Raw genomic sequence first — 72,089 nt, forward strand, 5'->3', positions numbered from 1 at the left:
CCAGTTTAACTGCAGCTCAACTAATGCCTGGATATGTCCATAAGCTATTTACAAGTTTGATGATAGGCTAGTTGTTATATTACTATGTTTCTATATTGCTAACAACTCAGTTTATTTCTGGACAAATTTTCGGTTGATGTTGATGTTTCAACGATGCTGCAGAAACATGAGGGTTCATTGCTTTTTTGCAGAGGATGGTCCAAGTTTAAGCTGCAAAAAGGTTTTCTATGGTGATCATTGTAATCGTTGAATCTGCAGTAATGTGAAGGTTTGTTGTTATTGTGAAGGATCCACCAAACCCAGTCAGGAACTCGTATTTTGAGACTATTGCCGGATACAAGGAAGTTCACCTAATGAGAGGATATGTCTCTAGTTAGTAAATGTCTGAAATGAGATTATTCCCAAGTAAAGGAACCTTCCACTCAGGAGGAGAATGTGAAGATCTCCTCCTGAGAGGTATATGGCTGTACCTGGGACCTGGTAATCATTTCATTTTGGGCATTCACTGACACGCAGTTGACAAGGGACATATCCTCACATTAGGTGAACTTCCCTCTATCAGGTGATGGTCTCAAAGTAGTTGAGTTCCTGACTGACAAAACCAAACCATCAAACCTTCAGAAAGTGATGGTTCATTCATATTTGTTATACTTGTTATACTGCAGTTTCAATGTTCAGTGGATCCTGTGGAAAAGCAATGAGCCTTTGGATTTGATTCATATAGCAAAACTAAACATTATGTCTGCTTTCAGACGGCTCATCCTTCAACCTATGTTGAATTCTCCAAAGTGAACACTAGGAAAAAAAGGAGGCGAGAGGGAGATGAGCAGACCATTGATTCTGCTGATGACGCAACCGATGAAAGCATCCCCGAGCCTAAGCAAGAGGATACACCTTTTTCTTTCTTTGAAAAAAAGAAATGTACGAAAAAAAGGGCTGATGAGTTGATTATGAATTACATAGTGTCTGACATGCGCCCACTCTCTACAGTGGAAAGTCATGCATTTAAGCAAATGATTCTGGGGATAAACCCAAGTATCGGACCAATAATGTCAAGGAAAACTCTGGCCGGTAAAATTGATGAGTCTCTGTTAGTTGTAAAGAAAGAAATGATTCAGCTCTTTGAAAAAGTAGACTATGTCACTATGACGTGTGATATCTGGTCTTCTAATAATAAGAGCTTTATGGGAGTAACAGCTCATGTGTTAGATAGTCAAAACAAATTTATGCCTATGGTGCTTGCAGTTAGAAGGTTTGCTGGAGCGCATACCTTCGACAGAATTTCAGACTTGCTGTTTGCAATATTTCGTGAATATGGTCTTGACAAGAATCTGAGCAAAATTCGGGCAATTGTAACAGACAATGCTTCAAACTTCGTCAAAGCTTTTAAGGAGTTAGGAAAATCAAAGGAGCAAGAATCCAGCTCTGAGTTTGCAACCAGTGAGAGTGACACACCTGATGAAGAAAGCATGGATTCCGAATCCGAAGAATTAGATGTTGTTGACGTTGGTAAGATCTTTGACAGGGTGAATGTGACTGATGTCGGGGAACCAGAATTGGGTTCTAGTGTCAATCCCAGAAGTGGTGCACAAGACCAAGATGAACTAGAAGCAGGGGTTAGAGGGACCTCTGATAGTTATTCTGATCTTCCCGACCGTATTGTTAACACAAATGATGACGATAGCGATATTTCTGAGCCCGAAGGGACTGATGGCAGATCGGACTCATTAGGTAATATAGGTATGTACTTACCTCCACACTTTCGCTGCTCTAGTCATACCCTGAACCTTTTGGCCACCACAGATGCCAAGTATGCTTCAAATACGGACGTGAGTTACAAAAGAAATCTGCAGAGTGTCAAGAGCAAGTGTCAGGGCTTATGGAATTCCCTAAGCCACAGCTCAAAAAACAATGACCTATTGAAAGAGGTCTTCGAAAAAAAGCTGATAAGACCCAACGCAACAAGATGGAATTCTGAATACGATGCACTGACAAGAATTCTTGAGTGTCACATGGCTGGAAAGCTCTCAGCAGTGTGTGATGTCTTGAAAAAACCAAGATTCAAAACAAGTGAGCTTGAATTTCTTGCTGAGTACGTCTCAGTCCTTGAGCCCATAGCAATCGCCCTAGATATGCTTCAGGGTGAGGAGAAAGCCTATTTCAGGACTGTTCTCCCAACTATCAAGTGCTTGGAAAGGAAGTTGGTGAAGTTGCACCAAAGTGTCAAACTCACAAGGGTCTTAACCCAGACGCTGCTCGAAGGACTTGGAAAAAGATTTCCGTTTATCAGTGGATCTCCAAAGGTTCATTCGGACTACCATCTTGCTACGTGGTCATTGCCGTTTTTCAAGGACAAGTTTGGGAAAGAAGAACACAAGGAACTGGTGCTGGGTTTGATGACAGAGGAGGCCATAACAATGAAGCAGAAAATGGGTGCCACTAGTGAAAAAAGCAGTGGCATAGTTCTTGAGAGATCTCCTGAGGCTTTTTTTGACTTTTCGGACGACGAATCAGGAACAAGCACTCAGCAACCAACTGTGGAAAATACTGTCAAGATCGAGATTCTGAGATATCTCAGTGATTCCCGAAAGACTCTCTCGATCTTACAAGAGTACCCGGCAGTGAATTCAGTGTTTCGGAAGTATAATTGTATGCTTCCTACATCGGCCCCAGTTGAGCGTCTCTTTTCGAAAGGTGGCATTATAATGAGTCCAAGGCGTAATTCCTTGGCGGACGGAAGGTTTGAGAGCCTCGTTTTGTTGAAAGCCAATGAGAAATTCAAGGTTTTTCAGCAAAATATGGACGTAGTTTGAGAGTTCGTTTTACTGTTTTGATGGTTCCCTTTTCAACCTATTTTAATGTCACCTTTTGAAAAGCAGATGTCAGAATCAGCTCCTTTTGCGAAACTGTATTTGAAGAATGGCACTGAGCGACTGAATATATATACCGTATGTGGTAATACGTTTTTATGACTTAGTGAATCGCTGGAATTTCCGTTTAGAACTGGTTTTTTTTTTCCGTTTCTTTCCAGCTTTTTTTTTTTTTTTACCTTAATGATGTTGATAATGCTGGAAAATTAGAGTTGGAAAAAACAAACCTTTTCAATTTGATTCTGTTTTTGTACTCGTTCTTTAATATAATAAATGAAACCATTAAGTTAACCTGAGTGTCAGTGGCGTAAGTGTGTGATTGTTGTGCTGGAAAGAGCCTCCCATGGAAGAATTCCCTTTTTTTTTTTAGCTCAATAGTAATTTTAACATCATATAATTTGATTACTTGAAGTAGTACTTGAAGTACTACTTAAGTACTATTTCAGACTACTTATTACTTGAACTACTTAAGTACAATTTTGGTGGATTACTTGATACTTGATACTTAAGTAAAAAAATTGATAGTACTTGGTACTTGTTACTTAAGTAAAAATTTGGAGTACTTGTTACAGCACTGTCCCCAGTGCAGTCTTAGAACATGGGCCGTATCCAGGATTTTTTTTTTCGGGGAGGTTTTACAATGACACAAAAAACACTTAATAGTTTATTAGCTATGAAGAAAAATGAAGTGCCAGCTATTTTCTTAGGTAAAAAAATGAAAAGCTCATCCGTTTTAAATGTAATTAAAGTTTGCCACCAGAATCCAAAGCCTCATACATCGAAAAGGATAGTACTGCTGAATCCATGCATGACTCCAGGTCTCCATAAAAGCTGGAAAAGGAAAAATTATCTGTGGAAACTATACAAGACTTCGTCATCTTCTTCTCATCATCAGCGGTTCAAGGCCTATAGGATTATATTTAATTCTCTGTGTCGGAAGGCCAAGTCTCAGTATTATCACAGGAAATTTTCTGAGTGTGGAAAGGATGTTGGGAAGACATGGAAAATTATTAATTCTGTACTTAAACCTACACCCTCCCCGACTTCAGTTCCAACAACGTTTATAGTTTGCTGTAAAATTGACAATGTATAATAAATTTTTCAGCTAGAGATTACGTCTTATTTTGCTAATATAGGAAAAACGACTGCTTCATCTGTGAGCTCTACAACTCCTCGTTGCGATTTCAGAGCCTATCTTGGACCCCCATGTTTAAAGTCAATAGAAAAAAAACTAAACAAGCAATTCTTCACAACCAGAAACAGCTTTTTGAAATGAAATGCAAAGTAAAAAACAGAATCAAAAGAGCTTTACTGGTCCTTTTGGCAAGAGCTACTATAACTCCAAACTAGCAGATGTATTGAATTGAGCAGCCGGGCACTCTCTCTGCGTGATGCAGGGATGAAGGGTACTACAAACTCTACTATATAATGTTCGAACATACTCCAGCGTATTTCCAACTCTTCAGTCTAACATAAGGCAAGAATTTGTAACCACGCTGTTAAGTCCAGTCCCATTGAAGCATACTGAAGTTGAGAAACCTAGTACTCTCTGGACACTTGAGGGAATGAAGGTAAGCCTGGCACCCTCTCAACATGTGAGAGGCATTGTAGTTACTATAAATACAACATTAGAATGTGTTCGTACTCTTATGCTCAACTGATCCCCTCAGTATATCCTCCTGCCATAACTCAGAACTACGTAATCACATACAAGCAGCACGAAGTATTGGCGTAATCCCAGCTACTTCTGCTTCAAAATCACCTCAGGCTTAAGGCCCTTGAGACCAGTCATGATGAAAAATGATTCGCATCTACCCTTCCCCCTTTTTTAAAACCCCCGCTTCGAAAACCTCCAATGAAATATCCAAGGACTCTATATTTTTATAATTCTATCCCAGCCTTATCCAAAACTACCTGGCTATTCTTTCTCATATCTGATAAATACAACTGCTGAGTTGAAGGTGTAAGCATTTTACTAACCTGGCAAAACTGGCGCGACTAGAGACACAACTCTAGCAGGATCCTCGCCATATTCTGTTCGAATTAGATTCTCTCGTTTGTCCAATAGGTATTTAATCACTTTGTCATATTCAACAAGTGTCAAAGGGTGATTTTCTTGTAGGAAATTCATTATTAACTGAATGCCATGAGGATGACCATCGCCGTCAGCATTAACTGCTCTGTCGCGATCACTGCTAACATTTTTTGATCTGTCATGATCGTACGAGACACTTCTATCTCTGCGAGATCTATCGTCACCGACATTAGGTGGCCTATCGCGACCACCGCTGACCACTGCTCTATTGTGGTCATATGATGGACTTCTATCTCTACGAGATCGTCGATCCGATTCTTCAATTCTGACAGGAACAGGATTCCGTCTTCGAAATGGGCTTTGTTCTGGAATTCTATGTCTCTTTTTGAGAATACTCTCAATGAGTGCTATTCCGTCCTCCTTTTCAATATCTCGAAATTCTATAAAAGAGAAGTATTACAAACTAAGCACTGCCTCCAAAATCAAAATGGGTATTGCCCTTTTTCATAATCATACAGGATAGCGTAAATACGATTAAAAAAAAAACAACAATCAATATCAAAGTCGCCCATTTCAACTGTTTTAAAGGTGACCACTTCTTTCAGAAAAGAATTTCGGAGGGTTATTCCGTGTTGATAGGAAAAGAAGGTAAAGGTGCAGTTTAGTTCCTCCTGTAATGTAGTGCGCAAGAGCCCAATGGTGAAGGTGCAGGTTTGCTCTCCCTTATGAAACAACTTATTTCAGCAGATACAAAGAAGAAGCCAATTTGTGGCATTTTGTGGGACCCCAAGGTCCAGTACTAGTATCAGATCCCGCGAGTGGCAGTTTACGCTCGTCAAGTTCTGGCTGTATCAGCCACATGTGTCCCAGCTAAACGGCTTTTTAGCACGACAGGACTGATAGTGACTGCAAAAAGATCAATGGCTCCAGCCAGAGTGAACAAACTGACTTTTGTTACATCAATTATAACTGAAGTGATGTAACCGCTGATTTAAAATTGTTGGTGTTGTTAAGCCATGGTATCTGATTTATATACAGTGTTTTTTCGATATTGTTATTTGTTTTTTTTTCACTTCCTTTTCGTATTTATTTGATGAACAGGAGATGTTTGAACTTCAAACTTTGAAAGTTATACACACATTAGGCCAAATCATTAACAAGAAGGAAATGACTAAACACGGGATTTTATAGGAACAATGCGATGTTAAACATAAACACAACATAGGTTTCCCTGGGTCTAGTGGCTAAAAATGAGAATTCTACTTGGTCTGATCGACGGTGAACATAAACACTTTCCGCATGGCCCAAAAAATTCTTGTTTTGTGATATTATTCTTGTATGTTTTTAGCCAACCATTTAAAAATCCTTACTAAAATTGAGGTTGAACGTGCTTGGTGAAGTGGAATTTTATTATTATTTTTAATTAGAAACATCGGCGCGCCTTGGCGCGCTACCGGTGTAAATTCGGCAGCGCGCCGCCAAAAAAATTTCGGCGCGCCTGGTGGCTTGCCACCGCCGATACTGACTCACACATTCGCCACCATCATTTCGGCGTGGCGCGGCTTCGGGGACTATTCGAGAAAATAAATTTTTTATAGACATTTTTTCATCCCTAGATTTACGAATGTAACTTTTAGGCTCTACCTTTTAATTTTTTTAGGAAAGCCATTTGTAATCTGCCTTCTGACTGTTTCTATTGCCTTTGGCTTATTTTTCGGCTTCTCATTTTATAGCCTGGCGCAAGCAGAGTGGCCAGATGGGGCGCATTTTCTTCATTCTAGGGCTTTTTTGAGGTAGCTGCGCATTGAATTTTTTGAATCAGTGCACAATTTGAGGGGAAAAATCATTCATTCACCGTATTTTCACTAGTCAAATGGGGTTTTCGGAGCATTTTCACTTTTAGACGGCACAACTTTAGACTAAGCAGTTCGCAACATTTGGCAAGCAAACCTCCATTTTAATCAAATAATATAATTAACTCAACTCAACACTCAACAATTCAACGTACAGGGGGTCAGGGGCTGAATGGCAATGGGGATACAGTGCATTTATCTCTTAATCTTTTCTGGTCAGTATTACATATGGTTTATTATTGAAATGGATGGTTCCTCCTCTCTTCTTGCAAGGACTCAGAAGGCTTATTGTAATCACTAATCACTTTGTTTATATAAGATGCATCTGATTAATATCCTTTAAAAACTTACATATCAACTTAAGTCCATCAGCACAGTCACTGTTCAAGATTCACATAGTAGTATGTCACTACTCTGTCAAATTCTATTTTCTCTATTAAACTGTCTAGGCTAATAGGCTATCCTTCCTCCTTTCATTTTCCTGCACATTCAAATAACAGATGTTTTACCATGTCCACAAAATGCACATCTCAGATCTTCATTATGAAAACAGGCTCTATATTTCTGAATTCCTGCATGACCTGACCTTAGTCTGAATATCACCCTGGCTTCAGATTTAATTAGCAGTCTATATATTTTCTTTTTAAATTGCCTTTCTTTTGTATAGCTAACATATTTGTTGAGAACACACGGCTGTCCTTGAATTTCTTTATCACTATTCCAATTTGATTAACCATCCTGGGTGTGATAGGCTACCTACAAATGTTTGCCTGTCTATTATGGATGCTTGTTTTGCTGCAGTATCATCCATTTCATTTCCACTAATGTTTGCATGCCCCAGTACCCAATCCAATGTGATGGTTACGCTAAATACTTACCAAATCATATTATTGAGTTTCAACTATAGTGAATATACCACTCACTTGATGCCTTTTTTATGCTCTTTACAAATATACTAATCTTTTTTGTCAGAAATGAATTCTAGCCCCCAACCCCATATATAGGCCTAGGCCTACCGCTATATTCAATTTATTAAAGCAATTCCAGGTAAATTTCTGATGAACATTCTAACCTCAGATAGCCTAGGTTAATTCCTTCAAAAGAGAAAATGCCAGCAATTCCTCCTTATTTGAATCTGATGGATTCTTTAATAGTCCTAAAAATCACTTTAAATGTACAAATTATTGGAAAAATTTAGCCACATCTGATTGGCTGAAACCATTTAGCCCTAAAAGTTAATCAATCACAATGCAGGAAAAAGACGCTACATTCAAACAATCAGTTATAATCAGAAAAGGCACCGAATTTCAAATTTTAATCCTGCAATAGCTGTGTTCCTTCTTGTTATTCTATCAAAACCCAATCCTTGGTTTTACAAATTAGTTGTTTGTTTTCTATAAAGGGGCAAATCATGTCAAAACTGCAAATTTTTGTTGCCAAGCTTTTGATTAAGTACTAAAAAACTAGGGTGAAGAGTAAGGTGTTGAGGAAAAGGAAACCCCTTTGTGTATGTTGAATTTCTGTTTGTTAGAAGTTTCAACATTGCTTCTTAATTTCTGTTGAAAAAACTTCAGTTAAAAACAATAGATAAATGTTCAAATAGGGATAAATCCTTTTAATAGATGTGATTGTTTCTGCTGATGACGGTCACTGTAAATGTGACAGAAATACCCAGTAGTTATTGTTAATTATCACTGTCTGTTAGAACAATTTATCCCTATTCAAACTTTTATTTATTGTCATGGAAAGTTAGTGTGGTATTCACAAGTATCTATTTGTATTTTTTTAAAATTTAATTTGTATAGTAGCAACTATTTGTCTGTTGTGAGTGTTAATACTGTTATCTTGCATCAATTATTTCTGGCAATATTGCTTCAAGATAAACCTTTTGTAATTTTGGTAGAATTTTTTTCTACCAGAATTCTTTATCACAATTGACTCTCAATAAATGGATTGCCTTTGCTGAAAAAAAAATACCAAAATAGCCAAAATCTTTGTTACAACACTCTAATTGCATTTGTATTTGGTAAAAATAGTTATATGACCTTTTAAGCTGTAATTTGCCATTATCTTTGTTTTCAAGACAAATATTTTTTTGGGATAGCCTCCATTCTTCTATATTTAAAGTTTTGGCACTGAAAGGATTTTTCACTTCCAAAACCACCATATCATCAGACAAAAAAGTGGCTGTTCCATCAGGACTGGCTGCAAAATATCCATGTTTAATATGAACAAAAAGTCCTGAAGGATGCACTTTGTAGTCCATCTTTTCCTCAAAAGCCAATATAGCAATTTGTTTGTACATTTGCCCATGTTCCATTGCTTTAGTCTGGTGGTTTTTGGGATAAAGCAGTTGGCGCACTAGTGGTGCAACAGTCTTTGTCTGTCTTTTGCAAATTATTCCAGCTACTGATGCAGTTATTCTATTTTTTCTGTATTATAGCCATCTGTTGTCAATACAATTTATCTGAAGTTGTTTTGCTTCTTCTATTTCGTGAATTTTTAAGTCAGTACACTGAACATGGCTCAGAAAATCACTTTTTAAATCTTCAAGCGAATCAGGATCTAAATCTGGAACACATGCATTCTGGCCATAGTTTTTGTTGGGTTTCAAAACTTTCTTCATAAATAGTTTTGCAAACAGACGTCTTTTAGCTTTCCATGTCTGCTTGTTTATGGCACTTTTGGCCTGCTGCTCAGCAAGTTGCTTCAACAAATTGCTTAGCAACTATATGCATAAAATACTCTGCAAGGTAGCTAGTACTGTTTCCAATGAGAAATTGAGCTCTTCTAGTTAGTGTCAAAGGCTGAATCCACATGACTAAGAAAAATATTGCTTGGGGAACCTTCTTTGCTGAATTCAATAACTTTTTCTGCCGTTTTGCAGCATTCTGTGTATTGTGTAAGATCATTGCAAAGGAAATGTAATGGCATTACTTTTAGCCGCAAAAGAAGGCATTTGGCTGTATAAGAAGCCCAAATATCTGTAGCAAATTATCTCTTAAAAAAACGGAGCAAAGTTCAACTTGGAGAGTCACGTTTCAAAGGATGACGGACAAATGCCTATATACTCTGCTGCTGGACAAGGTTAACTAGATATGTGTCAGTTACTTGTTTCAAAAGGTTCACATATAGATGCTTTAGATTATGAAAAAAGCACTCCTTTACTTTTGGCTGCAAAACAAGGGCATATATTGGTAGTAAAATAATTTTTCAAAAAGGGAGCAAGCCTCAACTTGAAGACTGATGATTTTGAGGAATCAGAACCAACCCCTTTACACTTTGCTGCTGAACAAGGAAATTTAGACATCATCTATTTCTGTTTTTTTTTTATATATATATATATATAATAAATAATGTGAGACAAAAACTTTGGAAAGTAGGGAAAGAATTATGCCAATTAAAGTGAAAGTGATAGTTACTAGGGGTGGATTGTCACTACTGATAAATCACTAGGGGTGGCAACCCTGAACTCAAGGGGAGTTTTGGGGAACCAATTTTTTTCAAGAATACACATGTTTGGGGAAATCCCCAAGAATTCCAGACAAAATCTACCAACAAATTTTACTAAGCCAAGAAAACTGCCAAGTAGCATTGCTAATACACTACCCCACTTTTTACATCCCCCCAACAATGTGATAATATATAGCCCAAATTTTTTAAGTCTAATGCATTCTATCACCCATCCCTTGTCTTTGTATGCTGTGAAATCTAACCTAAGCTTATTTTGTGAGTGTGTTTTGTTTACTTAACACGTACCATTAAAAATTCACTATTTGATTATAATTTCATTTTTTGAAGGTATAAAATCCAGAGGCATTTGTAAGTTAAGTATATTTATTACTAATAAATACGTTCTTAAGTAAAATTACACAACTTTTGAGAAAGCCATTTAACTAAATAAAAGTAAAATTAATATGTAATTTTTTTTTTCAATTATTCATGTACTGTGAGCCAAAATCAAAACCTGTATTAATTCAAAAACGTTCAAAATTAAATAAAAAAAAAACATGTTTTTTTTAACTGAAAGTAAGGATTGACGTTAAAACTTAAAACAAACAGAAATTGCTATTTACATTGAAGGGGCTGCCCCTTCCTCAACACTTTGCTCTTACGCTAAAGTTTGTCTCTTTCTCACAACTCTTTCAAACAACCAAAAAATTTAGCGTAAAGAGTGAGGCGTTGAGAGGGGACAGCCCCTTCAATATACAGAATAATTAATGTTTTATTTGATGAACTGATGCTTAGTTAACTAAAAAGTTAGCAATGACACTACTATTAAGAATTATCTTTAAGCGTTGCGGAGGGTGAGGAGGTGCAGCCACTTAGTCAACAAAGTTTGACAAGTAAAATGGAAAAAGAAGCTGCACAGCTATAAAATTTTATAAAAAAAATAATAATATCAGCTTGTCATTCATGTAACACTAGCACAGCCACTTGTGAGCAATTTGCCACTAAACTACTATGTTAGGACTCAGTGCATCACTTTTCTCACAATTTGATGCCCCAGAGACAAGTATGAGCTATTGAAAATACATGTGCAAGAAAAACAACATTTGAATGTCTGTTAAAATTTCTTGAAACACAAAAACTGCCCTAATGGTCCTTGAGAAAGTTTTTCAACCTAATGTTGAAAGAAAAAAGTTTTTTTTTGTTGCAGAGTACTAAGTTAGTGATATTTTGTTTTATAAGACCTGGTGGAGGAAAATCTGAATATTCTTCCTGGGGGTTTGAAATTGTGAAAGGGGGAAGTAAATTGTGGGAAAGAGAACAACAGAGAATTCAGAAGTATTGGTAGTAAAATGGTATGACAACAAACCAGTCCTTTTGGCTTCGTCATACTGTGCAGTCACCCCAATTGATAAGTGTCAGAGATGGGATGGCACAACACGGAAATACGTCGAAGTTTATCGCCCCCGAATCATCCGTGATTACAGCAAATCAATGGGGGGGCGTAGATCTTGCTGACATGTTCCTGGAGCTTTACAGGACTGACATTTGCTCGAAGAAATGGTATATGAGGAATGTGTACTACTTCTTTGACATGGCTGTGAACAATGCCTGGCTGATACACTGCAGACAGTGTAAGCAGACCAATGTTCAGCATATGTCTCAAAGTCCTCGAGTTGGAAGACCATCCTTATTAGTGACGAAGCGCAATACGTCTACCTCGCTAGACGGGATGCCTTCGGAATCAATGAGGTTTGACCAGACCTTGCATTTTCTGGATACGACTGAAAAGGGAAGGTGGCGCTATGAGAAGTGCGTTAGGGGTGGAACCAGTCGAATCATGTGTCCAAAGTGCAAAGTTCAACTGTGTTTGAACTCAGATTGCAACTGTTTCACAAATTTTCGCCTAAAATAGTATCTGTATATGCCTGACGTGACCATATGGTAACCATTCACAGTTTGGATTTGGAATGAAATAAATTTTTTTTAAAAATAAATATGTTCTAGTTAAACCTCCAGGATCACTCTCTGCTATTTTCAGAGTTTTTACGCAACTCCTTCTTGGCTCAGGTCTGAAAGGGTTAACCAAGTCAAAATAGCGTAAGTGTATCCAAGCTAGCAAAGAAAGTAAGCAGATTTTTTTGCAAATGGTATCAAGTTTTCAATATTAGGTTAACTACAGTAGGAATGAAACAAAATTTAACACTACTATTTGTTTCCAGATTTTTAAAAGTGTGTACGTTGTTAAAAATTGCTGAAAATTTTTCTACGGCATACAAATAGCATGCCAAACTATTAAGTCTCATTAAACGAAAACATTTAAAGTATTACAAAAAGATTTAAAGTGTTATTTTCTTTTCCCTGAAAAGACTATGTCTATATAAAACCAACAGAAATTAATTAAACAAAACTTTTTCCCCAAAGTAAGTTTTTCAAAGGTAAGTAAAGAATTTCATTAAACAAAAAATGAGCAAAAATAAAATCAACTAATCTACCAAGCGTGAAACTACCACAAATCAGCATCGATAAATAAATGAAACCCAAAACGGACAACAATTACAATAATTAGCCAAGTTGAACTCAAAACGAGCAGAAATTAACATAAGTTAGACTGAAAACCCTTATGCCTTTCCAAGGCCAGAACATAATTTGCACTTCACTGAAAAAATTTCAAATGAAAGGTTATTGTCAGACTAATATACATGTACTGATATTTAGTAATTAATGTTAGTATTATTTGATTTATTAAAGTTATAAAAGTAAAAACATTTACATTTTTTAAGTAAAGTGCAAATTATGTCATGGCCTTGGGAAGGCATAGGGGTTTTGAGCCCAACTTATGTTAATTTCTGCTCATTTTGAGTTCGACTTGGTTATTTATTGTAGTTTCTGTTCGTTTTTGGTTTCATTTATTTATCGATGCTGATTTGTGGTACTTTTCTGACCGATGCTGACTTTACTTTGAAAAACTTATTTTGTGGAAAATGTTTTTTTTTAATTAATATGAATAAGAAGATCTACACTGTTGAAATCCAAGACCTTAGAAGCCCTGTAGCTGAAATATAAAATTAATTTTTTCCATCCCCCTAAACGCGTAGGAGCAGACTTTGATAAAGTTCAACAGGAACATCCTTTGTGTCTCCATAGGAGCTCTCGAAATAAGCGGATAATTTTCTCGTCTTTCTTGAAATTTTCTTAGTTCTTATTTTGTATAACAAGCTATTCTATGGGTATTGATACGTCAGAAATTGCTTATGTTTTGGTGTTTCTTTGCTCAATTGAATTGTTAGAATTAATCCATCTATTGGACCTTCTTTTAAAGCAATCAAAATATGATCTCAATAGAATGCCCCCCTCTCCCACAGCAGAAAAACCATTTCAGATGAATTTACAGTTTTGGTTAGGTTACATTTTCATTTGGATTAGGTACATTTCAGGTTTGGTTAGGCAATCCTTATTGAATTTGGTTGATACTATTGCTCCAATTTCCGGATCCCCAAGGGATAGCCCTCCGACATGTCAGACATCTGCTATAACATTAAGAGCTTCTTCAAGGGGCTCCGCATCGCGGAGCCCCAAGAAGTACGCTTATAAGGTCAGCTATGAGAGGGTGTTTTAGTTATTATTATTTTTTTTTGAGGGGGGAGAGAGTATCGCCTATGAAAATTTGTCTAGGTGGTTCAGGTTAAAAGAGGGTTTTATGTAAGATGTTTCGTATTTTTCAAGATATTGTAGAATTTTCTGCTTCAACATATCATGACTCTTAGAGAGGAGGGCTTATTTTTGGCCTATGGGTAGTAATGCTTGCCGTGCCATGGAAACATTTCTATGGAAATATTCTAAACTTTTTATTCCGGCAGCCCTCTTTTTCTAGGGCCCGAAAACTATAGCTTCGTTCTCTTTTTTTATATAATATAAAGTGTCGACTTAGGATATATATGTTATGATGGAAGACGTTAATCAAACCTGTTCGCTTAATAACAAAGGATCCCCAATTTGTGCGTCATTTAAGGTCTCTCTGGAAACTTCCCTCCCCATGGAAAATACCCCCTTGGAAACCCCTACAGCAAAAAATGTGTCCCCCTCCCCACCCAAAAATGTATGCATACTTCCCAATACGTAACCAATGGGCAAATTTATGACTTGAGGAACTTTTCCTCTGGGACTATGAGGGGGTCAGCTTATAACCAAAGGCATAGTTGTTGGGTTTTTCAACTATCACGAAAAAATGGCTATATCAAATTTTGATTGGATGATTTTGGGGAAAAGGGGGAGGGGAAGGGGCCTAGTCACCCTCCAATTTTTTCGTCACTAAGAAAGGCGCTTGAACTTTTAGTTTCCGGTCGAATGAGCTCTCCCAATATTCTAGGAACATTGGATCGATACGTTTACCCATGTAAAGAAAGCAAACAAAAAAACACCCATCCTTGATCTTTCTTCTGGCAAAAAAAATCCAACGTTTTTTAGTATAAGCGGTTGAAACCTCTACCGTATTTTTTATACACTGAATCTGATGGTGTAATTTTTGCTAAGTTTCTTTGACATTTAAGGTGTGTTTTCCCTCATTTTGGAAAATAAGGCAAATTACCTCAGGCTTGTAGCCTTTGATGGGTAACACTAATCTTAATAAAACTTGTATATTTGGAATCAGCATGATGAGTTAATTTTTTTCATGTATGGATTGGTATCAAAATTCTTTTTTTTATATATATAGTTTTGATTACTAAGGAACCGTGTTGCTCATTACTTACTTTTTGTTACCCCGAACTGTTTGATAACAACAGGTTTACCAAATAATATTTCTAAGAGCATAAATCAGAAATACATGAAATTGTATGTCATTGCTGTAAAACTGTAGTAGCCTAAACAAAACAAATAATGATGTGTTGCTGTTGTTGATAATGATAATAAATATATTGTTTAAATAATCTCATACTTATTAAATAGTTCCAAAATCTGTTGGTTCTGCAACTTCTAGGGCTTTCCCACTTCACAAGTCAAAGAAAATGATTAGTTAATATTTTCATTAGGTAGCGCAAAGAGCGAAGTATTGAAGAGAGGGTAACCCCCCTCATATACGCAATCATTTCTATTCATTTTAAGTTTTGATGTTGCTTCTCACTTTCAGTTGAAAACCTTTTTTTTTCTAATTTCTGATAATTTTTAAATAATGCCGGAATATCCGACCCCCCCCCCTCCCGGTAAAGTTCCTCCCTAATAAAATACCACCGTCGCCATCAGGAAAATTTCCCCCAGACAGTTGCATTCTAGCTGAAAGTTAACCCTGGGAAATTTCTTGCGGACGATTCAGGCTGAGAATTTTCTTAGCCCACTTTTATTTGAAAAAGACTTTAGTTTTTGATTGTTTTTAAAATCATGCATGACATTTTTCTCTGGAGAATGCTTCTCACAAACAACACACGCTCCCTAGTAGAAAGGTACTCCCCATGAAAATTCCCCCTGGAGAATTTATCCTATGGAAAACTCCCCCATGGAAAATTCCTAGTTTTGAGAATTTTTAACTTAGAGCTGTTGATAACCAAATGCATAGTTAAAGGTTAAAAAAAAATCACCCAAATAAGTTGTTTTCAAAATCGAGAGAGGGGACTTAAAGGAAGGTTACAACTTAAGGAACAATTATTATTTTTCCCAGGGTGGTTGTATCGAACCTGTGGTGACGCTATGACATCAAAAAGAGTCTCACATTATATATATATATATATATATACATATATTCCGAGCTTGCGCCAGCGCACAGTCTTAGATATTAATATGAAAATTAAATTAGGATATGCTAAGATTGTTGCCAATAGAGTTAAATATAATAAACGTGTGAGACAAGCTCTACTCAACTTTTTGTGACCATTCAATTCTTTTTGCTTCTGGAATTTTTCTCCTTCTGAAGAAAACTGAGTTAAAAAGAATCCGGATTAATTATTTTAGATTTTGTCAATATTTGTTGTTTCTTCCACCTTGGACCAAAAATCGGGTAATTATTAATAAATTTCTTGTTCCTAATATTACTGAAAAACTGGAAGCACTACACAGAAAACTTTCAAATACTGCTTGTATCTGTTTTTCTCTGCACCAACACCTTATCAGGTTTTTTCAGTCGTAAGTTATTTTTCTTTTATTTGTTTAGTTGTTTTTCTCTGTTTGGTCATTCTACAATTTACATTTGTAAAGAGTGAGTAAAAATCCAATAATGATAATAATAATGCCAGCTTATTAGATTCTGCAAGTTGTCGTTTTTTTTTTCATTTTTTTTTCATTTTTCACGTCATTTCTTTTTTGCTCTCGTTTCTTTTAAATTATTATGTGTTACACTGTAATTGGTAATCTTTGATTTATATATTGTCTTGTGTTGTATTTTTTGTGTTTTTCCTCGTGATACTCCACCTATTGTACCTCTGTATAGTGTGGGCTAAAAATAAATAATAATAATAATAAAATATGTATATATATATATATATATATATATATATATATATATATATATATATATATTTTATTCAAAATAGGCTTAAGATGAAATACAAACTGAAACTATTTATAGTACAGGCAAATGGAGGTTTGACCCGAAACAAATTGCAACAGAAATGATTCTTACACCATCTTGTAGCGAAAAAAAAACTGAACAACATATCCATTTTCGCATATTCTGAGTCGACGAAAAATAACCGTTTTTTGGATTTTAATGCTATTTTTTTTTACGTTTTCCGAAAAAAAAAAGTAAATTTAGTATACGACCGTTTTTATGGAAATTAAGTATGATTCGGATTCAGAATGACAATCTGAGACAGAAAATGAAGTCAGATTGGGTGTCTGGTGCAAAACAAAAAGTTTCACTATCATCAATATGCGTTGCGGTAATTTTTGTAAAGACAATCAATCGGCACTTGTTATTCAACAAATGATCGGTTGTTCGTAAAAATACCTGAGCTAGGCCCTAGTATAAGACACTTCGAAGGCTACGTAATGCAATAAAAATGAAAATCGTCACATTCATCACTCGGTGTTTTAATGATTTCAAAGTTTATTCCCAAGATTTGACTGAGAAATTAATTAGACGAAGTCCTCCCAATTTACTCCCGTCGTAACCTTTGACCAACCCTTGTGGTGGAAAGCCATGAAAATGGTCGAAGCGGCTTCACCAGGAAGTGCACTTTCAAGTCATCCTGAAAATTGGCGGATTCCATACCATGATGAGTTTTCTTGGAGCAATGGGTTACATCATGGATGGGTATGGACTCAGAGATATTCTTGAACACGTGTATGTGCCCAATACTGGTCCCCACCGTCTCAGCTGACAATCTATCGCTAGAGCAGTTGGTGTACATTTACGTATTTACGCTGCACTACACGCCCGTCTGCTATCTGAGGTTTTTGACGACAACCAGTCTAGTGTTGATGAGCCAAGACTACAATCCGAAGAAACTGTAGAACTCAGAAATCTATACGAGAAATTGATGAATAAGGAAGTAGTTGCTGAGGTTGCAGAAGGCGATCCTTCCTTAGAAAAAATACAGGAATTCATCAGCAGCTAGGGAAAAGAACTGCTCCAGTGTCGAACATGAAAGCTTTGGTTCCAGTATTTGGAAATGGTTACGATTCTACGAAACTTTGTAAAAGGAGAACGAACTGGGTCATGGGAGCTCCATTTGAAGTCTACCTCAGACAAATTACCTTACCTGACGGCTGCAGGACACAACCACTATACGAAATCATGCCATCTTTACCTCCAGCGAATAGACAAGCTCCAAGATACCCATCCTACGATCTACCAGGCTTTCCAGAGTGGCATGCATGTAGTAAGACGATCTGATAGATTCTGGGCTGGACTCTCCACAGATCTTGTCATTGAACAGGAGCTTATGCGCTCTCTTAAAACCTCTGGTGGCCTTACCAACGGCAGCAGAATGACAGAGGCTCAGATTTCCTTATGGGTTTTGTCACGACCAGTCTGCTCTACAGTAAGCCTTCTGATGGAACGTATCTCCCAAATTCTGTACGTTACAAGCGATCAGCACAAGGAGATGTCAGAGCCGATGCAACTGAGAGACTGCAAAGATACGCAGACGATTATCGAGTTTCTGGAAAGGGGTTCACCATTTGAGGGAGATGTTCAGTTAAGAAGCATAGCAAATGGTCTAACTGCCTATCCGTCTGCCAACGTTGATTCTGCCAAAGATGTTGGCCTAAAAGTCATTGACGCCTTGTCTGTACAGCTGGTCTCTGACTTTGTTTTTCTACTAAAAAAACAGGAAATCCATATGACCACCAAGAAAAGTCCAAGCGGAGAATGCAAACGACTAGACCCGACTCTTCTTTTTCAGAGGTTTATCATAATCGCGAAAAGGATCAATCTTACGGAAACTGAGTACTTTCATCACGAACTGTGTTCCTACCCAGCATCACTTTTTGACAACTCCTGCATGCTCCGGACTGCGAACAAACCAGAACTTGCGAAGGCCATAGCCCAGGCGTGCAACCTTGAGTTGACAAAAAACCAACAAAGAGAAAAATCTCTAAAAAAAAACAAACAAACGAGACAAAGTTGAATTCATTTCCCCGCCTCGAAGGCACTCGATATATCCTAGACGGAGGAGCTCCGCTGCACAGGATTCCATGGACAAAAAATGAAAGATACCTGGAGATTCTAGACCACTATGCAACTTACGTGACTGGAAAGTACCCTTCTGCCACTATCGTTTTCGACGGCTACGATGGTGGGGCTTCCATAAAAGATATGGCTCACTCGCAGAGGAGTCGTACAGTTGGCCTTGAGATCTTCTTCGAAGCAGATATGCAGCTCAAGGTGAAGAAAGAAGAGTTCTTATCTTGCAAGAAAAACAAAGCCAGGTTTATCTGCGCTTTGGCTGATCATCTCCGTGCAAAGGGTGTCTCTGTCTCCCAGGCATCAGGTGACGATTGTGGAAGCTGCTGTTGCCTCTTCACGGTATCACGACACTGCTGTAGTTGGGGACGACACCGATCTATTGGTTCTCTTATGCTACCACTGTGACTTGTCAAGCAACAAACTATTCTTCGCATCTGAGCCAAAGTCGAATAAAGCTCCCCGAATATGGGACATACACACCCTGAAAGAGAAACTGGGACAAGATACTTGTCATCTGATCCTTTTTGCTCACGCCCTGTTAGGCTGTGACTCTACTTCATGAAGCCACGGTGTGGGAAACGGTCTTGCACTCAAGAGGCTGATAGAAGACCATGATTTCCGAACATCAGCTGCAGTGTTCATGCAGAATTCCGCTTCGAAGGAGGAAATCAAGACCGCTGGTGAAGACGCCCTGCTGATCATATGCGGTTCGTCGAAAGGAGGGAACTTGAACAAATTCCGCAGAGTAGTTTTTGAAAAGAAAGTGACAACGTCAAACTCTTTTGTTCACCCAGAATATCTGCCACCAACTTCTGATGCAGCCAAGTGTCATAGCTCTAGAGTTTTTTTTTTTATAAATTTAAGGTATTGACCGGGGAGCCTTATCCGGAACCGAAATCCGAGGACTGGGGATGGAAGAATAAATATGACTTCTTGTATACATTAACAATTTACCTCCCACCAGCCTAGCGTATGCTCCTAAAGATCGTGAAGTGCTCCTGTCGTGTACAGTGTAGTTCAGCGAGGTGTAGCTGCTTTAAAAACGGCTTAGTTTGTACTTCAGCATGCAGAACCTGCAAGGGAACAATGTGTTCAAACTCCCCAAAAATCGACAGCAACAATGATGTAGAGAACCTAGAACCCTAGTCGTTAATCCATTCCAAATGAAGAAGTTGCGAAACTAGTCGGACTCTGATTCTCTATTATGTATTTTTTATCAGATTGATTCTATTTAATAGACTGTGAAGATTAGACACTATGGGTTGACCCTAAATAGTATACGAAGAGTGTTTTAAGTGTGATTTACGATACTGACCACTGAAAACCAGTTCGGTTCGTAATTCACTTTCCCTAATTATTTTCTAAAAAGATGTAGATCATTCTTTAATGATTAAGATTTTTTTTCTGGTTCAGTGAACAACCTATTTGATTCTACTTTCGGTCTCAGGTCGTGATTCTACTTCAGAACCACAATTCCATTCAAGAAAATCGGGCTACAACGAAAATTGGATTTTTTAGGCGAAAAAATACAGTTACTTTTTGTATAGTGCTTCTTACGCTAAATCCGACTTCGTTTTCGGTCTCGCCATGTTATTTTGGGTTAGAATCATACTTCAGTTCAAGAAAAACCGATATCCACGAAAATTACGATTTTTATTCGAATAACGGAAAAAAATAACACTAAAAGCCAAAAAAAAACGGTTATTTTGCTTTGACTCAGAATCTGCTAAAATGTATATGTTGTTCAGTTTTTTTTTCTCTACAAGATGGTGTAAAAATCATTTCTGTTGCAATTTGTTTCGGGTCGACCTCTTTTTGGAGCTCATTTTCCTGTACTATTATGACAACTGGGAAATTGTTGATTGAATACGTTTAAAACTCCTATACTTGATCCTTTCTTATTTTAGGTCTTAAAAATAATGGCTGATTTGAAGGAGCGATCTCAATTGGAGCAAAAGGCTAGAGCCCATCTGGAAGAAAATTTGAGAGCAGTCCGTGAAGAGAAAGATCGTATGATAACTGAGCTACAAAGTAAGGTAGGGTCAGCATAGTTCATTCTTGTAGTGAGACTTTTCCTCAGCTTTTCCAAGTTTTCGTATTGCTAGCAAGCTATTCAATATGATTCAGTCACGCGAGCTTGCATGTTATACCATTTGTAATAATGTTATACCTCTTCTTTTAGGTTTTCAGTTTTTTCGTAGATTTTTTCAATATTTTGTAGGTTTAGAGTTTTCCGAATATGTTCTTAAATTTTACTAGAAAAAATTATTTTTACTACTTTTCTTGCTGCCATAATCGAATCTGTCATATCAGGTATCTGATTGGAAATATTTTAAAGAGATTATCATGATCAGCGCAATCGCGCTGCCTAAGTAAAGAACGATGTTGGCAAAGTGTATTATTATTATTTTTTATTTTTTGTTTCTCCTTTGCACTTCGTATCGAAGGAGTTGTCATGGAAACTTCGAAAAGGGCTCATTTGATTAGAAATTTGAGTTGCTAGTGCCCTTTTTAATCGTCGAAAGTGATTGGAGGGCAACCAGCCCCCCTCTCACGCCCACCTTTTCCCCAAACCCATCCAATCAAAATTTTGAGATAGCCGCTTTATTTAGGGTAGTTGAAAGTTCTGGAAATTGGGTCTTTAAGGATGACAACCCCCTCATAGCACTCTGGCCAAGGGTTCTAATTTATGCCCTGGGGACATATAAGGTGTTAATAGAAAGCGTTGTCGTAGAAACTCAAAAAGGGTTCATTCGAATGGAAATTGCAAGGGCTAGTGCCATTTTTAATAGTCAAAATTGATTGGAAGGCTTGACATTTTTATAGTAAAGATCGATGTGGGTACAATGTACTATTATTATTTTTTTCTTTTGTTTGGACCAGGGCACTTCGTATCGAAGGGGTTGCCTTAGGAACTTCAGAAAGGGCTCATTCGATTGAAAACACAAAGGGCTAGTGCCCTTTTTTATAGTCGAAAAGTGATTGGAGGTAAACTAGTCTCCCTTCCACGCCCATCCTCCCATTTGCCCATTATGTTTGAAAAATAAATGTTGCCTTAAGATTAAATCGAAGTACACTGTGTTAATGATAGTTCCCAATAAGTCATCCGAGCAGTATCCGAAGAACGATTGAGGGTATTATGTTCAATCTTTCGGGGCTACTTCTGCTTTTAAAATTCATCCAAATCAAAATAGCGCAAGTGTATCCAGGCTATCAAAGAAAGTAAATAGATATTTTTTTGCAAATGGGATCAAGTTTTCTATTTCAGGTCAACTAGAGGAGGTAAGAAACTAAATTAAACACTACTATTTGTGTACAGATTTTTAAAAGGGTGTATGCTGCTAAAAATTGGTGAAAGTTTTTCTCCAGCATACAAATAGCAGGCCAAACTATAAAGTCTTAAAAAACGAAAAGATTTAAAGTATTATTTTCTATATCCCTTAAAAGACTATGTCAATATAAAACGAACTGAAATTGATTTAAAAAACTTTTCTCAAAATAAGTTTTTCAAAGAAAAGTAAAAAAACTAAGTTACGCCAAAAATGAGCAAGACTAAAATCAAATAATCTATCAAGCGTGAAACTAGCACAAATCAGCATCGATAAATAAATGAAACCCAAAACGAACAGAAATTACAATAAAAACCAAGTCAAACTCAAAATGAGCAGAAATTAACATGAGTAGAGCTCAAAACCCCTATGCCTTCCCAAGGCCAGAACATAATTTGCACGTTACTGAAAAAAAAATACAAATGAATGTGCAATGTCAGTTTGAGTTACATATACTGATATTTAGTAATCAAAATGTTAATATTATTTGATTTTTTTTTATGTTATAAATGTAAAAATATTTAAATTTTTTTCAGTAAAGCACAAATTATTAAGCTAGAAATGGGAACTTTGTGGGCGGGTGTAAACAGGGAGGCTTATAATAGATTGGGCTGGAGGAGAAGCATTCGTAGTTGTGTTGGCCTCAGGTGGCTTGGTGCTGCGGTGAGCTGCTAATAGTAGTTGTAGTAAATGCTAGCTATTTTGTGACAGATGGAGTTGGTTGTATTGTAAATACACATATTTGTTTATTCGTACTGTAGATGAGACACAGACTGTTAAGCTTAACTGAGCACTGGGAATACGCTGGACCGTATTCTGCTACTGTATTTACGCTCTTCTGTTTAGGTAACCATGATTTTCTCATTTGCGTGTCTGTTTGCGGAATCCACCCAAAGGGTCAAGGTTTTTCTTTATTGTGACATGCCAGGATTTCTTTTGGCCTTCTTATTGTTTCTTTCACTGGCAGGTCAGGTACTCGTTTGGGTGCCGCACAATGCGTCGAATCCACGTGAATTTTCTACTTTTGGCTCTAGCGTAGTGGGAAGCGAAAGATGGTTCGTAGTGGAAAGCGAAAGATGGATCACTTCCAAAAAGTGATCGTTATTTTTTCACAAAAAAGTTCTCAGTTGTTTTGTAAACAATTGAACTATTTTTCTCCTGTTGTGAGAGATGTACTTTTTATTAAATTCCATTTGTTTTCTAATTTTACACCTTTGAGTTATTTCTACTCAGCCTAAAAGTTTGAAATTTTTCAGGAAGAAGAAATGCAAAGAATAAAAAAGGAACTTGGTACCAAGTTCAATTGTACCACTTTAAGAGAAAAAGAGCTCCTGTCGGTTAAAGGTTAGAAAATATTCTTTTATCCTAATAAAGTTATTGTTCTTTAATCTAAATTTTTTTATTGCCAAATTAAGTTTTGGAAGCTTGAGCTTGTTCTCACAGAGTGCCACAAAAATTATCTGCGCAAAAAATTGTTCGCAACGCAAAGCGAAAATATCTTGATAATTCGCACTGAAGACAATTTTTTTCGCTTCAAGAGATGAAGAAAAAAATTAGATTACTTTGTGCTTCTGCTTGTGCACTTACTTTGCTTGCTCTTTAAAGCAAACGAAAAAAGAAAAAACTGGTGGTGAGACCTATTTTTCAGCGGGGATCGGCTAATGGTGCATTTAATTTACTTATCAAAGAACTTGAGAAAGAAGACCCTGATTTTCATTTTTATTACTTCAGGATGTGTCCTGATTAGTTTAAAATCGTCCATAATCTTATCGAACCTCATATACAAATAAGAATACAAACTGGAGACAGCCGATCTCAACAGAAGAACGTTTGGCAGCAACTTTAAGATACCTAGCTACAGGAGAAGGCCAAAGGTCTCTTCCATTTCAATACAGAATTGGCAGGTCTACATTGACTTCAATTATTTCAGATGTTTGAAAAGCAATATATTTTACCCTCCAGCATTATTACTTACCTAGTAAGTAATAATGCTGTAACATGTAAAAATTTAGTTCCCACCAAACACGGGATCAGAACACTATTGCTATAAGAAACACTTCAGTTTGAATTTAATGGCTATGTGCGATCCTGACTATAAGTTTATTGTGGTTGATCTAGGATCTGAAGGAAGAAATAGTGATGGTGGTGTATTTGGACATTCTTTATTTGGAAGAGCTGTGCAGAAAGGAGATTTTTCCATTTCCCCCGGATTCAAACTTATCTCAAACCAATTTTCTCATGTGATTGTAGTAGATGAGGCTTTCCCTCTTCAAATTAACAAGGATTGGACTCGCCTATAAATTCCAATAAATTCCTATATTTGAATGCACTCCTATAAAATGCCTATATTTCGGATAAAATCATATTATTCCTATATTTTCGGCTGAAGAGGACCAAGAACATTGCTCGTCATTTGCAATTTTCACTGCTCGTTAAGTAAACCAAGATGTGCTTTTCTTTGCTTTTGACTCTGCTTGTAGACTGTGCTGTCTTTCGGTGTAGATCGATAACTAATTACACCTGTTGAGCAGTTTGAACTTAACTAAGGCTTTGTGTTGGGATTAGTAAGCTGCTTCTGACTGGGCTCTGCCTGGCCTAGATCAGTATATAGGCTAGCAGTCTCTGCTTAATAAGTTCTTGCGACTTATGCGTTTCCTGGCTGAACACTATAAAAGGCTGTTGCGAATGCTGCCCAGTTTTGGACATATCCCCTCTTTTCTTTTTATGGCCTTATAGTCGCAGGATGCTATTTTGCAGGTGATGCTTCATAATTAATTATGGGGCCTACCAAGTTCAATAGTTCATGGCTTGCTAAGACGGATTGCAGAGGTAGAAAGATTGGCGAATGGTGTAAAACTGGGAACGACCATTACTCGTTCTTTTGCAAACTATGCTTGAAAAATCTTGGTTGCACAGCTGGGGTTGCTCAGCTAAACCAGTATGTGCGATCTGCAGAACACAGAGCCACAGTTACTGCCCAACCACATCCACTACAGCTTCACCTGACCGGACAATCTCGAGTTGATGAAACAACCAAGGATAAACCATTAGTTGGTACAAGCATGTTTTGTGAGCGTGATGTCGCTTATAAAGCTGAGTTAATATGGGCACTTCAGACGGTACAGAGTTCTATGTCTGCTAACTTCAGACCATATTGTCGCAACCTTCCATGTGATTTTCCCCGGTAAGTTCCCCTAAGGAATGCTTGTGAAGGACATTCAGTCATATTTTGTACTAGAATATGACGAGACAACCAACAACGCTGGTATGACAGAGTTACAGATATGTGTTCGATATTGGTCCTCATACGGACACGAAATCCAGAGCAGACATTTATGCACAAGTTTTATGGGGCACGCGACAAGTGATAATCTCTATAGGAAGACTATGTCTGCCATTGAGCAGAATCAACCTCCACTTGAAAAACCGATCACGCTTGGAAGTGACGAATCAAACGTCAACAAAAGCGTTTGGAACAAGTTCAATGCCAAAAAAAAAGAAAGTGACGGGAAAGGAAATGTTGAACATTGGTACTTGCAACATCCATATAATTCATAACGCTGTCTTGAAAGGTCTTCAAAAGTTCCGACTAGGTTATTCTTGTGCATTCATTTTTGACGGCTGGCCAGCACGTTGTGAAGACTATCGAAAGTGCCAAAAGAAAGTGGGAGTGCCAGAGAATGCTTTCATGAAGCATGTCCCAAGCCACTGGCTGACGATCGGACGTGCCTTTGCTAGAATCATGCACCAGTGGTCGGCAATTTTAGAGTACTTACTGAAATTCGTGCCGAGAGAGAAAAAACTGAAGAATCTTCTGTCCACTCCCAAATTTCTGAAGATTGTGGCTTATATCAAAAGTGCGACGATGAAGACCCAACTCGAGTTTGTTCTAGCCTCAGCAGAACTGTTCATGAGTTTCACCGAACTGTTCCAGGAAGAAGAGTCTCTCATTCATGTTTTGCTCTCAGAGATCAAAAGACGAGTTCTGACGCTTTGCGGAGGGGTTTTTACTTTAGATTTCGTGACCGAGACTGAATATTTTTCACCAGAAATTTTGAACCTTGCTGAAAAATTTGCAGAAAAGCCCATAGTTTCAGAAAATGTGGAACGAGCTTTCGGTGAGAAAGCAACACTGAAAGACAAGGCCATTTTCTATGTCAATGTGCGAAAACGTTTTATTGCGGGTATTTGCCATATTTTGAACAAATATCCTCTGGAAAAGGATTTTCTAGAGGCTTACGCTTTTAGAGTCCGATCAACATGAAGGATTCAAGAATTATTGCAGACATAACGGCTGTGGCGCGCGAGATTGCGATTCGAGTAAGCCCAGACGTCGCCCAGGCTGAGTGGCTGCTTTTGCGAAAGGAAACTGGACCCCGTGAGGACATTACTCGTATCGATCATTTTTGGAGCCATTATTTTGGACTGGTGCAAGAGCGCGGGGACAGCAAGTACCCGGAACTTACCAAGCTTATTGAAGTGGTGCTGACGTTGGTGCATGGCATTGCAGGTGTTTAGCGTGGGTTCTCGCGTTCTCGGTGAAGACCAGGCCTTGATGTCTGAACGCGTTCTGGATGCAAAACTCTTGGTATATGACACGTTGAGGCTTTATGGAGGAAAACCAGAACGGTTTGTTATTACAAAAGAGCTGATGAATCTTGCACGTTCCGCACGGTCTTGGTATCAACAATATCTGAATGAAAAGAAAAAAGAAGAGCTATCCAAGAAGGAGAAAGCAGCTTTCGAAGAGGACAGCAAGCGGAAGTTGCAGGAGGTCCACGACAAAAAGAAAGGAATAGAAGACCTGGAAAGCAAAAGGAAAAAACTTGGAGCATCATAGCAAGAAAAGAGAACAGTAACAGATACTCTACTTCAGGAAGCGCCCGACAGAATGAAGAAGGCTGCCAAGTCCAAGAGTTCCATAGACATTGCCCTAGCTTTTTCTTTGCTCGAAGGAGCTTTGAAGTCCAGAACAAGTGAAAGAGAGCAGATGGCGGAATCTGCGAGAATGGAGCAGTCTCTTGCAAAGAGAAAAACTGACCTCATATCGAAATTGATGCCCAAGAAGCAGCAAGAGTGATTCCAAATATTTTACCTGTATCAGTCAATCGTAAGCACAGTATGTGTATCTGATTTTTTACTGTTTTTTTACTATTTGTACAGTTTGTATTTGAAAAACTCGGGAAATGACGAATTTATGTGACCAGGCTTCCCACGCCATCTACTACAGATCTGATCCCGAGGGTTTCCGAATCCTATATTTTTCCTATATTTGGGCCTTTGAAATCCTATAAAAATAGGACAGAGCCTATAATTTGAAACGAACAGACCTGTCCGAACCCTGAACTAATATAATGAGACCTTTTCCTGGACAGCAATTGACAACCGAATAAAAGATTTTTAATTACAGACTAAGCAGAGCCAGAAGAACCATTGAAAATGGCTTTGGAATTTTAATGGCAAGGTAGAGGATTTTTAGAACTGAAACTTATGAAGAAGAAATTAATTGTTTGTAGTCAGACTGATAAAATGTGCTGGTTTATTAAAAATAAAATTTGTATATCCCCAAATTCTGCATTATAAAAAAGCTAACATTTTTATTTTCATGAGAGCTTTGTCTTAGCTCAAACAACCTTTTCATGGGCTCATGAAAGCTTTTCAAAAATAGCATATCACTATCCTCAATGATGTTTGGTGCATTCACAATCTGAAGCACATAATCCATTCTCTCCATTATCTCACTTTCAAATGCAGCACTATTATTTATTCTTGTATTTCTTTTGGGAGTTTCACTTACGCTTGGTTCATGGGCTTCTTCTTGTATCAGTTCTGACTTATGGCTGAGTGCTCTGCTTGAGCACATGAGAGACTCATGCTCTGCCTCAGCAACACTTTCAAAACTGGTTGAAGTTTCTCCACTGCCTACGTATGGTAAAATGAAGCTCATTATGTGGAACCAAGCCCATGGCCTTTTCTTCCACCTTTAGCTCCACTTTTTGACAAATTTTGAATCTTAGCCTCTCTCATGAAAGTGTCCCTTAGACCCTTCCATTTTTGCTTGCAATTCAAAACTGAACAAAAAAAACAAGCATTAAATTATTATTGACTTTATTTATTTTTTCTTTTTTTGTAAGCTCTTAATAGATTTATTAGAAAAAGAAACATTCCAAGAAATGGGCTAATTCAACCAATCATGTTGAAATCATTTATTAATCAAACTTTGTATAGGCTAACATTGACATTGGAGCTAAATATAAACATTAGAGCTACAATCAAAGCCATGATTTGAAACAAAGCCCATGACCTTATTTTTACATATTTGAATCCACTTTTGAGAGCCTTTGAAGCTTGGATTACCTTATAAAAGTTTCCCTAACTTCCTTCCATTTCTGTAGACAGTTTCAAACTGAATAGAAAATAACGCATGCATTAAAGTATTATTGATTTTACTAATTTTGATTCCTTGGTAGGTTCTTTAAATAGCTTTATGACAAAAAAAAATATTCAAAGAAGTAGGCTAATTCAACCAATCAATTTGATTTTATTCATTAAGAAAACTTTGAAAAAAATAACTAAACATAAACATTGTACTGAAAACAAGGGAGAATTGATTTTGGAAAGAGGGCTTTGGAGCTGGCCTATTCATTTCAAAATTAAAGTTTGTAGAACCTGACCTAAACATGAGCTAAATATTATAATAAAGACAACAAGAAGTGGGGCTGATCTACTTCAAAGCAGTAGGCTACTTAAGCCAATCAAGCTGGTATTATTTATTGGTAAACTTTGAATAGCCTGACTAAACACAGGCTAAACTTTATAATAATGACAATAAAGGGGGAGTGATCTTGGGGAACAGGGCTTGGGAGCTTGGCAATTCATTTCAATAGTAAAGGCGGCTTATCTTATCTACTTCAAAGCAGTAGGCTAATTCAACCAATAAAGGTGATATTATTTATCAGGTAAACTTTGAATAACCTTGCTACATATTATAATAATTACAACAAGTGGGGAGTGATCTTGTGGAATAGGGCTTGGAAGCTAGGCTGTTCATTTCAAAGAATCAACAAATACATTTTTTTTTTACCTGGTTCATTCAGTGACTTTGCCACTTCCTTCCACGTATTTCCCTTCACTGCCAGGTCGTTATATTATTTACTTTTCATGTCATATAAAACAGGAAATGATCTTACGCTTGATATCAATTTTTCAACATCCATATTTAATTTTATTAATAATTTCGACGAGCTACACGATTTTTTTCAACTTCAAGTTAGAGCGCAGCGAAGCGATTTTTTTTCGCCTTGGAAGGCCTTTTTTTGGCTCAGCGACGCAATTTTCGCTTTGCTAAGTAATATTCGCGCTTTGTGAGAATTAGGCTTTGCTCTTCAAATTCAGATTTGTGACGCTGGGGAACGAAACTGATTTTTTTTTTTTTTTTTAGAATTCTGATTTAATTTTAGGGATTGCAAACTAAAATAAAGAAATAGGCTACTTAAACTAATCAAGTAGATATTATTTATTATGAAAACTTTAAATGAGGTAACTAAACATAAACACTATACTGAAAACAAGGGAGAATTGATCTTTGGAAAGAGGGCTTTGGAGCTAGGCTATTCATTTCAAAATTAAAGTTTGTAGAACCTGACCTAAACATGAGCTAATATTTATAATAAAGACAGCAAGAAGTGAGGCTGATCTACTTCAAAGGACTAGGCTACTTAAGCCAATCAAGTTGGTATTATTTATTAGTAAAACTTTGAATAGCTTGACTAAACATAGGCTAAACACTATAATAATGACAATAAAGGGGGGTGATCTTGGGGAACAGGGCTTGGGAGCTAGACTATTCATTTCAATAGTAAAGGCGGCTTATCTTATCTACTTCAAAGCAGTAGGCTGATTCAACCAATCTAGGTGATATTATTTATCAGGTAATCTTTGAATAACCTGACTACATATTATAATAATGGCAACAAGTTGGGAGTGATCATGTGGAATAGGGCTTGGGAGATTAGGCTGTTCATTTCAAAGAATCAACAAATACAAAGTTCTGTTTTACCTGATTCATTCAGTGACTTTGCCACTTCCTTCCACGCATTTTCCTTCACTGCCAGGTCCTTATATTTCTTAGTTTCATGTCGTATAAAACAGGAAATGATCATACGCTTGATATCAATTTTTCAACATCCATATTTAATTTTCTTAATAATTTCGCCGAGCTTCACGTTTTTTTTCAACTTCAATTTGATGCGCGGTATACAGTTTCTGTACAGATTCTGTATACAGTTTCAAACTGAATAAAAAATAACGCAAGCATTAAGGTATTATTGATTTTACTAATTTTGATTCCTTGGCAGTTTCTTTAAACAGCTTTATGACAAAAAAAAACACATTCAAAGAAGTAGGCTAATTCAACCAATCAATTTGATTTTATTTATTAAGAAAACTTTAATAAGGTTACTAAACATAAACATTCTAATGAAAATAAGGGGGAATTGATCTTTGGAAAGAGGGCTTTGGAGCTAAGCTATTCATTTCAAAATTAAAGTTTGTAAAACCTGACCTAAACATTAGTTAAATATTATAATAAAAACAACAAGGAGGGGGGCTGATCTACTTTAAAGCAGTAGGCTACTTAAACTAATCAAGTTGATATTATTTATTATGAAAATTTTGAATGAGGTAACTAAAACATAAACACTAGCCTATACTGAAAACAAGGGGGAATTGATCTTTGGAAAGAGGGCTTTGGAGCTAGCCTATTCATTTCAAAATTAAAGTTTGTAGAACCTGACCTATACATGAACTAAATATTATAATAAAGACAACAAGAAGTGGGGCTGATCTACTTCAAAGCAGTAGGCTACTTAAGCCAATCAAGTTGGTATTACTTATTAGGAAAACTTTGAATAGCCTTACTAAACATAGGCTAAACTTTATAATAATGACAATAAAGGGGGAGTGATCTTGGGGAACAGGGCTTGGGAGCTAGGCAATTCATTTCAATAGTAAAGGCGGCTTATCTTATCTACTTCAAAGCAGTAGGCTAATTCAACCAATAAAGGTGATATTATTTATCAGGTTAACTTTGAATAACCTGACTACATATTATAATAATGACAACAAGTGGGGAGTGATCTTGTGGAATAGGGCTTGGGAGCTAGGCGGTTCATTTCAAAGAATCAACAAATACATTTTTTTTTTTACCTGATTCATTCCGTGACTGCCACTTCCTTCCACGTATTTCCCTTCACTGCCAGGTCCTTATTTTCTTTACTTTTCATGTCATATAAAACAGGAATTGTCATATAAAATGGATATTATTATCCTTTTATACAATTTACCAGGACCACGTAAGTCTTTGTCCCAAATGGTATATTTTTCTTTGTGAGTTTTAGCCGTGTTAGAGTTGCAAGTCTGTCGATTAGCCGATTTACCACTGTGCTAAAGTTGTTGGTGACAACAGATGCTTACTGAAATCAGTGCATTTTGTCGAGTTGGGAGAACTTGTATGTATACTCTTTCTTCGTCCTGTAGATACAAATGTAGGGAATATACATAGTAAATTGTTAAAAAGTCCTAAAATGGCACTGAGTAATTTCGTCACTTCATCATCTGAAATGATGGTTAGGCTAGTTTCCTTCTTCTAATTCACAGGAGGCGGGCTATTCAGTTGGTACTATTTAGCCCTTTTCTTTTTGCTTCACTCTGTGGGCTACAGAGCTACTGGCTTGGTCGTCTCTTATTTATTAAATATTCTCAGATATTTTTCAGTAGATCTTTTGACTCAAGGAGTTCAAATATAAGATGAGAGATATCGATTTCTCTGCTCTGTGTGCAGGTATAGTTGGCTAGGCTCTTGGCTGATAATCCGATTTTGTGGTGTTTGAAGAATTTTAACAGTTTACAAAGGAAGGTATGTTGTACAGACGTCAGTGTATTACATTCAAATAGGCAATGGTCAATTGTTTCATTATTCATATTACAGTTCCTGCAAAGAGGGGAAAGGGGAATTGAACCATTTTAATTAAAAAACTTATATGAGAATGCAAGTAAATTTAGTCCATTTGTTCCAGAACGAATTTTATGATAAATTTTAGAAAGATACTTATTGGGAAAACGGGAGAGGATAGGATTAATCTGATCAAAATTAATATCTGACAGCTTCCATCGGTAAATATCTCTGATTGGGATTGGTCTCACACTTGGCTGGTCAATATATATAGCATTTTTTGCTATTTCATCAACCTGATGATTACCACTTATGCCAGAGTGGCTAGGAATGTACTGAAAATAAGTTTTTATGCCACTTGAAGCAAGATTATCTATAATGCTGAGACAATGATAGGTATCAATGTCCAACTTATATTGAGGAGCTGAGGCCAGCAACTCAAGGCTTGATAGAGAGTCGGAATATATGATAATATTATTTGAATTTGCAATCAAAGGTTGGTTTTCCTTAAGGTGTTCTAATACCATGATTATGGCATTTAACTCAGCAGACATTATAGATAAATTATTATATAATCTCTCCCCCATTGCAATTTTCAGGTGAGGAAGGAAAACACCACTTGCAACCTTCTCATTCATTTTTGACCCATCAACAAATGTTTGGAAGTGATTTTTATAGGTAATTGTATAAGGTTTTGCAAATTTTTTCTGGAGAAAAGCAATGGGGGTTAAATCTTTATTCCACTTTGAGAAGTCATTATTTATTATGGGACTTGACCAAGTCCATAGGGGGGATCGGGGGAAAGTGGGTGCTATAGACTTTGCTGGTATGGGGAACTACTTCTGAATATTGGCATACTCATCTGCAATGCCTCTATACATGGCTGGATTTCTTAACCAATTATTTAGTGTGTGTGAGCTATTTGATTCAATTTTTGTAAGATGTTTTGTCTAGAGAAAGCTACGTCTCTCCCTTATTGTTGTTAATCCACTCTCCATAAGCAGAAACTTGGTGCTTGTGGGTTTCCTAAGACCAAATATGAGACGTCTTATATCATTTTGTGTTGTTTCAATTTTTTGCATCTGGGTCTTTGCACATGCACCATATACAATGAGCCCATAGTCAATATGGGGTCTTATATGTGATTTATAAAACTGGAGTAAGGTTTTCTCCTTACAGCCCCAGGGTGTGGAAAGAAGTCTTTAGTATATTTGTTTTTCTATAGCATTTTTTTTATTGTGTTTGAAATGTGGAGGTGGAAATTAAGTTTTTGGTCAAGCCTGAGACCTAGGTAATTAATATTATTATCTTCTGGAATAGTTGTTTTATTTAGAGTTAGTTTTGCATTAACATGGTTTCGCTTCTGGTGAAATTGGATTATTTTTGACTTGGTGGGTGCAATGGGTAAATCTGAATGTTGAGAGAATTTTTCAAACTGGAAAAGTGACTGTTGCAGATTTGACTGTGCTATCTGAAAGGTGTTGCCAGATGGCCATAGCACCAGATCATCAGCATATTGTAGATTCGTGTTGGGTAGGTTCATGTCCCAGAGAAATAGGGCAAATAGGAGGCAACTGAGGACTGCTCCCTGAGGTAGGCCTTTGGTTATTGTCTTTTGGGGTGAAGAGGCTGAACCAACACAAACGATGAAACTTTGCACTTTTATGAAGGATTTAATAAAAGATACTAGCTTAGGGGGTACTCCAAGGTTTGCAAGTTTGTTTAAAAGGATTTGGTGGTTCACATTCTCATATGCTCCTTCAAAATCTAGGAAAGCTGCAACTAGGACAGTATTTTTTGAGAAAGATTCATTTATTGCATTTGTTAGAAAAATGAAAGCATCTGTTGAGGAGTGGTGTTTCCTGAATCCAGTTTGAGTGTGAGGGATTATATTATTTTTTTCCAACAAACCAGAGGAGTATGTGATAGATCATTTTCTCCATTATTTTCCCCATCACAGGAGTAATCATTATGGGCCTATAAGACTCGGGGCTCTCTTTGGGTTTATTTTTCTTTAGGATTGGTAGGAGGGACGAACATTTCCATATATTGGGGAACATGGAAGATGCCCAAGCGTGATTATAACAATTTAGCGGTTCTTGTTTGTATGAAGGTGTGAGATTCTTTATCCATGTAGGGTGTATATAGCTGCCTCTAGTTTTGGTCGTAATTTGATTTATTTCATTATTCAATTCCTGGATTGAAAATTGATTATTTATCTACTCAGATCCTTGGCGTGGTTGGTAACTTGGGTTCAAAGGAATTAGGGACAGTTTGCTTTTATTATTTGATGTTAGCTTATTAACAAAAAGAGTTGCAAATAGGTTATCTTTTTCATTATCATTGTCATAATGGGCATTATTATGTATAAGCTCATACAGGTACTGATCTGGTGCTGATGATGCACCAGATCATCAGCATATTGTAGATTCGTGTTGGGTAGGTTCATGTCCCAGAGAAATAGGGCAAATAGGAGGCAACTGAGGACTGCTCCCTGAGGTAGGCCTTTGGTTATTGTCTTTTGGGGTGAAGAGGCTGAACCAACACAAACGATGAAACTTTGCACTTTTATGAAGGATTTAATAAAAGATACTAGCTTAGGGGGTACTCCAAGGTTTGCAAGTTTGTTTAAAAGGATTTGGTGGTTCACATTCTCATATGCCCCTTCAAAATCTAGGAAAGCTGCAACTAGAACATTATTTTTTGAGAAAGATTCATTTATCGCATTTGTTAGCAAAATGAAAGCATCTGTTGAGGAGTGGTGTTTCCTGAATCCAGTTTGAGTGTGAGGGATTATATTATTTTTTTCCAACAAACCAGAGGAGTCTGTGATAGATCATTTTCTCCATTATTTTCCCCATCACAGGAGTAATCATTATGGGCCTATAAGACTCAGGGTTATCTTTGGGTTTATTTTTCTTTAGGATTGGTAGGAGGGACGAACATTTCCATATATTGGGGAACATGGAAGATGCCCAAGTATGATTATAACAATTTAGCAGTTCTTATTTTCGCAAAAGGGTGAGATTCTTCGTCCACGTAGGGTTCAAAATATTATAGCGGCAGATAGTTTTGATTGTACTTAGATGTATAGCCTCATGAAATTCACGGATTGGGAATAGGTTAGTTATTCTCTCGGATCCTGGGCGCGTTTGGTAGCTTGGGTTCAAAGGAATTGGGGACAGTTTGCTTTTATTATTTGATGTTAGCTTATTAACAAAAAGAGTTGCAAATAGGTTATCTTTTTCATTATCATTGTCATAATGGGCATTATTATGTATAAGCTCCTACAGGAGTGGGTTGGGGGAAGTCTTTTTCCCACAGATGTGGCCTATGACTTAATGTATAATTGGCTCATGTGTTTCTCTGCAGAGATTATTTGCAAAATTATTCCAGTATTTATATTTAGCATCTATTATAGTCCTTTTTAGATTAGATTCTGCTTGTAATTTTTTATATATGTAGTAGGTGATGGTTTTTTTTTATGAATTTTGTCCTAGCCGCCTTTTTTATTCTCCATTTATTTAGGCACTCATTTGTCCACCATGCTTTAGGAATTTGTTTAGGGAATGTTTTCTTAGGTGTTGTCCTGGGGATAGCATGATTAGCTGTATTTATTAGTAAAGATGTCAAGGCTTCACCTTGTTTGTCAACTGTTGTGTTAGAAATGCATGAAATTTGGGTGAAACTTGTAATTTCATCATTTAGCTTATGTTGGAACATAGAACAATTTGCTTTAGTGTTGATATATTTGGAGGTATGAGATAAAGTTTCAGCAGGTTCATTTAGGGAGCAAACTATAGCAAAGTGGTCAGTACATAGACTATCTATTTTATTTATGTAAATTTTATTCAAAAAATTTAATGACACAATTTGTAGGTCAATTGTGGAGAATCTGCCACTTTTGGGGTTGAAATATGTATTCAGGTTTGGAGGGGTAGCAACAGCTAATTCATTATTATTTGTAGTCATATACTCAATGAATTTACCAGCTTTATTTGCTGGTTTATTCCCCCACAAAAGGCTGTGGGCATTGAAATCACCACAAATAATGATATTTTTTAACATATTAGAATTATTTATATAATTAAAGAAATCCTTGGCATCTGTAGTTTGGCCATTAGGGTTATAAAAGCTTATTATGTAGGTTTTTAAATTATTCAGCCAAACACTGATACCAATTGCATCCACATCATTTGCAAAATCTGGAAAATTGATGCCACAAAATTTGAAATTTTATTTAACTAATAAAGCTTCCCCACCTCCTTTTCTCTCTGAAGATCTATCCTTTCTGAGGATAGTATATCCCAGAGACTTAATTTGTTGATTTTGGGTTAAATGAGTTTCCTGGAGGCAAGCAATATTAATGGAATTATTATTCATAAAAGATATTAGTTCATTTAGCTTATTTTCTGTGAGTTATCTAATGGAGTTATCCTTCCATTGGAGTATTGATATATGTTGTGTTGATGATTTATTCTTCATATGACTGTGTATCAATGTTCAGCTTTGTTAAAAGTAAAGCAAGATCTTTTTTTGCTTGAATGAGCATATCATCTGTGATGTAGATTTTTGCCAATTCTGCAATGATTTTTGTTTTATGTAGTTGATGTATGTTCATGGCCTGAACTTCATTACAGTTTAGAATGAATATGCAGATATTTGGGGATTGCATTTTTGGTTTTGCATCCTGTTTGTCAGTTAAGGGATTAATTCCTGGTAGTGTTTCTGGTTTGTTTCTTCGTGGGGGGGGGACAGGCTGACCTCATCTCACCGGACAAGGAGGCTTGTTGGCTTGGTGATTCCTTCTGATAGGGATTTGAGCTAGGGGGCTAAGAAGATGGTGTTTTATATGAGGTGCTTGATGCATTCGGGGCGTTTGACTTGGGGGTTTAGGTTTGTTTCATTACAGGCTTTTTTTGGTATTGTTTGGCAGCATTTGCTTCCATTGCTGCAAAGGAGTATGGGATGGCCTTCTCTGTTGATATTTGGAGTGTTAGAGCTCTTTTCTTGTATGCAGGGCATAATGATTTATTTGTAGATTCATATGGGCTTTTGCAATTGATGCATGTAGGCTGAGTGTTGTTGCAAGTTGTCAACTCTTTAGGATGGAAAGCTTTACAATTACTACACTCTAGAAGAATTTCATTGCATTTGTTTGTTTTGTGTCCCAGTTTGAGACACTTTTGACACTGGATAGGCTTAGGTTTGTATTCCTTGTGTGGTTTGATTTGCCCAAATAGGAATAATTTTTTTGGGATATTAATTTTTTCCATCAGTGTGAATAAGAAGGATCTACTAGTTTTTAGGCCATTAAAGTTAGGCTTGCCAAGTTGGGTAACATCCTCAACTGGGATTGTGTTTCCAGCCCTATCTGAGAGCCCTTCTTTTAACTCCTGAGTGGATATCTCTGGGGGAACATTATAAACTAATATTTTTGTTGGTGATTGTTTTGGGTTCTAATTAGATGCAATAATTGGGGTAGGGATTTTAGGTTAATTATTGTATCTGCTGATTTCTGATCTTTTTCAGCTATTAGCAGAGATCCATCACGGTTAATATTAAGAGAGAACATTGATTTTAGGAATTAAGAAATTGCAACTTATTGCTGTGATTATTTTAATTTCAAAGGGGGTAGTAGTAGTAATTTTAAGGTAAATTCCTAAGTTTTTGGAGGAGAGGGGAAATGCTTTTGATGGGGAGATTTTTTTCCCTTTTTTAGAGCTTCTAGAGAGGACCTCTTGAAACCCATTATCATCATTTATGGTTACATTAGCCCCTACACTTATCATTGTCATATTCTCCGAATTGGAGCTATAATTTGAACTTTGAGATAGTGTGCTTGACCAGCCAAGATGGGTATCTTTCACTATGGCACTTTCACTGGAATTTGATTTGGGATCTGGGGGGACTTTTTTTTGGAGGACTTCTAAACATTGCCTATTGGAAAAAGCTTTAAACAAAAAAAGAATAACAAAACCTGTTATTTCCTGTTTCCTGTAACAAAACTGTTTCCTGTTTTCCTTCAAAGATACCTGTAGTTTTTATTACTGACTTTCAACAATATTTGGAATGTCATTGCTAGCCAACACTGAGAGCTTTGTACTGGTTTGGCAGTTTCATTTAAAATATCAAACAAGGAAATCAGGTATTTTCATTGTGTAAAGGATTCTCGATTGTTCGGGAATTCTCCTAGGGAGCTTTCCATCCATATCCTGGCTTAGATGTTTTAAGAGATGTATGTCACTTCCTGCATGGCATGTATGTTGATCGCCTGATCTCTCTCAACTGAGAGAAACAAAGCTTTCTTTATTTATTAAAGATTTCATTGATTCTATTGTTTCATTGTTTTAATTACCTGCTTTTTTATATAATTATTTTGAAACTGCGTGTGAAATAAGCAAAGAGTAACTGGATCTTGATTCTAAGAAAAAAATTTTTGTCTGCATAAATATTTTGTTTTTCGTAAGATGAGTCGCAAACATTTTTTAACCTTGTACCGGGTAGAAAAAAATCACTAGGGGTGGCAACCCTGAACTGGAGGGGATTTTTGGGGAACAGATTTTTTTCGATAAGTCAGATGTTTGGGGAAATCCTCAAGAATTCCAGACAAAGTCTGCCAACAAATTTTACTAAGCCAAGAAAACTGCCAAGTAGCATTGCTAATACGCTACCCCACTTTTTACATCCCCCCCGCAATGTGATAATATATAGCCCAATTTTTTTAAGTCTAATGCATTCTGTCACCTGTCCCTTGTCTTTTTATGCTTTGAAACCGGTTTTGTGGAATCTAACCTAAGCTTATTTCGTGAGTGTGTTTCATTTACTTAACAATTACCGTCAAAACTTTTTGATTAAAATTTGTAATAAAAAAACAACTTGTTTTTACATTTAATAAACTAACTTTTTTTAATGTTGTTTAATAAGATAAAAAAGTAAATTTTGTCGTTCTATTTGTAATTCTTATTTAACTTTGAACGTTTTATTTGACGAACCGATTCTTAGTTGACTAAAAAGTTAGCAATGGCACTACTATAAAGAATTCTATTAAGAAAATACTATTAAGAATTATCAGTAAGAGAACTACATGTCTGGATATCTGCTTTAAATATGCCTGAAACTGTATCCCATACAGGTAACAGCAAACCAAGGTTTTTCAGTAGCTTAAAGACTTGGTCATTATTGGACTGCACGAGAAGTTATTATGGTAAAAAGAATGAGACTGCTCGAGCAGCTGCTATGGTAAAAAGAATGCTGTTCAGTAGACTGTTAGGACAGCAGCAACAAGGCAGTCTATATCAGCTGCTTGACTAAACAATTTAGTCTTTATAGCGATGTTTAGTTTTTTCCATGAGCTTCCAAAGATTGTTGACTTATGGTTTCTTTCATGTTAACTGGAATGTTATGACGGGTACTGTTCTTTGGTTTTCTAACCTGGTTACTGAAATGCCATCCTGATCTGGTCCAACTAAACGCCCTTTTGAAGCTGCTAACCCAAATTATCGAATAAATATACTATTTTTAAACTATTATCTATTCTTTTAACTCAGCATTTTTAACGCCTTGCCATAATTATTAGTTAAATGTCCCTTTCTTTTCCTCCTAGCCTGTTCTTCTTTTTTTTTGTAATAATCTTTCACGTTCGAATGAAACAGGCATTCATTTGGGCATTCAAAAGCCCATCCTTCACAGATGATCGAATGTTAATTTTGTTCACTCTTTTTTAGGGTTCTTTTAAAGTTTTAGCCCTGTTCTTTGTTTATATATTTTTTTTATCGCTTCTTTACATGTCTTTTATCTCCAATCGATTAATGTCCTTTTTCTTTTCTAGGTTGAAAATTAGAGCTGAGCAGTAAATTTTGATCTCAATTCTGTGTAATCTGTATACTGTTGCCGTCTTTTTGTGTAATGGCGTGTATTTTTACATAAAAAAGTCGTTGCAACAGACATGGCTTCTTGTAATTCTAAAGTTAAAATAAAAATCAAGGGTTCTTAAACTTAAGTTCGTTTTATTCTCCGTATAATTGTTATTTATGCCTTTTTTTCTCCCTATTTTTACCTTTTAAAAGAAATGGAACCCTTTACTTTTTTTCAATAAATTATCTTTTTTGCTCATCCCTCGCTAAACGAATTTACTGCTCATTCAAGCTCTTCTGCTCCTTGTACAGCTTCTGCTCCTCTGCTAAGAAATCGTATCCTGAATCAATAATCAAGTAAACAAGAAAAAAATTCGAAACATTTTATTTTCTCTTTATCTAAATAAATATTGAAAAGAATGTTTAAGTACAACTTTATAATTTGTATTCTCACAGCTTATCATATGCTTACTACTTGCCTGTTCCTAGACTCAGAAAGTATTTAAGGAACCCATATAAAAAGGTTGAGTCAGTTGGGAAGGTGATCTTGCTCAAAATCATGGTCCTGGAATCCTTGAATACGCTAACTAATCTATACTACTAAATTAATATAATAATTATAATATAGATAAAATAGACCAATACATCGAATATCATTTTAGAGCAATCAATTGGCAAAGTAATACTTTCAGTCTCAAGTTTGATAGCTTAAGAACTTTACTTAAAACTCAACGCTTGGAAACCCAACGCTAGGAATGTCCTGCTATGTACTCTTGAATATTGATAAAAAGAAACTATTGTAAACAGGGTATTGTTAAAAGTCTGGAATCAAAGGAATAAAGGACACCCTAGACGGTCAATCATTTTGATCTAAAGCTTCCGTCAATCAATTGATTACAGCAAGATTAACCATCTAGGAACTGATTGAGTCATTCAAGCTTTCTATCAATCACCATCAACGCTTGAATCAAGCTTCAAACAGGTTCCTTGACGGTCAATAATGGTTTAATCAGTTGATTGATGGAAGCTTTTGATCAAAATGGTTGACCGTCCAAGGTTTCCTTAAGACCATTTGATGACTAAAAATAGAGTCAAACATATAAATAATTGTATAATTATATAAATTTTATAATTATATAATATAAATAATTAGCTTTCCCAAATACCAGTAAAGATGTCAAATATTATTTTTGGGAATATAAAGGAAATTGCTAGCTTGGTTGTATGCCATCAGCCAGCAATGACACATGTTCGAAGTTGAAAACTCGGGGTATTGACGAATTCTGTTTGGAAGTAGGGTGTAATTAGTACATTTTCAATTTTAGTATTATCGCATCTTGGATCTCACCTCTCTTCGGTTGAACTTCGTGCCATCAACTACTTTATGGCCAAAATAAATATATAATAATTTTTTAATTTAAATGTACTAGCGAGAGGCAGTGAGGAATGTGGACACCTTGGGAACCTGGTCACTTATTTTACCTTCTCACACAAGTATAAGATGTCTAAAGTTTAAAATCTTTTCTGATAGCTTCGTCAATGGCTTCAGTTCTAATAAAAACGATTTTCGTGCACAAAGAAACGCTTCGCTTTGAATTTTTCTGTTTATGCCATCTATAAATAATGTTCGAAGTAGCTGACATGCTAACCCTTATTACTGCAGGGAATTGTTACACTTCAAGGTTTATATGTCAAATATAGTAATATTTTTAAACCAATAAAAATTCTGCAGAGAAAAGGCATTAGTTGTGCTAAAATATGCTATTTTATTACCACTACACCACTTACGACACCACTACAAATGCAAGGAGATGATCCAAACCTGACGCAATTAGCACATTTGATGATTTCAGCCGGTCACAAATATCTTCACTAATTAACATGTTATCAATAAGCGTGGCCGTGCGTTCTGTGATTCGTTTGGAGAAGTTAATTGACAGGAAAAAGCTAATTGATAGCCTAGTTGTCAAAAATTCCCAAGTCGTGTTATTTCCGAGCTCCAACAAGTTATGGTTAAAATCTCCCATTAGAATGCACGGCTTTCTACGCGACCATAAATTCTGATAAAGATTCTAAAAATGCTAAGACATTTCCGAGGGGTTAGAAATAGGTGTCCTGTAAACAGGGCCGTAACGTATAGGGGGAGCGGAAGGGGGGACGACCCCCCATGTTTTTGGTCACTTGGTGAAAAAATTCAGTAAAATCGTGGCGATTTGCGCCACAATTTTTTTGACGCCGTTAAAATTCTTTGTTCGGTTAAATAAAGACCAAGAAAATACTGAAATATCACCTACAGAAATTTTGAACTTTGTCGGTAAACGTAGCAGTTTTACCGAATCCTAACGTGATTTTATAGATGGTGCGACAACTTTTCATTTGGTTAAGTAAACAGCGTTAAAATAGTGACATGATGTGTACCGAAATCTAAATCTTCGTTGGTAAATGCAGCTGTTTTACCGACTCGTGCAGTGATTTTACGTATTGTATTCGAAACAGAAATTATGCCAATTATTGACAAAAATCAGTCGATAAAAATGACCAGCCAGTCGGTAAAATCTCTTGCTCCCCCCCCCCCGCAAACATTTTGGCCAGTAACGACACTGCCGGTAAATACGAGTGATACAAATTTCGACATCATGTTTTCTATTTTCATAAACAACAAAAGACTCAAACAGATCTTCAACCCAGACACCTAAAGTATCTTTAACGGTTACAGAAATATCATCCCGCACGTAAATTCCTAATACACCTTTTCTCATCTACGCTATATTTTTATAATAAAAAGAACCTCCCAATGAATCCAAACTTAAAGGTGAAATTTGACTCAAGAAAGTCTCAGTTAGAGATGTCACATCGAAGCAGATTATTTTCATTAACTGTGGTAAGTAGTGTATAAAAGGCTGTTTCAAGCCCCTGCCAATTATATGTGGCTTCGACAAGATCACTTGATGATTTATTCCGCCTCAGACCGCAGGATTAATTTACTTAGATACAGGAATATTTAGATCTGAACTCACTTTTTCATTCCATCCATCACGTCCACAAAGGCCTCGTTCATATATATTAACTAAATTAAAGTAATTTCCTGCAAGATCAGATAGTCTATGAGTCAGAAGAGACATTTGGAAAAAAAGCTCACCTTACTGTCACCAAAACAGTTTAGTCATTCTCCTGCCAGTTAGCCGGAACCCTGGCTTCTTGAAGACGGCTCAGCGAGACACTTTCTGATAGGTCCTTTATTCTAACTACTTGATCGCCAGACTTTGCAAAGATACGGCTCTGCACTGACTGAGCATTTCTCATACCCACTACATCCCTAGCAGAATTTAGAACTTTCTGTCTAGGATGAGTTAGGCTTTCACTTACAAAACATTGCAATCCTTTCAGCTTGCTCCGACTTTTCAATATTTATGGTGCAACTGTTGGGCTTTTAAATCCGACTTCACCTGGGGGAATTTTGCTACTACTGGGTTTCCCCAAAATACTAACATCCATAATGTCAGACTCGGACACCGATCATAGACCTAGTTTGATTGTTATTAAGTCTAGCAAATTATTGGTGGGATGCCTTGTTGTTTCATTCAGACCAGGAAGAGGTTGAGTAACTACGCAAGAAGACTTACTAGCTTGTTGCATTTCATCGAGGTCATAATGTAGATTGGACAGTGCTGATACCAAGATATCAACTTTTGATTCCAGCGCTCCAAGTTGGTCCACTAATCTTTCGTGGCTACTTTTAAGCTCTAACATAACGGATGAATGAGCAGTTTGCGTTATTTTCTCAAGGTCATCTTGTGAGAGTTTGACCTTACTGATCTTCTTTGCAATATTTTGCTTAACAAGATCACTAATTGAGTCCTTAACTTTCCAAATTTCCGCTCTTACTTCAGAAATCTCAAGCCGTACTTCCTTCTCAATTCTAAATATCCTTAGTCTAAATAGACTAAGAACTCTAAATATCCTTATTGGTCACCATGGATGTTAAGGTAATCGAGCTAAAGATAGATCTCCCAACTTCATTTCTGAAAAAAATACTTCTCTAGCAATCAAATCTAAACATCCAAATAAACACACCCGATCTTGTTTAATAGGTCATTGTGCTCCAGCAGGTAGCAGGTTGAAATTCGAATATTAATCATCCTTAGGTTCTTTCATTTTGAATGCTAAATGACCAATAAGAGATTTTTGACCTGCAATTTATTCCTATCCCTTCCGACTGTTAGTATCGAAACATTCTAACGTAGAACAGGAATAGGTCAGCTGGTTTCTCGAGTTGTGTCATGGACCTAACATTCAACCTTGATCATCCAGCTATAATGCCACCGACATATGCAAGTTGCGGTGGTTATCGGATCTCTCCCACAATCTGTACCGCTTTTAAGATGCAAGGAATGAAACTTAGACAAAAATTTTGAGTGAGCAATAGTTAGGAAATATCAATGTCCTCGGGAAATTTCAGGTTAAATTTTTTCGAGACTAAAAACATAATGCTTCAAAAGCTAATAAATTCTGGGATTTTTATATCTCGTTCATGCAGAAACGGCTTCTGATCAGGGTTACCCCCCCCCCGGGTCTGCTCCTGATGTGCTACAATTGCCCAAGTTTGCGTGCTACACAGCGATTTTCGGGGCTAGAGTCACAAAATTTGGCAGTAATAGTTCTAAAATTGTGCTACAATAGCACATTCCTGCTGCAGATGGCAACTCTGAGCAAGTGCTATACATAATAATATTTGCTAAAATAGCACTTTCGTGCTAAATGTGGCTATCTTACTTCTGATAGCTTGAATACTTAGAGACAAAGTAATCAGCCTTTTTTTGATCATTTGAATTTCTTAAGTTGTACTCCGGCAGATGAGCTGAATCCAAAATATTAGAAGTCAGTGGGTAATTTAATTTTTTTAAGCTGTATCCTCTATTCTTCTTTGCACAAAAATATACGTATAGTTAAATGTGTACATTATTGAAATATGTGTATATTAAAAAACACAACAGTGGTGTTATGTTAAATAATGGTCTGTGACTAACTGTCAGTAATAGTAAGATCTGCCGGAGAACTATCCAGCTGCTTATTTCTGAAGTGATAACGAAAGAAACATGGAGTTATCTTGTAGACGAGTTCCAAAAGGCTGAGCTCAAGACCCCATACCAAGTGCAATGATGGCAGCATCAACAGAGAGGGGACTGAGGAATAACCTAAGGTGCATTTCTGAAACTGATCTCCGATATGCGTTTACATCACTGCAAACGTAGTGGGAGGATGCAACCCCAAAGATAAACTAAGTACTAACAACTAACAATTCAAAAGGCTGTAGAAAAATTGTGGCTTCCATGAGTGAAGGCACCTAAGATCTCATATTGTCGTAAAATTGGGCCCAAATCCTTATTTTGACTTATCAAACCCAATTGTTTACACGATTGAAGTTTGCTGAACTTTCAAAAGACTTCTTCCAAACGATGTTTTGCAAATTTTTGAATTAGGAAAGTGCTTTTCATAGATTTCCTCTTTCAATTTCTTTTAATTATCACGTGATTCACCTTTTCAAATGAACAATTGTGTTTTTCCTCTATGTCTTCATCTTCAGCCTTTTTTGGCTGGAATATTGGAAGTAGGCTATATCGCCAAATTGTACCATGTTTGAGGAGGAATTATTTAATTTTTTCTTTTTTTAATGTGCCCTACTTCGTGTAGTAGCTTCATATGCTGATTAAAAAACTTTAAAGAAATATGGTACTTGTTCAGCAAGCGTTACTACAACAATGGGCATCATTACTGGGTCTCTTGTTCAAAAGTCACTACACTATGCATTAAATATACCTTTTTCGTTCAAAATTAGCTAAAGATACATCACAGCCTATTTCCTAAATATCATCAAAAGTGGGGAATTTATAACCAGATATACTTGATAGAATATTTGTATATATAGATTTATATACTAAATTTTTGAAATATTAGATTAATTTATAATAATACTTCTCTGATTTTAGTAGTATAGACCAATAGCCACACAGATGCAAAGCTGTGACGAATCCAGATCTCAGGATTTGTTGACTAGCAAAATCACCACTCCACATGACTCAATCTTTTGAGGGTCTCTCAGGAATTTGTAAGTGAATTTATATAGAAAATTCAGCTAAACTGCCAGCATATATTGAAATAAATATCAAAATGGCGTAACTGCAATATTTCTGAAACTTTGACTGGTATTCAATTGCAATTGCATATTGAATGAAATATACCAAATATGATGAAAATATAATATTTTAGTAACAAAACTATGGAAACTACAACAGCGAAATATGGAAAGCAGGCCGTCCAGAACAAATTATATTAAATACTGAACCTTACCTAACCATCTCTATTTATTAAATATCTAATTAAAATATACCTGCACAGTAGTTTATCTCGCTCAGGCTAAGATGAATATCAAAAACCAGGTTTCCTTACAGATAAAAAACAAAGGGATTATTTACTGACCTTCAGTTGTTGTGATTTTAAAAGTTCCGTTTTTATTTCAGCAAATAGTGTTTAACAAAAAAAACAAAGGGATTATTTACCTAACTTAAGTTGGTTTTTTTTTTCAAGTTCCGCTTTTATTTCATAAAATCGTGTTTAACAAAAAAAAGGAATTAATTACTGACCTTCAGTTGTTGTGATTTTAAAAGTTACATTTTTGTTTCAGTAAATCGTGTTTAAAAAAAAAATAAAGGAATTATTTACTGAACTTTAGTTGTTGTGATTTTAAAAGTTCCGCTTTCATTTAAGCCAATCATTTTTAAAAAAAAAACAAAGGAATAATTTAATGAACTTAAGTTGTTGTTATTTTAAAAATTAATATTTTTTTTCAGACAATCTTGTTTAACAAAAAAAACAAAGGAATTATTTACTGACCTTCAGTTGTTGTGATTTTAAAAGTTTTTATTTTGTTTCAGCCGATCGTGTTTAACAAAAAAAACAAAAGGAATTATTTACTGACCTTCAGTTGTGTTTTTAAAACAAAAGAACAAAAGGATTTTTCTATAGCTTTCAGTTGATGTTATTTCAAAATTGCTGATTTTGAATCAATCAATTTTGTTTAACAAAAAAACAAAAGAATTATTAACAGGAAGGAAGTTTTTGTGATCTTAAAAGTTCCAATCTTGTTTCAGTCAATAGTTATTAACAAAAAATAACAAGGAATTATTTAACGACCTTCAGTTGTTGTGATTTTAAGAGTTCCGCTTTTGTTTCAGCCAATCGTGTTTAACAAAAAAACAAAGGAATTATTTACTGACCTTCAGTTGTGGATAATTTAAAAGTTCTACTTTTGTTTAAGCCACTGATGTTTAATAAAAAAATAAAGGAACCATATAATGGCCAACATCTGTTGTGATATTTATATTACAACTTTTGTTTAATTGAATCTTTTTTGAAAAAGAAACAAATAGAATTATTCAATGACCATAAGTTGTTGTGATTTTAAGATTTAATCTTTTGTTTAGGCCAAAATGGTTTTAAAAAAAAACCAAGGAATTATTTACTGACCTTCAGTTGTTGTGATTTTAAGAGTTCTGCTTTCGTTTCAGCCAATCTTGTTTAACAAAAAAAACAAAGGAATTATCTACTGATCTTCAGTTGTTGTGATTTTAAAAGTTTTGCTTTTGTTTCAGCCAATCGTATTTAACAAAAAAAACAAAAGGAATTATTAACTGACCTTCAGTTGTGATTTTAAAAGTTCTGCTTTTGTTTCAGCCAATCGTGGTTAATAAAAAAAAGGAATTATTTTCTGACCTTCAGCTGTTGTGATTTTAAAAGTTCCGCTTTTGTTTCAGCCAATCGTGTCTAACAAAAGCAAAACAAAAGAACTATTTGCTGACCTTCAGTTGTTGTGATTTTAAGAGTTTCGCTTTTGTTTCAGAAAATTGTGTTTAACAAAAAAAAAAAAAAGGAATTATTTACTGACCTTCAGTTGTTGTGATTTTAAGAGTTCCACATTTGTTCCATAATATCGTGTTTAACAAAAAAACATAGGATTTGATTAATGCACGTAAGTTGTTGTGATAATAAGAGGTCCGATATTGTTTAAGCCTATAGTGATTAACAAAAAAACAAAGGAATTATATAATTGACAACAGTTGTTGTGTTTTTAAAAGTTTCGCTTTTATTTCAGACAATAGTTTTTAACAAAACGAAAATAAAGGGATTATTTACTGACCTTTAGTTTTTGTAATTTTAAAAGTTCCGCTTTTGTTTCAGCCAATCGTGTTTAACAAAAAAACAAAATGAATTATTTACTGACCTCCTTTAGTTGTGATTTTAAAAGTTCCGCTTTTGCTTCAGCCAATCGTGTTTAACAAAAAAAAACAAAGAAATTATTTACTGACCTTCAGTTGTTGTGATTATAAAAGTTCTGCTTTTGTTTCAGCCAATAGTGTTTAACAAAAAAACAAAGGAATTATTTACTGAACTTCAGTTGTTGTGATTTTAAAAGTCTCGCTTTTATTTCAACCAATCGTTTTTAACAAAAAAAAAACAAAGGAATTATTTACGGACCTTAAGTTTTTGTGATTTTAAGAGTTATGGTTTTATTTCAGACAATCGTTTATAACAAAAAAACAAAAGGACCCTTGCACTAACTATAAGTTGTGATTTTAAGGTTTCTGCTTTTGTTTCAGCCACTAATGTTTAACAAAAAAAACAACGAAATCATTTACGGACCTTCAATTACTGTGATTATAAGATTTTCGCTATTATTTCAGCAATTCGTTTTTAACAAAATAACAAAGAAATTATTTTCCGACCTTAACTTGCTGTTATTTTAAGACTTCCGCTTTTGATTACGCCAATGGTGTTTAGCAAAAAAAACAAATGAATTATTTACTTACCTCCAGTTGTTGTGATTATAAGACTTCCGCTTTTTTTTCAGCCAATCGTGTTTAACAAAAAAAACGAGAAAAATATTTAATGAACATCATTTTTTGTGATTTTAAGAGCTCCGCTTTTGTTTCAATCAATCGTGTTTAAAAAAAAAAAATCGAATTATTTACTGACTTTCAGTTGTTGTGATTTTAAGAGTTACTCTTTTGATTAAGCAAATCAATTTTAACAAAAAAAACAACAAAGTAATTATTTAATAACCTTCAGTTGTTGTGATTTTAAGAATTCTGCTTTTTTTTAATACAATCGTGTTTAACAAAAAAACAAAGGAATTATTTAATGACCTTCAGTTGTTGTGATTTTAAAAGTTCCGCTTTCGTTTCGGCCAATCGTGTTTAACAAAAAAAAACAAAGGAATTATTTACTGACCTTCATTTGGTATTTTAAACGTTCCGCTTTTTTTTAAGCCAATAGTGTTTAACAAAAAAACAAAAGTAATTGTTTAATGACATTCAGTTGTGACCCTAAGGGTTTTGCATTTGTTTAATCCAGTATTTTTAACCAAAAAAAAAAAAGGGAATTATTGTATGTACTACAGTTGCTGTGTTTCTAAAATTTAAGCTTTAATTTCAGACAATCATGTTTAACAAAAAAACAAAGGAAATATTTAATGACCTTAAGTTGGAGTGATTTTAAAAGTTTTGCTTTGGTTTCAGCCAATCGTGTTTAACAAAAAAACAAAAGGAATTATTTACTGACCTTCAGTTGTGATTTTAAAAGTTCTGCTTTTGTTTCAGCCAATCGTGTTTAACAAAAAAAGGAATTAATTTCTGACCTTCAGTTGTTGTTATTTTAAAAGTTCCGCTTTTATTTAAGCCAACCGTGTCTAAAAAAAGCAAAACAACGGAATTATTTACTAACCTTCTGTTGTTTGTAATATAAAAGTTCCGATTTTATTTCTACACCACTTTTTTAACAAAAAATCAAATTAATTATTTTCTGACAAAAATTTTTTGTGATTTTAAAATTAACGAATTTGTTTAATCCTATCTTGTTTAACAAAAAAAAAACAAAGTAATTTATTAATGAACTTAAGTTTTTGTGATTTTAAAAGCTCTACTTTTATTTAATCTACTAATGTTTAACAAAAAAATAAAGGAAACTTTTACTGACCTTCAGTTGTTTTGACTGTAAATTTTACGCATTAGCTTCAGCCATTCGTTTTTAACAAAAAAAACAAAGGAATCATTTTCCAACCTTCAGTTGTGATTTTAATCGTTACACTTTTGTTTCAGACAATAGTGTTTAACAAAAAAACAAAAGGAATTATTTAAATACCTTCAATTGTTGTGATTTTAAAAGTTAAACTTTTTTTTCAGCCAATCGTGTTTAACAAAAGGAAAACAAAGGAATTATTTACTGACCTTTAGTTTTTGTAATTTTAAAAGTTCCGCTTTTGTTTCATCCAATCGTGCTTAACAAAAAAACAGATGAATTATATACTTGTGAATTTTAGAGTTCTGCTTTTGTTTCAGCCAATCTTTTTTAACAAAAAAAACAATTTAATCATTTAATGGCCTTCAGTTGTTATGATAATAAGTTGTACGATTTTGTTTAATAAACAAGTTTTTAACAAAAAAAATGAATTAATTAATGCCCTTAAGTTGGTGTGATTTTAAGATTTTCGCTTTTGTTTAAGCCAATCGTGTTTAACAAAAGAAAAAAAAAGGAATTATTTACTGACCTTCAGTTTTTGTGATTTTAAGAGTTCCGCTTTTATTTCAGTCAATCGTTATTAACAAAAAAACAAAAGAAACCATGTACTAACTTTCAGTTGTGATTTTAAAGTGTTCGCTTTTGTTTCAGCTACTCGGTCTTAACAAAAAAAACAAAGATAATATTGTTTGTACTGCGAGTTCAGTGATTATAAGATTTCCGTTACTATTTCAAGCCCTCGCGCTTAACAAAAAAACAAAGGCAACATTTAATGTCCTCAAGGGTTGTTGATTATAAAAGGTCTACATTTGTTAAAGACCTTCGTGTTTAACAAAAAAAACAAAGTACCTATTTACTGAATTTAACATTTGGTGATTATAAATGGTATACATTTTTTTAAGCAAATCTTGTTTAACAAAAAAAACGAGGAAATAATTTAATGAACATCAGTTGTTTTGATTTTAAAAGCTACGCTTTTTTTTCAATACATTCGTGTTAAATAAAAAACAAAGGAATCATTTACTGACTTTCAGTTGTGACTTTAAATTTTACGGTTTTGTTTAATCATAATAATTTTAACAAAAAAAACAACAAATTAATTATTTAATAAACTTCACTTTTTGTGATTTTAAGAATTATGCTTTTTTTTCAGCCAATTGTGTTTAACAAAAAAACAAAGGAATGTTTTACTGACCTTCAGTTGTTTTGATTTTAAAAGTTCCGCTTTCGTTTCGGCCAATCGTGTTTAAAAAAAAAAACAAACGAATTATGTACCGACCTTCAGTTGTGATTTTAAATGTTCTGCTTTTGTCTAAGCCAATCGTGTTTAACAAAAAAACAAAAGGAATTACTTTCTGACCTTCAGTTGTGATCTTAAAAATTTCGCTTTTTTTTAAACCAATCGTTTTTAACAAAAAAAAGGAATTATTTACTGACCTTCAGTTGTTGTGATTTTAAGAGTTCCGCTTTGGTTTCAGCCAATCATGTTTAACTAAAAAACAAAGGAATTATTTACTGACCTTCAGTTTTTGTAATTTTAAAAGTTTTTCATTTGTTTAAGCTAATCGTGTTTAACAAAAAACAAAAGGAATTATTTACTGACATTCAGTTGTGATTTTAAGAGTTCCGCTTTTATTTCAGCCAATCGTGTTTAACAAAAAAAGGAATTATTTTCTGACCTTCAGTTGTTCTGATTTTAAAAGTTCTGCTTTTATTTCAGCTAATCGTGTTTAACAAAAAAAACAAAGGAATCATTTACTGACCTTCAGTTGTTGTGATCTTAAGAGTTCTGCTTTTATTTCAGCCAATCGTGTTTAATAAAAAATCAAAGGAATTATTTACTGACCTTCAGTTGTTGTGATTTTAAGAGTTACGCTTTTTTTTAATAAAATAGTGTTTAAAAAAAAAAAAAAAAACAAAGAAAATATTTAATGACCTTAATTTTTTTTTATTTTTAGAGTTCAGCTTTTATTTAAGCCAATCATGTTTAACAAAAAATCAAATGAATTGTTTACTTACCTTCAGTTGTTGTGATTTTAAGAGTTCAGCTTTTGTTTCAGCCAATCTTGTTTAACAAAAAAACAAAGGAATTATTTACTGGCCTTCAGTTGTTGTGATTTTAAGAGTCTCGCTTTTGTTTCAGCCAATCGTGTTCAACAAAAGGAAAATAAAGGGATTATTTAGTGAAGTCCTATTTTTCAGACTAAATCATAGAAAATATAGTCAAAACACACTTTTCTGTTTTAGATGTGTACATTTTCACCTTTTCTGATTCAAATGTGTATGTTCAGTCAGAAAAGTATAGTTTTGGTTCAAAAATCAACCATTTCCATAAAAATAACTCTTAATAGAACTTTTTTAAGTGTGAACTCCTATTTTTCAGACGAAAATTTAACTAAACCCACCGTGTAACTGAATCTGTATGTAACTGAACTCTCGTGCAACTCCCGCTCCCAAATTTCGTAAACTACAGCTTGTGCATTATGACGACCACAGAGTAACTTCGCTAATACAGGGGGTGCGATGGGAGGATCGGAGTCCTTTGGGGGTGTGGTAGGGGATCTCACAACACTATTCAAATAGAACTTTTGTATTATAACGACCACCGACCCCATGTAACTGAACCCCTGTATAACTGAAACCCCGTAAGAAAGAAATCGCTTGAGTCCTCTCGCAATAGCAAACCAAACCAGATTATACCCACTTAACCAGATCAAAAAATGGCGGTCACACTAGCTGAAAATTTAACTAAACCCCCCGTGTAAGTGAATCCGTATGTAACTGAACTCTCGTGCAACTCAAGTCCCCAAATCTCGTAAACTAACGCTTGTGTATTATAACGATCACAGAGTAACTTCGCTAATACATGGGATGGGGGGGTCGGAGTCCTTTGGGGGTGTGGTAGGAGATCTCACAACACTGTTCAAATAGAACTTGTGTATTATAACAACCACCAACCCCATGTAACTGAACCCCTGTATAACTGAAACCCCGTAAGAAAGAAATCGCTTGAGTCCTCTCGCAATAGCAAACCAAACCAGATTATACCCACTTAACCAGATCAAAAAAATGGCGGTCACACTAGCTGAAAATTTAACTAAACCCCCCGTGTAACTGAATCCGTATGTAACTGAACTCTCGTGCAACTCAAGTCCCCAAATCTCGTAAACTAACGCTTGTGTATTATAACGATCACAGAATAACTTCGCTAAGACATAGGATGGGGGGATCGGAGTCCCTTGGGGGTGTGGTAGGGGATCTCGAAAACACTGTTCAAATAGAACTTGTGAATTATAACAACCGCCAACCCCATGTAACTGAACCCCTGTATAACTGAAACCCTGTAAGAAAGAAATCGCTTGAGTCCTCTCGCAATAGCAAACCAAACCAGATTATACCCACTTAACCAGATCAAAAAATGGGCAGTCACACTAGCTTGATTAGTAATTGGACTTTCAGTCCTACATTCACGGGTTTCTGCAAAGTGCTATGGACTTCATTGAAAAAATACCAGTTAAAAAAAAATAAATAAACATGTATTATACACGTTCCTCTTGGCAAAAAGGTGTAATGACCTATTCTTAACCATTGCAATACCTTTACGCAAATATCTTTTCGCAAAAAATTCGCAAATCTCGTAAACTAAAGAAGTAATTACCCTTTTCAACATTAATTACCCCTTTTTTGCAAATGCTTGCATATCCCATTACCCCTTTTTTGCAATGGTTAATCAAACATCTCCGATTGTAAAAGCATTAAAAAATTTTCCAATTACTAATTACCCTTTTTTTTTATTCAAATCCTAATCACCAATCAAGTCATACACGTTCCTCTTGGCAAAGAGTGTGATGACCTGTAGATAGGACTACCAGAAAAAACCTGTTTGGTACATAGGAGTCCCAGAAGTATAAGTTTCTAGTCTTTGAAATTGCGTCATTCCCCTGGCAAAGAGTGTAATGCTCCTGTAGAATAGGACTACTAGAAGAACCTGTTTGGTGCGGGGGCCCCTCAGAAATAGTACCTTGCATTCTATTGATTTTACTGGACGCTTGACTTGAATGGTATAGTTCCATTATTTCACTAGTATTGTCCGAGAAGGGAAGGGGGGTGTTATAGATCGTATATGTTGATCTTAGTGTTTAATCTTTATTTCGAATAAAATTATAATATCACTACATTATCTTCATGCATATGCTTAATACGTCCACCCATTTGGCTATTGAGGTGAGTCTATGTATATACAGACAAGAAAAATATCTAACTAGGATTCTCTGCCATAAAGAGCTAAAAGTAATTTTTTAAGGAGGGGGGGGGTCAAGGATAAGGGTGTTGACTGGACTTTATTTAGTGAAAAGGGGTAAAAATAGGGTTAGAAAAGACCGGTCAGGATTAACAAAAAAATGTAATTATTTTAGCAGAGTGCAAATTATGGTACTTGTATGACATACTCAGACCACTCAAATCGTCCATCCATTGACGCACTGTAAACCGGTTTATTTCCATAGTTTCTTTTAGCTTGGCATGAGAAAAGACAGAAAGCAGTGATAGAATAGATGAAAAATAATTAATTTTGGCTATATATTTGCAAATTAGGGGGGGGGGAGTATTTAGACAGGGTGAAGTCACAAAATAATTCTTACATCATAATATCAGAATAAGTCTGGTTAAAAAGTTTTGCATGCAGACTCGCTGTCATTTACCCCCACCCCCCTAATGTGCATATATATATCCAAAATTTATTTCTAAAGTACTAGATTTTTATCATACTTAGGTATTTTTTCTCAGGATTAATCTAACTTCCCATATTGTGCATTTGGGATGTGGGGGGTGTGACTTTATGGGTCTATTATTTTAAATGGTCCCTTGCCAATTATTGTACTCTGAGGGAAGGGGAAGGGGTGGGGGGCGTGGAATATATTACTTTTCGTTCATAACCTCTAGATAATATTTAGACTACTTGGCTAACATAAAACTGTTTTATATATACACGTGCTATATATACACGTCTAATGCAATTTTTACTGAAACAAAACAAGAACGAGCAATATCTTGAATTTCTTGCAAACAAGAGCATGTTTGGGAGTAACGCGGTAAATATTGTGCTGGCCTTCTTCCATGTTCCTTTCAGCTTGTACCTTGTAGCGTAAACACATGGCCTGAAAAGAGAATGTATTATTGGTAAAGTTTCTTTCTCTTACATTAGGTCTTCATGAGCCTCGTTTTCAGGCTCAGCGGGCTCGAACACGAGTTGTTCTCGTCTAGTGCATCAAGCGTTTTCACAAAGCGGGTTCTCAAGGAAAACACGGGGTTGAAACTTCACAGATGAAAACGCTTGATGCTGAGGAATAGAATTACCCTCTCAATTACTTCGACTATCTGTCTTAATTTTTTCTACAATTAGCTGTGTATTGATGCCTATTGCAAAATACTTGATTTTCAATTCAAAATCAACTGTTTGGGATCCCAATGAGCAAACTTCATGGGCTGTGAATTCAGGGTGGTTAGCCATTTTTGAATTTACTGTCAATAAACATAGAACTCGGGTTTGAACCTGGTATTTCGACGGGTTCCAGATGTCTTTAGTTGTCTTTAGTTGTGTAGATTATGAGCAAACATTCGATTCTGTTCATAGAAGAGCTTTGGCGAAGGTCTTATCCTTGTATGATATAAAAGACAAATACATTATAGTGATAAATAGTATTTATAAGAATAACACTGCTGCGGTTAAAATAGGAAATAAGGTCAGGTTAAAGCAGGAAATCAGATGGTTTCGTATTAAATCAGTAGTTAGACAGGGTTGTGTTATATTCCCCTTTATATGGACAATTGTTATGTACTTTTTCTTAAGGCGCACAGGAAATGCAACAGGAAGACTCCACTGGACTTAGATAATTTTGATTATAACGCTGAAGCATCCTAGACGAAGGCGTAAGCACAATGAATGAAGTCTTAGAGACTTAGAGAGTTCAGGGCACTGTATATATAATTAGCAGTAAGTTTACCACAGATAATTTCTGGCTCTTCATTCTCGGTGCGAACAAAAGCTCCTCCCACTTCTTCATGCATTAGCGGGATAGTGGGTATGCGTCAGTCAATGAGAAATGGTTCGAAACTGTGTTATTCGAAATTGCGAAAGCCGAAAAAAACTTGGTGAGCCGACCAAGTGGTTTGCAAATGTCCCACCTCACAGGTATGACTTAATTTATATACAAATTATGACTTAATCTATTATTTATATACAGTGGACTTAACTGATTAGCCTATGCAGGATTTCTAAAAATGGGGGCAGGGGGTTGATAAAATTTGTGAAAATAAGGACATTTTTATCTTCTAATAACTGGTGGCATAGATTTGATGGTTTCAGGGGCGGATTCAGGGTTCTTTAGAGGGGGGCGCAAAATAGGTTGATCCGATAAACTTACGTTAGGAGCAAGTTTAATTAATGCAAACTTGCGTTAATTAGGTAAATTACAATACTTTAGACTAAGTTAGGGGGGCGCCCCCTGCCCCCCCCCCCCCTCTGGATCCGCCACTGGATGGTTTAGCATTATTTTTTCACGTATTCATATTTGTTTTCTCAGATTGTAGTTCCTGTGTGACTTGAAAAGGCTAATTATCTGTTTTGGCGGAGAGCCAAGATAAGAGCTAGTTTCGTTTGCAATCCATGTTTTCGTATGAAATGGGCAGACATTTCCTGAACTTTAAAGAATAAACACCTCTGTTTGAAAATCTCTGCACTTTGTGAATTTAGAAAGCGAAAGGGTTCCTGATTGAGACCAATTTTAGGACTTGGGTTCTTATTATTGGTTCTGTGGTAAAAGTTGTCACAATAGCCCTATTCAAGAAAATACCAAACGTCTGTTAAGAAGTGTTTTTCGTAAAATTCCTAGTGGGTTTTCAGAAAATTGAAGGACATCAGACATTTTAGTGTTAGATCCAAAATTTTACGGGGCTTCAAGCTAGAAAAGGTCCTATTATAAAATATTTTTTCAGTTTGTTTAACAGAAAATATATAATATGCATATATTATTGCCAATTTCCAAAATCTCCGATATCAATAACCAATATCAATAAACAAGATTCAAGATAGATTTTTTCAAGATTCAACAAATTTACTAAAAATTATTTATGCCTGATTTATGACAGCTTACAAATAAATCACATATATGATTGAAAAACTCAACCATTACACTTTTACTAAATTATAAAACTAACCAAATCATCACTGAAATAAACCCAAATAAAGAACAATAAAAAAAAGAGATAATAAAAATAATTACTGACTAATAAATTATGAAAAAAAATAATAATAAAAAGAAAAAAATATAAATAATAACAAAATAATATAAAAAAACGAATATATTAATAACAGAACAAAAAAAATTACTTAATTTGTCCTCTCTCGTCTTCCAGCCCCACACTCACCAACTGCCCGCAAGGAGATGCTTCTTTAACCGGTTTTTAAATTGCGGGACACTTTCCGCTTCCCGAATTAAGTCTGGAAAAGTATTCCATACCACCGGACCCGAGTGCCTTGCCACATGGCTAGAACGAACCATTCTTCTTGGCTCACTTACTAGGTCTCCAGCATTTCCCGTTGCATATCCATGATAAAATGAGTTAAAACGAAAAAAATTATTAAAAACATCAGGCGCTAAACCATTCAAAACCTGAAACACAAAAATATCAATCTGAAAATCTCTAATCTGACCTACATTCAAAATCCTAAGTTTCCTAAAACTCGGCTCTGTAATTAAAACTCCTGCATCATACTTAAAAATTAATCTCACTGCTTTATTTTGCTGAATCTGCACTCGTTTAAAATTGCACGTAAAACCACTAGCCCAAATCATGCATCCATAATTTATATACGGCGCAATCAAAGAATGGTATAAAAGAACTAAAATGTGAGAAGGTAAAAAATGTTGAAAACGTCTTGAAATCCCAAGGCCACGGGCTACCTTAAACGCAACCACGCACTTCCTCATCCCGCTTTAGTACATCACCTTTTATTGCTATTTCACTGGGAAGATTTGGGGATACACCAGTCCGACTAAACAGAATGTAGTAACTCTTTGCCGCGTTAATGCTAAGTAACTTAATGCCTACAAAGTCACTCAATCCTTGCAGAGCTCTGTTTGCTTTCTGGACCAATTCTTCAAGAGTCTTCGCTGCCACAACAAGTGCTGTATCGTCGGCGAAAGATGTCATAGACGCGCCAGGAGTATAAAACCGCAAACTGTCAACATACACTAAATACAACAGGGGTCCTAAGACGGAGCCCTGGGGAACTCCACTAGAAACAGGGAAAAACTTAGAAAACTTCTCCTCTAGATTTACCCTAACTGACCTACCAATTAAATACGACCTAAACCAATCCAAAGATCTCCCTTTTACACCCAAATCCCTTAATCTATCCAATAAATTAATAAAATCAACTGTATCAAACGCCTTTTTAAAATCTATAAAAATACTAATACAATATTCACCCTTTTCCAAAGCTAAATTAATATTTTCTAAAAGATGCTGTACAGCATGCGAAATGGAATGGCCATTCTGGAATTAAAACTACCCATCATACAATGCATGCTGGCTCGTGAGGTTATCATAAGGTCTTCCATAGATAACTTTTTCATACACTTTCGAAAACACTGATTTTTGATTTTTGATTGATTTCTGCGTTCTTGCAACTTCATCCTCGCTAGCAACAAGGCTCTCCAACAGCTGAGATGACGAGCTAGCTGGCTTGCTGATTTCAAGCCCATCGTATGATTCACTTTGTTTGTAGATTTCGGGAGAATTTGTAGCTTCTTCAGACGCAAGCTTAGCTCCCTTTCCTTTTTTTTGCGACACTTTCTTTATATTATCTTCATAGGATATTAAGCTTTTTTCAGTGAGCCTAATTTCCTTGTGATCTCCGTAGCAGAAAACAATGAAGTTTTTTCGGCCTTTGCTATCTTTAACGATCCGCAGGACTCTGACTGGCCACAACGGGAATCCTTGGAAATGAGCTAGGGCTAAATCAAACTTTTAAAATGGCATCTTGAAGATAAAAACGAGAAAAAATCCAAAATCATTTATCTTTTACTGAGCACACCCACGGATGGCATTGGTGATCACCGTTGTGGCTGGTGGCCCGATGGACCCTGGAGACCTGCAAACGTTTATTCCATCGTACTATGGCATACACAGCAACAGTTATAATATTATCCAATTATCTAAAGCAAATTGTTCACTGATCTATACAGTATTGTACACAATCACACTTGTTGCGCAATGAAATAAATATCCAAACAATAATCCCCTTTGAAAACTGGTTAAACATTATAAACTGGTTTAGATCTTTATAGGTCAAAGACTAAACAATAACTTATAACCACAATGACCCTTATCAATATGTGAAAAGTGGAAGTGACTATATTCAATTTAGCTGCAAGTCCACATTCATGCCCACCACGTAATTTCCCTTTGAGAAAAAATTGATAAAACTTAAAAATGAAATACCAATGCGAAGCGCCAAATGTCACAATCAAATGTGATCGCGTTATGGTATTGTTCAAATAGAACTTATTTTTAACTTATATATACAGTGGTTCAGGGTGTGAGAGTAGGTTTGAAAATTAATGCTAAGGGGACTAAGACGTTAAGTATAGAAATATTTGAAGACGAAAGAGTGATTTTTAGTAAGGAGAAGATGAATGAAGTGGACAGTCTCAATTACTAGGTGGTATAATTAGTAAAGACAATGGATGTAGTGAAGATGTTCATAGTAGAATAGCCAAGGTCCAGGACGGTTTTTCTCATTTAAAAAAAGTGGAAGATTAGGAAAATAAGTCTGCGAACCAGGATTAGAGCATTGGAAGTTACATTAAGGACAGTAGTGAAGTATGGTTCTGAAGCATGGGTGCTCCGAAAGACGGAGGAAGATTTGCTAGATGTTTCTTAGAAACATTACCTTGAAGCTAGAATTACTCGATCCTTCATTAAAAATAAAAAAAAAAGTTTGTTTAAATGAAAGTAAGGACCAACATTAAAACTTAAAACGAATAGAAATTAGTCCGTATTTGAAGGGGGCTGTCCCCTTCTCAACGCCTCGCTCTTTAAGCTAAATTTTTTTACTATTTAAAAAAACAAAGTTTTGCGACTGAGTTAAACCTTAGTGTAAATAGCGAGGCAAATTAGGAGGAGACAGCCCCATTCATATAAAGAATAATTTCTGTTCGTTTTAAGTTTTAATGTCACTCCTTACTTTCAGTTAAAAAAATTTGTTTTTTTATTTAATTTCTAAGCGTTTTTGAATTAATGCAGCTTTGAGTTTGACTCACCGTACATAAATAATTAAAACAAAATTTGCACATTAATTTTACTTTTTTGTTTACATGGCTTTCTCGAAATTTTGTCCTGACGTAACTTAAGAATTACTTACGTAACGAACTTCTATATTCATATTTTTTTGTTACGTATATTAGGTAGTTTGCCCCCTAGTCAATACCTCGCTCTTTACGCTAAATTTTGAATTTTGTTCGAATAAAAAGTCCCTGAAACACCAAGACTGGTTAATTGGACTAGATAGTTCTTTTGAAAGTACAAAAAAAACTTTAGCGTAAAGGGCGAGGTATTGACTACGGGGCAAACCCCCTCATAAACGTAATAATTTCTTTTCGTTTAAGTTTTAATGTTGCTCCTTACTTTCAGTTGAAAAAACTTGTTTCTTTAATTTAATTTCTGATCTTTTTTTAAATAATGCTGGGAAATCCAGCACCGCCTTCATCGAAATGTCCCTTCCCAAAAGGAAACATCCTCCATGGAAAGATCCTCCAATGTAACCCTCTCTCCAACCCCCTCCCCCCATCAGAAAATATCCCTCCTAAAACGTCTGTGTACTTCCAATTAACCAATACTATATATTAACAATGAACAAAATTCATAGCTTGCATCCTGTCCCCCGGGAAGCGTGGGGGATTAATTCATCCTAAAAGACATATTTATTAAAGTTTTGACTATGCTGAACCGAATGACTATCTCAAAATTTTGATTGGGTAACTGTGGGAAAAAATGAGCGGGGAAGGGGGCCAAGTTGGCCTCCGATTTTTTTTGCTTACTTAAAAAGGGCACCAGAACTTTTAATTTCCGTTTGGTTGAGCCTACTCACGATATTCTAGGACTAATGAATTCATAAAATCACCCATGGGGAAAAAACAAATAAACACGCATCCGTGATCAATCTTCTGGCGCAAAATACAAAAGTCCATGTTTTTGCAGATAGGAGCTTCAAACTTCTAGAGTATGGTTCTCTGAAACGCTGAATCTGATGGTGTGATTTTCATTAATATTCTATGACTTTTAGGAGTTGTTTAAAAATGATTGGGTGTGACCAGACCCTTCCTACGTTCTCCTTAACTGCCCTCTCCCAAAGAGTTCCGATCAAAATTTTGAGGTAGCTATTTTTTTTTAAATAGTCTAAAGTCAAATATCTCTTTGAAGGCAACATGGTCCTTCAAATTACCCTGGGCAGGGGCTGTAAGTTATGCAAGTCACGTATTCCTTACAAAAAGGGCTTGTTATTGGGAAGGAAGGGCATAATCGATCCTTGATATGGAAACAGGGAATTCAGGAGTAGCTTTTAGAAAATGCTATGTTGCCTTCCAATCACTGTCGATTATTAGAAAGGGCACTAGCCTTGTCAATTTCCAATCGAATGAGCCCTTTTGAAGTTTCTACGACAAAAATTTCTATGAAAACCTTATAAGCCCCCAGGGTATAACTTTTTACCCTTGCAACGCGGGATGAGTGTGTGTGGGGGGGGGATGGAGTAATCCACACAGACCTAATTTTCTGAACTTTCAACTACGTTGACCAACATTGTTATCTAAAAATTTTGATTGGATGTGTCTGGGGAAATGGTGGGCTCGAGAAGGACGTTAGTTTCCCTCCACTCCTTTTTGACAATTAAATAGGGCACTAGCGCTTTCAATTTTCAGTCGAATGAGACCTTTTTGAAGTTTCTACGACAAAGCTTTCTATAAAGCCTTATATGCCCCCAGGGTATAACTTAAAACCCTTGCGCTGAGAGCTGTGGGGGAAGTGTCATCCTCAAAGACATAATTTCTGGACTTCAACTACGTTGAACAAATGGCTGTCTCACAATTTTTATTGGATGTTTTTGAGGAAAAAGTTTCCATAAAAATTCTAATATATCCCCAGGGCATAGCTTAGAACCCTTGCCCTGAGGGATGTGGGAGATTGTCCTCATCAAAAATATAATTTCTATCTGGAAATCAACTATGCTGAACAAAATGGCTATCTCAAAATTTGATTGGATGTGTTTGGGGAAATGGTGTGCGTGGAAGGGGTGTTAGTTGCCTTCCAATCACTTTCGACTGTCAAAAGACGGCAATATCCACTCCAATTTACAATAGAATAAGCCTTTTTCGAAGTTTTTACAACAACTCCTTCGATACGAAGTGCCCTGGTCTAAAATCAAAAAAAAAAAAAAAATACATTGTGCCAACATCGTTCTGAAAAAAAATTCAAATAGATGTACTAAAAAAATGTGCATTTTCAGTCTAATATACATATGCTAATACTTATTCCTTAAAATCTTAATTAATTTTTGTTTTTTTAAAGTTTTAAGTGAAAACATTGAAAAGAATTTTTTTCAGTAAAGTAGACATTATATTTAGGCTTTTAGAAAGCTTAGGGTTTAGAACCCTACTCAGATTGTTTTCTGCTCGTTTTGAGTTTGACTTATTTTAATTTCTGTTTGTTTTGTGTTTCATTTATTTATTGATACTGATTTGTGGCAGTTGACGGAGCCTCTTCTGAATATAAACAACCATCCCTTCCATCCAAACTTTTAATATTTCCTGGGCATAAGTTGCTTTCCATTCTCTTTCGACTATTAAAAAGAGCACTAGCCCTTTGAATTTCCAATTAAATGAGCCCATTTGAAGTTTCTACCATAACGCTTTTTATAAAAACCTTATATGACCCCAGGGTATAACTTACTACCCTTGCCTTGAGGGCTCTAATGGGTTGTCTTCCCAAAATACTTTCCCAATACATCCCAAGAAATACATCCCAAGAACTTTCAACTAAGTTGAAAAAAATGGCTATCTCAAAATTTTTGATTGTATTAGTTTTGGGATATGGTTGGCAGGAGAGGGGGGGTAGTTACCCTCCAATTACTTTCGACTATTAAAAAGGGCACTGGTCATTTCAATTTCCAATTGGATAAGCCCTTTTTGAAGTTTCTACGACAATACTTTCTATAAAAACCTAATATGCCCCCATGGCACAACTTACAAACCCTTAGGGCTGTGGGGGGGGGGGGTGTCATCCGTAAAAACCCAATTTCCAAAACTTTCAACTATGTTGAACAAAATGACTATCTAAAATGTTTGATTGTATGTGTTTTGGGCAAAGTTTGGCGTCACAGGGGGGTTAGTTGCCCTCTAATCACATTCGACTATTAAAAAGGGCATTAATTAGCCATTTCAATTTCCAATCGAATAAGCCCTTTTGGAATTTTCTACGACAATACTTTCCATAAAAACCTTATATGCCCCCATGCTATAACTTATAACCCTTGCCCTGAGGGTCCTGAAGGGGTTATCATCCTCAAAGTCCTAATTTCTAGAGCTTTCAACTACGTTGAACAAAAAGGCTACCTCAAAATTTCAATTGCATTTGTATGGATTAATGGTGGGCATGGAAGAGGTGTTAGTTGCCTTCCAGTTACTTTCGACTATTAAAAAGGGCACTAGCAATTTCAATTTTCAATCAAAAGAACCACTTTTAAACTTTCTATGAAAAAACTCTCTATTAAATCCGTTTCGGCCCCCCACGGTATAACTTAACCCCCTTTCCACGCGGGAATGGGGGAGGGGTTGTCACCATCAAAGACATACTTTCTTGACTTTTCAACTTAAAAACCTTTAATACCCCCTATGCATAACTCACAAATCTTGTCCCTAATCTCTGGGGTTTGTTTCAATCCCAAAAGCCATGTTATATGATATTTAGACTATTTTGAATAAAATGACTATCCCAAATTTCTCTTAGACACATTCCAGGACAATAAGACTTGTTTTAGGGGGTGAGAGTGTAGCTACCGTTTGATCATTTAGACTCTGAACATGAGTACTAGAGCATCTGAGTACTAAGTTACTTTGCTCCCGGGGAAGTGTATATGACCAAAAGTTCGAAAATAAAGCTATATGTCCCCAAGGCACAATTTACAACCCTTGCCCTGAGGGCTAGGGACACTTTTTATACTCAAAGACGTAATTTCCAGACCTTTGTAATAAGCTTAACAAAATGGCTATATCAAAATATAGCCATTTTTAATATCAAAAATATGTGATTGGAAGTGCTTGTGGAAATGAGAGGCGTGGAGGGAGACATTTCCCTCTGATCCCTTTTGACTATAACCACATGTTTCTGTGTTCTTTACTTTTATTTTTGACTCGTTGTAATTGTAATTCACGTAAGTATTCTAACTGTATACTTCTTTGTTCATTATTTTCATTTGTCACTACTTCAGACATTTCACAATGTCATTTACCTTTGCTGCTTGGATTGGTTTTGTCAAATGTCATGGTCCAGGTTGTTCATTTGGTCTCTAAGCAGGTTGGATAAAGCCACCCTGGAAAAAGTTCAAATTCTACTTGAAATTAAATAATTTATGAGACTACAATGCCTTTCCCTGACGACAAATAAAAGTTCAAATAGGGATAAAACCCTTTTAATAGACTGTGATTTTCGCAAGCAGTGAAAAAAATTTCAAAATAAATACTTGATATTTGGGTCACATATACAGTCTGGAAAATATGTCTTTGAGGATAACAAATCCCTCCAGGACTCAGGGCAAGGGTAGTAAGTTGTGCCCTGGGGACATATAGGGTTTTTGTAGAAAGTGTGATCATATAAATTTCAAAGGGGGCTCATTGGACTGGAAATCAGACGCTCTAGTACTCTTTTTAAGAGTCAAAGTGATCAGACGGCTGCTACTCTCTCACCCCTACACACACGTCATATTGTCTCGAAATGTGTCTTATAGAAATTTTGAGATAGCTGTTCTATTCAAAATAGTCTAAATATCATATAACAAGGCTTCTGGAACTGAAACAAATCCCAGAGATTAGGGGCAAAGGTTGTAAATTATGCCCAGGGGGTATTAAACGTTCTTACGGAAAGGATGGTTGTTTAACTTTAGAAGAGGTTCAGTCTTTCTCCCTGAAAAAGACTATGTCAATATAAAACGAACAGAAATTAACCAAAAACACTTTTTGCACAAAATGAGTTTTTCAAAAAAAGTAAAGAACTCCATTAGACCAAAAATGAACAAAAATAGAATCAAATAGTCTACCAAGCATACAGCTACCACAAATTAGTATCAATAAAAAATGAAACCCAAAAAAACATCAATTCAAATCTGAGTAGGGTAATCTGAGTAGGGTTCTAAGCCCAATGCTTTCTTTAAGCTAGAATATAATTTGTACTTTACTGAAAAAAAATAATTAAAATGTTTTCACTTATAACTTTAAGAAAAAAAGAATTTAATGAATAAATATCAGCATATGTATATTAAACTGACAATGCACATTTTTTTCATAAGTTTTTCAAACTTATGCCATGGGGCATATATGGTTCTTATGATAGGGATGCTCGTATAAGCTTCAGAGAGGGTTCAATTGAGTGAAAATTGAAAGTTCGAGCTTACTTTTTAATAGTCAAAAGATATCCAAGGGCAACTAGCCCCCCTCCCACGCCTTCTTTTTCAAAACCCATCTGATGAAAATTTTGAGATAGACATTTTGTAAAAAAATAGTTCAAAGGTTGGATAAAAAACTCCGGTGTCAATACAAACCCTCAGGGCATGAGGGAAGGCGTTTTGATTTATGCCCTAAAGGCATGCATTGTTCTTATGAGAGGGATGCTCGTATAAACTTCATAGATGGCTCGTTTGTTTGGACTTTTAAAGTTATTTTTCAATTTTTAATATTCAATATATTTAAGGGCCACTTGCCCCCCCCCCAAACCCTTTGTCACCCACACCCCGCCGCTACAAATTTTAAGATAGCCAATTTTTGAAAATTTTTAATAATTAGATAACAAAAGCTCCGGTGACACCCCAACCCCCCAGGGCCCGGGGGGTAGGCGTTGTAAGTGTTTGCCTGAGCGTATATGGTTCTTATAAAATGGATTCTCATTTTAACTTCAGAGAGGGTTCATTTGATCGGAAATTGAAAGTTCTAGCTTACTGTTTAAGAGTCAAACGACATCCAAGGGCAACTAGTCCCCCCCCCCCCCACACAAACTCTTTTTCCGCAAGCCCATCCAATAAAATTTTTTAAATAGTCATTTTATTAGAAATAGTTCAATTGTCAGATAAGAAAAGCTCCTGTGTTGATGCAACCTACCAGGGCCCGGAGGGAGGCGTTGCAAGTAACGCTGTGGGGGCATGTTTAGTTCTTACGGAATGGATGATCGCATAAAATTCGGAGAGGGCTAATTTGATTGGAAATTGAAAGTTCTTGATCACTTTTTAAGAGTCAAAAGAGATCGTAGGGCAACTAGCCCTTCCCCCTTCCACACCATAAATGCACCAGATAAAATTTTGAGAAAAAAATTTTTGTCAAAAAAAAGTTTAAACCTCAAATACAAAACCCTGCAGTTTAGTCACAGATTCCAGGGCCCGGGAGAGAGGGCTCAACTTAAGTGAGGTCTCATTTGATTGGAAATTGAAAGTTCGAGCTCTCTTTTTAATATTCAAAAGAGATCCGAGGGAAACTATCCCCCTACCCACACTTTCTTTTTCCAAACCCATCTGATGAACATTTTGAGATAAACATTTTGTTAAAAATACTTCAATGCACAGATAACAAAAACTCCGGTGTCGACACATCCCCCCAGGGCCGGAGATAGACGTTTTAAGTTATGCCCTGGGGGTATATATGGTTGTTATGGAAGGGATGCTTGCATAAACTTCATAGAGAGCTAATTTGATTGAAAATTGAAATTTGTAATTCACTTTTTAAGAGTCAAAAATGATCGGATGGTAGCTAGCCTCCCCCCACACTCCATTTAGTTTTTCCAAGAGGTACTTCATATAGAAGGGCACTTCGTATAAACTTCAAAGGGGGCTCAATCATTGGGAGTTCTAGTGCCCTTTTTAAGAGTCCAACGTAATCGGAGGGCAACTAGCCCCCCAAGCCCTTTTCCCCCAAATACATTCGATAAAAAATATGAGGTAGCCATATCGTTGATTATACTTCAAAGATCATTATAGCAAAAACTCCTTTACGTATGGCCATTTCCTTAAAAATAGTTCAAAGGTCAGATAAGAAAAACTCCTGTGTCGACGCAGCCCCCTAGGGCCCGGGGCAGGCGTTGTAAGTATTGCTCTAGGGGCATGTATGTTCTTATGGACTGTATGCTCTTATAAACTTCAAATAAGGCTCATTAGCTTGTAAATTAAAAGTTATAGTTTACTTTTAAAGTGTCAAAAGATATTCGAGGGCCGCTAGCCTCCCCCCCCCATGCTCGTTTGTGCGCCACCCGGTGAGCGAAGTCTTGTGTGTTAAATATTTTTTTTAAATAGTTAACTGGTCATTTAATACATCTACGGGGTAGACAAAACCCCCCAGGGCTCGGAGACAGGCGTTGCAAGTAATTCTCTGGGTGCAAATATCGTTCTTAGGAAGAGATTCTTGTATAAACTTCGGAGAGGGCTCATATGATTGGAAATTTAAAGTTCAATTGGAAATTTAGAGTTAAAAGATATCGGAGAAAACTAGCCCCCACCCTCTCCACGTCCTATTTTCCTCAAACCCATTCAATACGAACTTTGAGAGAGCCATTTTTCTCAAAACGGTTCAAAGATCATATATTGAAAACTCCGGGATGAGCACAATCCTTCAGGGCCCGGGGTAAGAGTTTTAAGTAATGCCTGGGGGGCATATACAGCTGTTGTGGAAAGGATGCTAGTACAAACTTCAGAGAAGGCTCATTTTATTGGAAATAGAATGTTTCAGTTTTTTAAGAGTCAAAACAGGTTGGAGGGTCCTTAGCTTCCGCCACGCCCTTTTTCCGCAAATACATTCGATACAGCTTTTGTGATTGCCACTTTTTTAAAATAGTTCAAAAGTCAGATAACAAAAACTCTGTTGTCAATACAACCTCCTATGGTCCGGGGGGCAAGCATTGTAAGCCATGTCCTGAGGCCAATATGGTTCTTATGAAAGGGATGCTCGTAAAAACTTCCGAGAGAGCTCATTTGAATGGAAATTAAAAGTTCTAGTTCATTTTTTCAGATTAAAAAACTATCGGAGGGCATCTAGATTCTCCCGCCCTACACGCCTTTGGGTTTTCTGGATGAATAAACTCATCCGTCAAAAATTTGAGGAGATCATTTTGTTAAAAATAGTTCGAACATAAGATATTAAAATTACGGGGTCGACACAAACCCCCAGGACCCAGGGAAAGGCGTTGTAAATTGTACCCTGGGGGTATATATGGTTCTTAAAGAAGGGATGCTCGTATAAACTTCAGAGAGGGCTCATTTTATTGATAATAAAAAGTTCTAGTTCCCTTTTAAAGCTTCAAAAGGGACCGATGGCCACTTACCCCCCACTCAGGCCCTTTTTTACTTTGATGCTCATGCCCTTTTTTCCCAAGACCCATCCGATAAAATTTTGAGATAGCCATTATGTTAAAAAAAGTTCAAACACCAGATAATAAAAACTCCGAGGTTGAAACACAAACTCATTTTTCACTTTAATATTGTTACTTTGATATCAGTTTTAGTACTTTGATGAACATTTGTTTTTTTTAAGTTTGATTTTGAAATAAGGAATTTTTTAAAAAAAAAAACTTTTTGCAATCAAAAATATTCGTCTTAACTGAACACTCTGATTTCTTAACTCTACGGATCCAACATCACCAACAGATTTTCCGAAAGTAAGGACCTCACTCTTCGAAGCATGAGAATTGAGATTAATTTCGGCATACTCCCTACTATGGACAGAAAAATTATGCTCAACAGACGATACAGTTCTACTTAAAAACAGGATGTCTTCAGCGTAATTGAGTATGGAAAGGTCCAAACCTTTAAAAACAAAACTAAATCTAGCCTTTTTGTGGGGTGCAATACAACTGTTATTATAAAATGGTGGCGAAGTTGCAACACCCTGGCAGATTCCTTTACAAACTCGAATTACGGCTTTACACATTACATAACCATAACCATGACGAGTAGATACTTTCACGACAACACATAATTTCACATTCAGATTTTTTAATACCCGCAGAACTAAGCGATTGAGACTTCGCTGCTGCGCACTATACAGCAAAGGAGAATGCAAACTAGAATCGAAAGCACGAGAGACATCATGAGCGGCAAGGACGAAAAACTCAAAACGGACAGAAATTAAATAAGCAATCATAGCAAAAAACATATAACGAGTAATAATATAAATGAAGAAATAGATCTTAAAGCGAGTAATTCTTTGACTGAATGTGAAAATCAAGCTTAAACCGAAAAAAATATTTTACTATTGAAGTATAAATGAAACTTTACAGATATTAAATAAACAATCAAACAACGTTTATCAAACGTTTTAAAACAGATATTAAATAAACAATCAATGCAAACTAACATACAATAGATATTAATATAAATGAATAAATAAATCTTAAAACGAGTGAAACTTAAAATTGAATATTCAAATCAAGCTTGAAACGAACAAAATCACTACAAACAAGAGTTTGGGTATCGCCTCCTTCTCTCACTGTAAAAGTTTAAAGCCTGCTGCGTCATTGGCGCTTTACTGACAGCAAAAAGCGTCTTGAACACACATGGAAAGTATAAAAAACAACAAAATTATTATTTGATGTATAATTATATTAATTTTTGAAAAATCCATCAGTTCAAGAATTTATTTCATTGTAATTTTATTTTTATATTCAGTGCTGTAAGACTGTAAAAACTGGAATTGAAAATTTTTGTAATATATTTCGTTTTCGGTTAAGCGCCAATGACTCAGTAGGGTTTCGTTTTTTATTTACATTTAAGGAAGGGGGAAGTAAATGAACTCTTATTTGTATTAAAACTACATTCGTCTTAACTGAACACTCTGATTTCCTAACTCTATGGATCCAGCATCAGTAACAGATTTGCCAAAAGTAACAGATTTGCCGAAGTTGGAAAGGAATCTGGCGGATTCCTTTCCAAACTCAAATTGCAGCTTACACATTACGTAACCATGACGAGTAGATACTTTCACGACAACACACAATCTCGCAGACAGATTTTTTAATACCCGCAGAACTGAACGATTGAGACTTCGCTGCTGCTCACTATACAGCAAATGAAAATGCACGCTAGAATCGAAAGCACGAGATACATCATGAGACGCAAGGACGAAAAACTCGTCACTATTCTCTATATCCATCAGAATGTTGGCAAGTATATACTGTACGTAGTCCCAACTATAGCCTTCCTTAAATCTAAATTGGTTTTCCGGAGTTGAACAAGCCTTATTTATGTCCTTAATCACTAGTAACTCCATCAATTTACTCAGAACAGAAGAAACTGTAATAGGCCTATAGGAACAACATTGCCGGCTATCTTTATCTTTTTTTCGGAACCGGAGTAAATGTACTGACACACAAAGAATCGATGACAATAATAAAATCAAAAAATATTTGGTAAAGCAAATTTAGATTTGAAGAATGTTATCACTTTCATGTAATAAATAAAAAACACATAATTGATCATAACCACGCGAGAACTTTTTTCAAAGGTAAATGATACCACTATATATATCAGAGGCTGTAACTACAAAACTAATTTCTGATTCAGTATAAACTAAAGTATCCAAAAGTTGTGATTCATAGAAGGTTTTTAATATTGGATCAGGTGGAGAAAATTCGGTGGTGAAATAGTTGATCCAGTCACTCTCACTTGGAAGCTCTGAAGCGACACCTTTTGACTTATTTCCCCCAATGAATCTCCAAATTTCATTTGGGTTAGTTGCAAAACGCTCACTCCTGCAGTCAATAATCTTAGCTTTGTGATTGGCAAGAAACTTAGCAAAACGACGTTTGGTATATAACCGTATGTCATTAACGGCACCCGATATTGGCCGATCGCAATCATTCCATATTTAGTGCCAAAACTTTGAAGATTTGCAACTTTGCTGTAAAGCCGGATTTAGGGAGCAGCCAGGTATTTCTTAACCCGAGCGAGCTTTACGTAAAGGAACGGGACAACGCTGAGCCCAACGCATTGCATGTTTGATTTCACTAAAGTAAATGTTGATTAGAATTTTTTTCTCCGACTCAATGATGTCTGAGGATTGTTGCAGCACTTGGAGGGGGATTTTAATTTTATTGAGTGTGGCATCAAGCTCTGCTTTATATACAACAAAATTTATGTTCTTACAGTCACATTCTAATTCCCGCTTCTGTTTATTTTCATCTTTTTTAAGGCGAACACTATCAATGACAAATGAGCTGGAGATTGGTAATTGATCCGATACTGATATGCTGAAGTCAACATGGCTTGAGCCATTCGCAGTCAAGCCGTTCGAGCAGAGCATGAAATCAAGTGAACTTATCGCTCCGGAGTTATGGATATACGTATACGAATGGTCATTTGGGACAAAATAAAGATTGAACAGAGCACAGAGAAGTATGCTTTCTGAGACCTACTGAGATTTCTTAGTAGGGGCCTCTCCCAGGCCACTCAACGCGTCCCCAGGTGGCGGATAGGGGAATGCCTTACGGATTTGTAGGGTACCTCCATTGAGGAGGAGGCGCGGACAAAGGGAGGACCCACTCCCTGGGGGTCCTTAATTGAAACTGGGGCACCCTCACCCAGGACTGTAAATACCGGCGGAGGAGGAAGAAGGCCCATCGGATGTACACTCAGCAGGGTCTATAGGCATTTGGAACGTCCCGTCAGTTACAAACCTTCTCCCAGCAATGGGTTAAATAGCATGGTGAAGCAGAACACCATCGTGGGAGAACCCTCTATAGGACGACAAC

At 35.9% G+C, this 72,089-nt stretch overlaps 1 protein-coding gene and 1 long non-coding RNA gene across 2 annotated transcripts in view; both read left to right on the forward strand.

Annotated features, from left to right (window-relative positions):
- LOC148949375 (uncharacterized) overlaps positions 1 to 2,813 on the forward strand; it is a 5,043-nt gene extending 2,230 nt beyond the window's left edge. The window contains exons 2-3 of the mRNA XM_089092690.1: positions 753 to 1,656; positions 1,732 to 2,813. Coding sequence (XP_088948816.1) covers positions 753 to 1,656; positions 1,732 to 2,813 — 1,986 coding nt within the window. The remainder of the gene's footprint in view (positions 1 to 752; positions 1,657 to 1,731) is intronic.
- A 4,056-nt stretch (positions 2,814 to 6,869) lies between these two features.
- LOC148949376 (uncharacterized) lies at positions 6,870 to 40,383 on the forward strand. Its single transcript, XR_016142081.1, has 4 exons — positions 6,870 to 6,973; positions 20,736 to 20,864; positions 23,414 to 23,501; positions 39,941 to 40,383. It is a non-coding gene; the product is annotated as an uncharacterized LOC148949376 (long non-coding RNA).
- The last annotated feature ends 31,706 nt before the right edge of the window (positions 40,384 to 72,089 follow it).

This window comes from Artemia sp. Qi Xiang Cuo, chromosome 8 (genome assembly GCF_049724085.1).
Source record: "Artemia sp. Qi Xiang Cuo chromosome 8, ASM4972408v1, whole genome shotgun sequence".
Classification (NCBI taxonomy): domain Eukaryota; kingdom Metazoa; phylum Arthropoda; class Branchiopoda; order Anostraca; family Artemiidae; genus Artemia; species Artemia sp. Qi Xiang Cuo.